Source organism: Coregonus clupeaformis, chromosome 23 (assembly GCF_020615455.1).
Source record: "Coregonus clupeaformis isolate EN_2021a chromosome 23, ASM2061545v1, whole genome shotgun sequence".
Classification (NCBI taxonomy): Eukaryota; Metazoa; Chordata; class Actinopteri; order Salmoniformes; family Salmonidae; genus Coregonus; species Coregonus clupeaformis.
Genome location: NC_059214.1, coordinates 32,773,804 through 32,843,253, shown reverse-complemented (window position 1 = coordinate 32,843,253; position 69,450 = coordinate 32,773,804). Strand labels below are relative to the sequence as shown.

The following is a 69,450-nucleotide window of genomic DNA, read 5'->3' as shown; positions in this document are numbered from 1 at the left end:
AAGAAGAAGATATTTTCACCATAAAAATGCATCTTTATAATAAAAGCAATAAATGCATAACCGCATTTGCGGTCACTTTTGATAATGGTATTTTCCCGCTAATGTCACGACTGTCTGTGAGATGCAGTAAACAAAGTCAGGCGCAGGACACAGAACTCTCGGATACGTACTTTTAATACGAAAAGGATCCAAAAGGACACAGAAAATAACTCCACGCAGGGAGGAAATAACCCACTCACAAAATAGACAACCGTGAAGGGGAAAACAATCACACACAAAGTACAGATGAGAGACAGGGGTAATTATAAGGGAAACAATTAACATAATGACGAACAGGTGTAAACAATACAGACAAAACTAAACAAACACCGATAACATCGAACGGCAGTAGCTAGTACTCCGGGGACGACGAACGCCGAAGCCTGCCCGAGCAAGGAGGAGGAGCAGCCTCGGCAGAATCCGTGACAGTACCCCCCCCCCCTTGACGCACGGTACCAGCCGTGCGCCGACCCCGGCCTCGGGGACGGCCAGGAGGACGCAGAGCAGGGCGAGTTGGGTGACTCCGGTGGAACTCCGTCAACAGGGTGGGATCTAGGATGTCCCTCCTAGGGACCCAGCACCGTTCCTCCGGACCGTACCCCTCCCACTCCACGAGATACTGCAGACCCCCCATCCGACGCCTCAAATCCACAATGGAACGGACTGAGTACGCCGGAGCCCCTTCGATGTCTAGTGGGGGCGGAGGGGCCTCTCGTACCTCATTCTCCTGGAGTGGACCAGCTACCACCGGCCTGAGGAGAGACACATGGAACGAGGGGTTAATGCGATAATTAGCTGTAACCTATAACATACCTTGTTCAATCTCCTCAGGACTTTAAATGGCCCACAAACTGCCGGCCCAGCTTCCGGCAGGGCAGGTGAAGGGGCAGGTTTCTGGTCGAGAGTCAGACCCGATCTCCCGGTGCATAAACCGGACCCTCACTGCGGTGGCGATCGGCGCTCGCCTTTTGCCGTCTGATGGCCCGCTACAGATGGACGTGCGCAGCGTTCCATGTCTCCTCCGAGCGCCGAAACCATTCATCCACCGCAGGAGCCTCGATCTGGCTCTGATGCCAGGGTGCCAGAACCGGCAGATAGCCCAACACACACTGGAAAGGAGTGAGATTAGTGGAGGAGTGGCGGAGTGAGTTTTGGGCTATCTCTGCCCAGGGAATATACCCCGACCACTCCTCCTGCCGGTCCTGGCAGTAGGACCTCAGAAACCTACCCACATCTTGGTTTACTCTCTCCACCTGCTCATTACTCTCAGGGTGAAAACCTGAGGTAAGGCTGATCGAGACCCCCAAACGTTCCATAAACGCCCTCCACACTCTAGAGGTGAACTGGGGACCCCGATCAGACACTATATCCTCAGGCACCCCGTAGTGGCGGAAAACATGAGTAAACAGGGCTTCTGCCGTTTGTAGGGCTGTAGGAAGACCTGGCATAGGGATGAGACGGCAGGCCTTAGAAAACCGATCCACAATGACCAAGATCGTGGTATTCCCCTGGGAGGGGGGAAGGTCCATGACAAAATCCACCGACAGGTGAGACCATGGCTGTTGTGGAACGGGGAGAGGTTGTAACTTCCCCCTGGGCAGGTGTCTAGGCGCCTTACACTGGGCGCACACCGAGCAGGAAGAAACGTAAACTCATACATAGAAGAAGAATATATTTTCACCATAAAAATGCATCTTTATAATAAAAGCAATAAATGCATAACCGCATTTGCGGTCACTTTTGATAATGGTATTTTCCCGCTAATGTCACGACTGTCTGTGAGATGCAGTAAACAAAGTCAGGCGCAGGACACAGAACTCTCGGATACGTACTTTTAATATGAAAAGGATCCAAAAGGACACCGAAAATAACTCCACGCAGGGAGGAAATAACCCGCTCACAAAATAGACAACCGTGAAGGGGAAAACAATCACACACAAAGTACAGATGAGAGACAGGGGTAATTATAAGGGAAACAATTAACATAATGATGAACAGGTGTAAACAATACAGACAAAACTAAACAAACATCGATAACATCGAACGGCAGTAGCTAGTACTCCGGGGACGACGAACACCGAAGCCTGCCCGAGCAAGGAGGAGGAGCAGCCTCGGCAGAATCCGTGTCAGCTAATGGAACATTTGCGCTTATAGCCTTCTGCTGTGTGCTCATTGCTTCGCTGATAATGTGAAGAAATAGCCTAATAATTTATAAAAAATTTAAGGTAAACGTTCTGATCTGTTACCACAGCCTCATTGCGTAAAAAGTTATTTTGATGCTAGTGGTTGTATTACTTTGGCCTCTATCGCATCCCACAAATGTCCCAGAATATGTTTGGAATATTTATTTCTCACACAGAAAAAAATATGTAAACTGTTGTGCTATGGGGGATAGTACAGTCGTGGTCAAAAGTTTTAAGAATGACACAAGTATTGGTCTTCACAAAGTTCGCTGCTTCAGTGTTATGAGATATTTTTGTCAGATGTTACTATGGTATACTGAAGTATAATTACAAGCAAGTGTCAAAGGCTTTTATTGACAATTACATTAAGTTTATGCAAAGAGTCAATATTTGCAGTGTTGACCCTTCTTTGTCAAGACCTCTGCAAACCGCCCTGGCATGCTGTCAATTAACTTCTGGGCCACATCCTGACTGATGGAGGCCCATTTTTGCATAATAAATGTTTGGAGTTTGTCAGAATTTGTGTGTTTTTGTTTGTCCACCCGCCCCTTGAGGATCGACCACAAGTTCTCAATGGGATTAAGGTCTTGGGGGTTTCCTGGCCAAGGACCCAAAATGTCGATGTTTTGTTCCCCGAGCCACTTAGTTATCACTTTTGCCTTATGGCAAGGTGCTCCATCAGGCTGGAAAATGAATTGTTTGTCACCAAACTGTTCTTGGATGGTTGGGAGAAGCTGCTCTCGAAGTTACCATTCTTTATTCATGGCTGTGTTCTTAGGCAAAATTGTGAGTGAGCCCATTCCCTTGGCTGAGAAGCAACCCCACACATGAATGGTCTCAGGACGCTTTACTGTTGGCATGACACAGGACTGATGGTAGCGCTCACCTTGTCTTCTCCGGACAAGGTGTTTTCCGGATGCCCCAAACAATCGGAAAGGGGATTCATCAGAGAAAATTACTTTACCACAGTCCTCAGCAGTCCAATCCCTCTACCTTTTGCAGAATATCAGTCTGTCCCTGATGTTTTTCCTGGAGAGAAGTGGCTTCTTTGCTGCCCTTCTTGACACCAGGCCATCCTCCAAAAGTCTTTGCCTCACTGTGCGTGCAGATGCATTCACATATGCCTGCTGCCATTCCTGAGCAAGCTCTGCACTGGTGGTGCCCCGATCCCGCAGCAGAATCAACTTTAGGAGACTGTCCTGGCACTTGCTGGACTTTCTTGGGCGCCCTGATGCCTTCTTCACAACAATTGATCCTCTCTCCTTGAAGTTCTTGATGATCTGATAAATGGTTGATTTAGGTGCAATCTTACTAGCAGCAATATCCTTGCCTGTGAAGCCCTTTTTGTGCAAAGCAATGATGACGGCATGTGTTTCCTTGCAGGTAACCATGATTAACAGAGGAAGAACAATGATTTCAAGCACCACCCTCCTTTTGAAGCTTCCATTAACTCAATCAGCATGACAAAGTGATCTCCAGCTTTGTCTTCGTCAAACACTCTCACCTGTGTTAACGAGAGAATCACTGACATGATGGCAGCAGGTCCTTTTGTGGCAGGGCTGAAATGCAGTGGAAATATTTGGGGGGGATTAAGTAAATTTTCATGGCGAAGAGGGACTTTGCAATTAATTGCAATTCATCTGATCACTCTTCATGACATTCAGGAGGATATCATCAAAACTGAGGCAGCAGACTTTGTGAAAATTAGTATTTGTGTCATTCTCAAAACTTTTGACCATGACTGTAGATTGACATAGGCTAGTGCTTTTACTGTTCATTAGGCCTACTCATCTTGTTGGCTGACGAAAAGTAAATGTGGACAGTTCTTCCAATATCTTCAATATGCGCCTCGGAATTGGATAAGGATGCGCACAGTTGCGTCCCCGATGTGTCTGTCTTCACTTGTAGCCTGTGAGAAAGACCCGATTACGTGACGGGCATTGGCTAATAAGAATTGAGCTATTTGAGGGAGCCATGTGAGTGAGAGGCGCTTCGGAGCACGCAGCATGCAGGGAGAAGGGAATTACAATTATTATATTCAGCCTAAGGGCACAAAGGCCACTGGCTGCAAAAGGCATGGATTTTTTTAGGGGGCATTACGGCCACACAAAGGGGATATCGCTGGGAAATTTGAAGCATTATCAAGTGCTTGTCAAAATGTCAATGAGAGACTGTTGAAGTGTGAACAGCCTGCACAAAAAAACTAAGCAGAGCTCATGTCTTTCATGCGACTTTAAAAAAAATCTTCATTAGAGTCGCATCATGCAGTCTTAGAATGAATTAAAAATCATAACATATAGCCCAACGTTTGTATCACAATGAAATGTACATAGATAACTCTAAATTAAGCATATAGGAGGACCTGTTTCTTTGTTAACTGCTCAACACAGAATAGCAACATGTGCACACTCCCTCAAATTGTTTGGAGAAATTATCCTTTCTATTTTATTCAGGTTTGTTCTATTTTATTCTTCATACTATAAAATACTATAAAATATTGCCATGAAATTCTAAGCAAATCTTGTCTGCTAAATGAACTAGTGTAGCCCACAGCCATATGGCATAGCCAGATCAGGACCTAACATAAGGACAACTCAGAGTATGCTATTCTCTTCTTCTGTAATAGACTACATTTTCTACATATCATGTTTCTTTAGACCTGTCTAAAATAAATAATGTATTTATTGTGAAGGTGTAGGCTATTTTACATGGATTTATTTGACTTTTAAAAATGTAGATGTTCCAAAGGTCTGCATCAGTGTCTTGTAGGCTATGTGTATTAGCCAGGAGATGCTAAATGTGTTTATGTTAATTCACGGTCAATTACTGTCAATAACCGTGAGACCGGCAGTTATTTGCTTGACAATCACCGGCTGATGACTGCCACAGCCCTATCCACGCATTAACCCTATCCCTGATTAACCCTACGATATTTGTTGTTTTGCCTAGCATTAGTGTAGCATTGCATTTTTCGTCCACCAGTAGTTACTGTAGGTAGTGTGATGTCACGAGAGGCTGTGTCCTGGAGGGACGTTACATCCCCCTGAGGTGGCTGCAAACCCAGACAGCTATGGCTCCATCTGCTGGTATGGTCGGGAACTCCACCCCTCTATGGCCAATCTTCCCACGCAGCTGAAACAAATGAGGAGCTGATGAGCTGAAGGTTGGGGAAGGGAAGAGACACAGTCTCCAACCTGGGCTCTCTGGAGGACAAGAGTGCTGCACGTCCACTCCCATGAGGAATATAAGGATTTGGAGATACTTACCTTTGGGAAATACTCACCTTTGGATATATTCGCCTGTGGAAATACGGGAGAGACATTTGGAAGGACTTTTTGCTGGGTTGGCCACTAGCTGCAATGTGGACTACAGTAAGGCAGGGGAAAAGTTATCTGAGCGAGTGAGAATTATGATTTTGGATGTGGAAGAGACATCCCTGAACTGTTAACCCTTAAAGAGCCACAAGAGAACAGAATTTTGTTATATTTTCGTTAATTTCCCAAGACCTTTAATAAAATCCTTGTTTTGTTTGAACCTTGTCTCCTTGCACTACTTGAGCAATCCCGCTGAAAGCTGTGTAGCCTCTCGTGACGTCACAGATGGTGGTGAATACGGGCATGCTCAAGCGTTAATAGTGCATGTCAGAGGAGGATACCGAAGGTTTGATCACCCAGTTTTCCAAGTTGGCCGTAGGCTCCCCGCCGACTGAAATGGAGGACATATTGAAAGCCCTTGTTGCTGGCCAGCAAGCCCAGATGCAAGCAAACGTGGCTCTCTTGGAGGAGCAAAAGAAAGCCAACCTTCTGAAGGCAGAGGAATTGCAGTTGCAGAGACAGAGGGTGGTCCAAAATACCCGCCCAATAAAGGCAAGTGACTTTATATCTAAGATGGGAGCTACCGATGACATTGAGGCATACCTGCATGCATTTGAGGCCACGGCCACTAGGGAAGCCTGGCCCAAGCAACAGTGGGTTGGTCTGTTAGCCCCCTTTCTAACCGGGGAATTGCTGAATGCTGTCCGGGACCTGGGCCCTGACCAGGTTACTGACTATGATGCCCTGAAGTCTGAGATCCTCAGCAGATATGGACTCACAAAGTTTGGTATGGCCCAGCGCTTTCACAGCTGGACCTTCCAACCAGACCAACCTCCTCGGGCGCAGATGCATGAACTTGTCCGAATCGCAAGGAAATGGCTGGATCCGCAGAGGAATACAGCAGCGGCGGTGGTGGAGGCCGTTGTGGTGGATCGTTACCTACGCGCCCCTGCCTTATGAGGCAAAACGGTTCATCAGTCAACAGGCCTTGACCACGGCTGATCTGACCGTGGAAGCTGTGGAAAAGTACCAGGCCACAGCGGAGATGCTGAATGCTTCCCGAAAAGACCCCAGGAGTGCGGCCCCACCACAAATGGGAAGAACCCGTCCAAAGGACCCCAAGGTCTCGAACCCAGCCACGTCAGGACTTATCCCGGCTCCAGGGGGAGCCAGAAACCAGGCGGGTCCAAGAAGAGTACACCAGGAGGGGGAAACTCGACAGTGTTACCGGTGTGGGGAGATGGGACATATCTCCTGGCAGTGTGGGAAACCAGCCGATGAACCTATGCCCACTGCGGAGTCCTCCAGCTCAGCACCCACACACCGTTTTGCCTCGCTCTTGGGAGTCGTAGATGGCGGCCCAGATCGACCCCCCACCTGCCCGGTAACTGTGAATCACCATGATGTGGAGGCCTTACTGGATTCTGGTAGCCGGGCCACCCTGGTGCGTAAGAATTTGGTGGGCCCAACGTGTCTGACCCCGGGGAAAGTCCTCCCAGTTTCCTGTGTCCATGGGGACACCAGAGAATACCCCATTACTGAACTTACAATGACCAGCACACGGGGAACCATACACACGACGGCGGGGGTGGTTGATTCCCTCCCCGTCCCTGTCCTAATTGGACGAGACTGCCCAGCCTTTTACCCACTCTGGAGAGAGTCTCAGGAGAGGATAACCCGAGTACCTCGGAAACGGAGAGGCAAGACTCATCCTGGGAAGGCTCCGGTGCAATCCTCCGAGTTACTCACTCCCGCCCGGGCTCTGATAGGGATGGCAGGTGCCCAGACCGACACAGAGACGGAGCTACAGAATCTGGACAAAGAACTGTCTGGTCTGAAGGGGACCGCTGAGAGGTATCGTTTGTTAAAGCAACAGTTAGACATGAAGACAGAAGAGTTAGATATCCTCCAGGCTAAACTCCAACAGAGCTCCTTCCCTAAGCAACAGGAGGAGCTGGAGAGGCTGCGCAGGACCATCGAGGAGTGTGAGGAGACCCTGCGCAGTAGTAAGGAGGTCCAGAAGAAGGCAGAGGAGAAGTACAAGGTGTTGGAGAACAAGATGAAGAATGCGGAGGCAGAGAGAGAGAAGGAACTGAAAGCTGCTCAACAGAAGCTAAACTCTGCTAAAACCAAGGCTGATGCGTTCAGTAAGAAACTCAAGGAGAGACAACAGGAGGCTGAGTCCCTGGTCCTAGAGTTGGAGGAGTTGAAGAGAGAGCAGTCTGGCAATGCGGACGCCCTCTCCCGGCGTGATGCCTTCTTCGCTGCCTTTACCCCGACGAGGACGTCGGTCCCGAGGAGGGGGATGTGTGATGTCACGAGAGGCTGTGTCCTGGAGGGACGTTACATCCCCCTGAGGTGGCTGCAAACCCAGACAGCTATGGCTCCATCTGCTGGTATGGTCGGGAACTCCACCCCTCTATGGCCAATCTTCCCACGCAGCTGAAACAAATGAGGAGCTGATGAGCTGAAGGTTGGGGAAGGGAAGAGACACAGTCTCCAACCTGGGCTCTCTGGAGGACAAGAGTGCTGCACGTCCACTTCCATGAGGAATATAAGGATTTGGAGATACTTACCTTTGGGAAATACTCACCTTTGGATATATTCGCCTGTGGAAATACGGGAGAGACATTTGGAAGGACTTTTTGCTGGGTTGGCCACTAGCTGCAACGTGGACTACAGTAAGGCTGGGGAAAAGTTATCTGAGCGAGTGAGAATTATGATTTTGGATGTGGAAGAGACATCCCTGAACTGTTAACCCTTAAAGAGCCACAAGAGAACAGAATTTTGTTATATTTTCGTTAATTTCCCAAGACCTTTAATAAAATCCTTGTTTTGTTTGAACCTTGTCTCCTTGCACTACTTGAGCAATCCCGCTGAAAGCTGTGTAGCCTCTCGTGACGTCACAGTAGTTAGAATGCAGGTATTTTCACTACATTAGTAGTTACAATGCAGGTATTTTCACTACATTAGTAATTAGAATGCAGGTATTTTCACTACATTAGTAGTTACAATGCAGGTCTAGTTACAATGTTAATCTTTTCACTAAATTAATAGTTAGAATGCAGGTTAGAAAGAGACTGTTATGTCATGCCATGTTCAACGTTTACTCAAGGCCTTGCTTTGGTTAGTGCACTGTGAAGTCCTTGTATTGACTAACCTGTGCCCCCACACAGGTTAGTACCCCCTGTACTGGTACCCCCTGTATATAGCATCGCTACTGTTATTTTACTGCTGCTCTTTAAATTGTTTGTTATTTTATTTTTTACTTCACTTATTTTTCTTAAAATTGCCTTGTTGGTTAAGGGCTTGTAAGTAAGGATTTCACTGTAAGGTCTAAACCGGTTGTATTTGGCGCATGTGACAAATAACATTAGATCTGTTTTGATTTCAGCCTTGGAACTAGAAACACAGGGACAAGCTGTTGCCTGTGGGGTCTTTGTGGCTGTGCTCTGTCTGCTTGATTGATGATATGGGAGTGGCTCTTATAGACCACATGGGGATTCAAGGCAGATTCATTCCCTCCAGAACCATCAACTGTGTTAGCCTCAATTTCCTCCCAACCCCATCTTCCAAAATACATGAAATCTTATCAAGTTAAAACATTCCTAAAGATTAACCTAGTATGCACACCTGCCTTTTTATCAACAAGAAGAGACAGGTGTGTGGGTTTAGGGGTGGTAGTGGTTGGTGTGTGTGTACAGTACTAGTCCGTACATTTCTTTGTGTTGGTGTTATTCACACATGCTGATTGGTTGGATGCTTATTAAACCTATACTATACTGAGTGGGGCATGCATTTCGTTCTTCAGTGAAATGAAAAATAATTCAATATCTGTGGTGACCAGGCGCTGTAGTGAACAGTAGCTGTTAGACCACTCTAGGGGAAGGAAGTCAGGGAAAACCCCAGTTTTGTTGCAATCCCCAAACTTGCATCAGAGAACGTCTGTTAGACGATTAGCAGTTGTTCCCATCATTCTTGTTTGTAATGAGGCCTATGGGTATGTTTCATAACCAGTAGTGGTATTGGCTTTCGAAGAGGTAGTCCACAGCTTATGAAAAGCCAGGATTCTACGAGTGGGGTGGAGACTAGACTGTCTCATCCATGATCCACCCCATGTTGCAATAGCTGCTGTGGCTTACTCAATAACTGTTTCCTACAGGAGCAGCAGGACATTTGTCTGTCAGCACAAACAGCAAAAAACTAATGTCTCAACTACTTCAGCAGAGGAACTTACATTCATCACAGGTTAGTGGCCTATTAAATTTACAGATTCATCTGTTTGGTTTCAATACTACTGACCAATATAGAACTGTTGGTTTATTTTTGTAATAAGGTGTAGGCTACTGTTGAGACTTCTAGCTCACTCAGGAAAAAATATATATATATAAATAGATAAAAGAGAAGCAAATGGGTCTGATGTGTTCAATTAAATGGGGAACGAGTGATTTCTTTAAGTTTCTTAGACGCTCGGATATGTTATGTTATGTGCGCATGCACAGCTTCACTAGAGACTTAAATTATGGCACCTGGTAATCATTTCACGGCAGACAATCATCAGGAGCACACAGCCCGTTGGTATGTAACTGCGAACTACTCACAGTCTAGCATTAATGTTTAAGTCACTTATATGTTTGAGCACTGAACGTTTACCTCACTGTGTCGGTGTTAGTTGGCGGAGAGTAACTTGTAGCTCGCTGGGTGCGGTAGCTCAGCTAAACAGATGCTGTATAGAATTAGGCTATCATTATCAGCCATTTGTGTTGTGCTGATTGTTCGGAGCACTCTGCTGGTTTCTGGTGGCGGTGGTTTGGTTCGGTGATCCATGGTGGAGCGCCGCATTGTGTTGCGTGTGTGGGTGGGTCCTTTGGACGAGGCATGTGGTGGCATGGTTCTGTGTCCTGTGGCAGCATCCGTGGCAACGGCGGAGTCGCTGTGCGCATGCTCCTCTGGCACTAGGCATTCTGGGTGATGTAGCCAATGCTGTTTTAAACCAGATTTGCCACATTTTTGATGGTGTTGTAGGCTTATTTGATTTTCATTATTTACATTATGATTATATTATTTGAATAATATTTACATTATATATTTGAGTAATATATGGTCATTATTTGTTTGTTGTAATTCAGGTTTATGACCTGTGGTCATTTGATTTAAAATAAAATTAAGGACAAAACACGAGTCATGACATTGTGTGCTTCCTGGTGAGCCTTTTCGGAGGGCTAAATACCGGAAAATCCGAACAGCTACTTTGCAAGATGTGCATAGTCTCCATCAAAGAGTGGTGATTGCAGACCATTGCTCGAATAAATTGCATTGCATTCAACATTATTTTACATTTGAGATAGCCTACATAACTGTTTTGCATAAACAATGAATAGGTCCTCATTATTACAAACGGCAATCTCAAAATGTAATACAATTCCATAATTACATTTCCCCTATGACCCTAGCAATGAGAAGAGCAAAGCATGTTACAGAAGCTGTGCTGTGTGATTCTACTCATCATCCAGAAGGACACAGAAAGTAGGTTTTCAATTGACGTCATCAAATGTCATATTATTACGCTCATGTTTTTGTCACTTTTTTCTTATTAATACCAGGCAGAAAATAACACCCACCAAACACACAATCCCACCATTAAATTGTAGTCCTGGTCCTTTTAGGGTACAATAAGGCACACACATCAGCTCAGTATGTTTACTATGTTTTTAACTCAGTATGTTTACTATGTTTATAACTCAGTATGTTTACTATGGTTTTTAACTCAGTATGTTTACTATGTTTTTAACTCAGTATGTTTACTATGTTTTTAACTCAGTATGTTTACTATGTGTTTAACTCAGTATGTTTACTATGTTTTTAACTCATTATGTTTACTATGTGTTTAACTCAGTATGTTTACTATGTTTTTAACTCAGTATATTTACTATGTTTTTAACTCAGTATGTTTACTATGTTTTTTACTCAGTATGTTTACTATGTTTTTAACTCAGTATGTTTACTATGTTTTTAACTCAGTATGTTCACTATGTTTTTTTAACTCAGTATGTTTACTATGTTTTTAACTCAGTATGTTTACTATGTTTTTAACTCAGTACGTTTACTATGTTTTTAACTCAGTATGTTTGCTATGTTTTTAACTCAGTATGTTTACTATGTTTTTAACTCAATATGTTTACTATGTTTTTAACTCAGTATGTTTTGAGACATGCTGAGCATGCCCAAGTATCTGGGAATGTATTGAATATCTTACTCTAGAATAAGTGTAGGGATAGAGTCAGGGCTTTTGGCTTATTATTCTAATAACATATTCACTAAGTGGTTTCAGACTAGACTGGACCCAGATCAGTATGTGCTTTAGCCATCTCCTCTGACTATGGCTGCCCAAATGTGCATTGTGTCAAATATTGAGAAATTGGCACATTTGTTATTGCAATAACCACAATTCAATATCAATAGGATATCATAGTTCATAAGCACAGCTAAATACAAATCATGGTCTTATCTGTGTGTTTAGGTAACATCTCTGTTTATTAGAGTTCATAAGCATCTATTCTACAGGTATCTTTTGGACAGTTTTTTTGGCTTGTGTTTTCTCTTCAGGTATACAGGTGATTGAAGGAAGCAGGACTGTGGTACAGGGGGAGGATGTGGACTTATCCTGCAGACTGATAGAGACAACCGAGGACCTCGAACAGATAACATGGCAGAAAAGTACTTTGGAAGAAACACAGAACCATAATTTTCTGCTGATTTATCCCAATGGGGTTACTAACTTTATTGCACCAAATGGATTGAAAGGTAGAGTCCAGTTTATTGGAAACCCATCAGAAAACCTTGGATCTATTAGAATAACAGCTGTCAGACTGTTGGATGAAGGCACCTTCACATGTATCTTCAGTGTTTTCCCCAGTGGACCATACAATACAGAGATTCCTCTGACTGTGCTTGGTAAGAACTCTTCCTTCACTCTTTGTATCACTGTTTCTACTTTTGACAGTGTAGAAAGACTGTTTGTGATAATCAATACTAGAAAGCTAAATAGTTGGAAGGTTCATTATTTAAGCAAGAGCAGAGCCCTCATCTACAGGTTTTACTTTGCCAAGGAACATCCATCTTCTCTATATTTAGAAAAAAGGGTGCCAAAGGGGTTCTTTCCAGAGGGATACGATTCGACCTATAACCTTTTTTTATCCTAAGATCTGTTTTTGGAAGAAATTGTTATTTGCTGATTCTTTGAAAGGCAAGAAGGTTTCCACATAGAAATCTTTATTGTAATTTTTTTCTTACTTTTAAATAGTGCATGAGCATTAGTGTTTATCTAATTGTTTAAACTTTAACATCAGGAGTTCCAGTAATCTGATAAATGTTTAAATATGTTTAAAACTGTACCTACAGTATATGAGAATATTTGTGAATATGATTTGTGCAATGATTCCCTTAATCATTTTACAAATACAATACTGACATAAATGATATTTTGTAATTGTATTGAGCAGGGAGTGGGAGAATAGATTGAAGTATGAGTGAACCAGCTGTCATGAGCCCTCTCACTCCACCGGGTTACCACCTTAATTTGTTTCCACTATCTTCCACTCTGCTCACCTCCCTCTCTCTACTCAGCCTAACTAGCTCCACCTGTCCCTGCTCTGCTCGGCTCTAATTACTCTGCCAGCTGCGCTGCATTACCCACTAACCTCTCCCAGTATTTAAGGCCCTGTCTTTCAGCTCTCCGGTGTCAGATCGTCTGCAAAGCTCACACCCGGAACCTGTTTGCTCGCGCTTCTGGCTCACCCTGGTTTTGTGACCCCGGACCTGCCTGTTTTTTGGATACTCTTCTGCCTCAGGAGATCCAGACCTGCTTCTGCCATTACGACTCCTGACTACTCTTCAATCCCGGTAACTCTGACCAGCCTTCTGCCTTGCTACTACGTATTTTGGATTTCCCTTGAACTGTACTGCTGCCTGGTTTCATTCCGCCCTGTTGTGTCTGTGTCTCCCCCCAGGACTTCTGGACCACCCACCACCGGCTTCATAGGACGATCGCTGCCACTGGGGGGGCACAGACCCAGCGCATTGGACGGGATCCCTGTTACCCCTGGAGCCTTCATTCACTCCCTACTTCCCCTTTTCCCTTAAGTTTAATAAACTTTCTGGTGTGACGCAATTGTGGTCCCCTGGTCGTCTGTCTGAATCGTGACAGTACGATCTGACCATTATGGACTCAGCGCACACTTTCCCCGACATGGAAACCCATGAGCAGCAGTTCCAGCAGCAGCAACAACAACTCGCCATGATCATTCAACTCCTCACCAACCTTACCCCAGCCAGTCTGCCCACCAGCCCAGCCCCCCGAGTTACCTGCCCCGGTCATTGCAGCCGCTGCTCCGGAACCCAAGATTGGAAACCCCGAGCGGTTCAACGGCGATTCAACCCAGGTCCGGCCATTCCTGACTAGCTGCCGACTTCAGTTCTCCTTGCAGCCAAGGACCTTCGCCACGGAGGGGGCTAAAGTTGGGTATGCCATCACTCACCTGACGGGCCGAGCTCGACTCTGGGGAACAGCAGAGTTCGAACGTCAAACCCCCGCATGTGCAACCTTCGACCTGTTTGCTGAGGAGATGCTGAAGGTGTTTGACCTGGATTCACCCACCGCAGAGGCGTCTCGTGAACTGTTCAGTATTCGACAAGGCAGACGTACAGTCGCAGACCATTCCATCGACTTCCGAACCCTGGCTAGACGAAGTTCTTGGAACACACCATCGTTGGTGGACGCGTTCTTCCATAGTTTGGCTGACTATATCAAGGACGAGTTGGTCTCCCATGAACTGCCTTCCACTCTTGATGAAGCCATCGCACTGACTGTCAGGATCGACAGAAGGATACAGACCCGTCGTCGTGAGAGGGGGCGCCAAGGTCCACCTACTACCGGCATTCGGAGAGATCCGACTGGGCTCCTGTCATCTACTGCCACTCACCCAGGTCAGCTTGATCAGTCTGAGCCTATGGAGATTGGGCGAGCCTCCCTCACTCCTGCAGAGCGCCAGCGCCGCTTCACCTCAAACCTCTGCCTCTATTGTGGAGGTGATGGACATCGTGTGGTAACCTGCCCTTTAAAGGGCCGAAGCTCACCGGGCGTAGGGGGAGTCCGGTTGAGTTCAATGACCATCCAGTCCTCCGACCGCAAACCCCTGCTGCAAGTTCACCTCCGCCTCTCTGACTCAACTCACACCCTGGCTGCTCTGGTGGATTCTGGCGCCGAAGCCAACATAATGGACATCAAGCTGGCACGCCAACTGGGACTGGAGAACCTCCGTTTGACACCTCCTATTCCTGCCCGGGCACTGGACGGACACTTACTCGGATCGGTCACTCATGTCACGGCCCCGGTCTCGATGGGTCTGTCCGGGAAACCATCAAGAAACTATCCAGTTTCACCTGCTCCCCTCTCCAGGCCAACCCCTCATCCTGGGTTACCCATGGCTCCGCCGGCACAACCCTCAGCTCGACTGGGTGACCGGGGTGATCAGGGAGTGGGGAGAGGACTGCCACCGAACCTGCCTGCTTGCTGCCGCACTCACCCCTCGGCCAGTACCTACTAACTCCGCTCCTGACCTCTCCAATGTCCCAGAATGCTACCATGGTCTCAGAGAGGTGTTTAACAAAGCAAGAGCCACATCTCTGCCCCCTCACCGACCGTACGACTGTGCTATCGACCTCCTCCCTGGAACAGCTCCTCCAAGGGGTCGTCTTTATTCGTTGTCTGCTCCTGAAAGAAAGTCCATGGAGGACTACATCAATGGCTCTCTGTCCGCAGGATTAATCCGTTCATCTTCATCTCCTGCTGGTGCTGGCTTCTTCTTTGTGGGGAAGAAGGACGGATCTCTTCGCCCCTGCATCGACTACAGGGGACTCAACGACATCACAGTGAAAAACCGTTACCCTCTGCCTCTGCTCACCTCTGCTTTTGAGTTGCTCCAGGGAGCCACTGTTTTTACCAAGTTGGATCTCAGAAACGCTTACCACCTAGTGCGGATCCGGGAGGGAGATGAATGGAAAACCGCATTCAATACACCAACAGGCCACTACGAGTATCTGGTTATGCCTTTTGGCCTCACCAATGCTCCTGCTGTGTTCCAGGCTCTAGTGAATGATGTACTGCGGGACATGTTAAACAAGTTTGTCTTCGTTTACCTGGATGACATCTTAATTTACTCCAGAAACCTGTCTGAACACACCCGCCATGTCCAGCAAGTCCTTCATCGTCTTCTGGAGAATTCCCTCTACGCCAAGGCAGAGAAATGTGAGTTTCACGTCAAGACAGTGGCCTTCCTGGGGTACATAGTGGCAGAAGGAAGTATCCAAATGGATCCTGCCAAAGTATCAGCAGTCACTTCATGGCCAGTTCCGGAGAACAGAAAGAAGCTGCAACAGTTTCTGGGGTTTGCTAACTTCTATAGGAAGTTTATCCGGAACTACAGTACCGTTGCTGCCCCTCTCACTGCTCTAACCAGCACCAAGCAACCCTTCACCTGGACCCCAGCAGCCGACAAGGCCTTCAGTACCCTCAAGGTGAGGTTCACCTCCGCTCCCATCCTCCAGATGCCTGATGTGGACCGGCAATTCATTGTGGAGGTGGACGCCTCGGATGTGGGAGTTGGTGCTGTGATTTCTCAGTGGGCTGCGGAGGATAGGAAGCTCCATCCCTGTGCCTTTCTCTCACGTCGGTTGTCCCCCTCTGAGTGCAATTACGACATAGGGAACCGTGAGCTGCTGGCTGTGAAGCTTGCCTTGGAGGAGTGGCGTCACTGGCTGGAGGGGTCCACCATTCCATTTCTCGTTTGGACCGATCATAAGAACTTGGAGTACATCCGCACGGCCAAACGGTTGAACTCCAGGCAGTCCCGCTGGGCCCTGTTCTTCACCAGGTTTAATTTCACTCTGTCATACCGGCCTGGATCACGCAACACCAAGCCAGACGCCCTCTCCCGTCAATTCCAGAAGGATGACAACCCCTCCAAGGATCCTGTGTCGATTCTGCCAAGTCCCTGCATCGTTGCAGCTCTGACCTGGGCTGTTGAGGAACAGGTGCTGGAGGCTCTCCGTAACCAGCCAGGTCCCAGCACTTGCCCAGCTGACCGCCTTTTTGTCCCCGAAGACCTGAGGTCCCAGGTCATTCAGTGGGGACATGACTCCCGCCTAGCTTGTCACCCTGGCTCCACCCGCACTTACAACCTGCTCGCCCAGAGGTTCTGGTGGCCCTCTCTGAGGAAGGATGTACGGGAATTCGTCCAAGCCTGCCCCATCTGCAACCAACACAAGTCGTCCTGCCAGCCCCCAGCCGGATTGCTGCAGCCCCTGCCTGTGCCCAGACGTCCCTGGTCTCACATCGCCCTTGACTTTGTCACGGGGCTGCCCCCCTTCAAGTGGCATGACCGTCATTCTCACCATCGTTGACCGTTTCAGCAAGATGGCACACTTCATTCCCCTCCCCAAGCTCCCAACCGCCAAGGAGACCGCCCAGGTGGTCCTGGAACACGTCTTCCGGATCCACGGACTGCCAAGGGATGTTGTTTCTGACCGTGGTCCACAATTCTCCTCCGCTTTTTGGAAGGAGTTCTGTCACCTGCTGGGAGCCACAGTCAGTCTGACTTCCGGATTCCATCCCCAATCCAATGGGCAGTCAGAGCGGGCTAATCAGGAGCTCGAGAAGGCACTGCGATGCATGACTTCACGCAACCCCCACTCCTGGTCGCAGCAATTGACATGGGTGGAGTACGCACACAATTCTCTGACCTGCTCTGCCATCGGTATGTCCCCTTTCCAATGTGTTTATGGATACCAGCCTCCTCTATTTGCCAGCCAGGAGGAGGAGGTTACTTGCCCATCTGCACTTGCTTTTGCCCGTCGATGTCGCCGCACCTGGTCACAAGCCCGAGCCACACTCCTCAGGTCCGTTGCCAGCTACACTACCGGGGCCAACCGTCGGAGAATTCCTGCTCCCACCTACCATGTTGGTCAAAGGGTGTGGTTGTCATCGAAGAACCTGCCACTCAGGGTGGAGTCGCAGAAGCTGGCACCTCGGTTCATTGGCCCATTCCCTATCATAAGAGTGATTAGCCCAACTGCTGTCCGGCTCCAACTGCCTAATTCCCTGAGGGTGCACCCCACTTTCCATGTGTCTAAGATTAAGCCCATCCATGAGAGTCCGCTGGTCCCTGCTGCGCCTGGTCCTCCTCCTCCACGGCTCGTCGATGGTGGCCTGGTTTACACCGTCCGCCGCCTGCTTCGGTCCAGACGGAGGGGTAGGGGTCTCCAGTACCTCATTGACTGGGAGGGCTATGGACCTGAGGAAAGGACCTGGGTGCCAGCTAGTCGGATTGTGGATAGGACTCTCATCACCGCTTTCCACCAACGGCATCCTGATCAACCTGCAATCCGTAGGGGCCGCCCCAGAGGGGTCCCTAACCGTCCGGCCCGCTCGGCTTCCTGTCCTGTGCCTGATCCTGTCTCGGGACCTGTCCCATCTCCCGACCACGGCCCTCCAGCTTCCTCCGAGGATGAGGACGTTCACTCGGACCGTTCGGAGGAGTTCTAGCCCTCCTCCGGCTCCCCTCCTCCCGCCCGGCGTGGTGTTGCTCTTGGGACTTCTGGGGCCGTCCCTTGGGGGGTTCTGTCATGAGCCCTCTCACTCCACCGGGTTATCACCTTAATTTGTTTCCACTATCTTCCACTCTGCTCACCTCCCTCTCTCTACTCAGCCTAACTAGCTCCACCTGTCCCTGCTCTGCTCGGCTCTAATTACTCTGCCAGCTGCGCTGCATTACCCACTAACCTCTCCCAGTATTTAAGGCCCTGTCTTTCAGCTCTCCGGTGTCAGATCGTCTGCAAAGCTCACACCCGGAACCTGTTTGCTCGCGCTTCTGGCTCACCCTGGTTTTGTGACCCCGGACCTGCCTGTTTTTTGGATACTCTTCTGCCTCAGGAGATCCAGACCTGCTTCTGCCATTACGACTCCTGACTACTCTTCAATCCCGGTAACTCTGACCAGCCTTCTGCCTTGCTACTACGTATTTTGGATTTCCCTTGAACTGTACTGCTGCCTGGTTTCATTCCGCCCTGTTGTGTCTGTGTCTCCCCCCCAGGACTTCTGGACCACCCACCACCGGCTTCATAGGACGCATCGCTGCCACTGGGGGGGCACAGACCCAGCGCATTGGACGGGATCCCTGTTACCCCTGGAGCCTTCATTCACTCCCTACTTCCCTTTTCCCTTAAGTTTAATAAACTTTCTGGTGTGACGCAATTGTGGTCCCCTGGTCGTCTGTCTGAATCGTGACACCAGCAGTGTGGATTTTTCAGTGTAACATTTCTAGTGTTGATTCAGGAGTTGGTGTTAATAATGAGAATTGAGTGTGATTGTGTAATTTATTCTGAGTAGAGCAGGGATGGGCAACTTTGATGGGGTTGGGGGTAGGGTTGTGGCAGTACCAACCTTAGAATGTCTTAGAAATAAAAAAAATGGGCACTTAACCCTAATTTGCTTCAGGGGTGCTGTACTACTATGGCTGACCCTGTAAAACAACGCATTTCACTGCAATTATCTTGTTTATGTGGCAATAAAACATTTAAAAATATATGTTATTATTTATAGAGGGTTCTAGGCAGAACCATTTACAGGGGAATCTATCAGGAACCCATAGAGATCATATTCTAATTCCTAATTCTATGGAAGAACCTTGCATAGAGGGTTCTAGGTTCTAGGTGGTGAGCCTCTCATCAGGGTGAGCTAAAACCTGTTAAAACCGGATTTGCCCAAACCTCCAATACAGTCAATGTGTAGCTACTAATAATGTATATTGCAATTGGCCAGATAGAGAACATGGTTTATTTCAAGTTTGGTCATGTACCATGAGCATTTGGATAAGTTTCACATGACGGGCTGTGTGTGTTTTGGTTGTTTTTTTATGTATAGTTCCACATTTGGAATATATACAGCATCCCTTAACGGCATAATCACTGGGCTGTGAAGGCTTTTCAATGGAACTGCTGAAAATGAAAAACAGCTTTTGTGATGTGTGAAACCTAATACCTCAGGTGCAGGTACCGATCATCAGGGTGAGCTAAAACCTGTTAAAACCGAATTTGCCCAAACCTCCAATACAGTAAATGTGTAGCTACTAATGATGTATATTGCAATTGGCCAGATAGAAAACATGGTAGGGTTTGTTGGTCATGTAACATGAGCATTTGGATAAGTTTCACATGACAGGCTGTGTGTGTTTTGGTTGTTTTTCACATATAGTTCCACATTTATAATTACATTGTAGTTATTTAGCAGACGCACTTATCCAGAACGACTTACAGTTAGTGAGTGCATACATTTTTATACTGGTCCCCCGTGGGAATCAAACCCACAACCCTGGCGTTGCAAGTGCCATGCTCTACCAACTGAGCTACATGGGAAACAAAATAATGAGTGACTTGTTCATGTTTTCTGTTCTCTGTTTGTTTGTTTTCTGGTCATAGCTCCTCCAGTAGTGAGTGTGACAGTTGATGTTCCTCCTGTCATTGGGGAGGATGAGGTTGTCTTGGCAACCTGTGTGGCTGCTGGTGCCAAGCCACAGGCAGAAGTGAAGTGGATTTCAGGTACATTCGGCAGTTTGTTGAGGACAATGACAAACTCCACCCAGCACGCCAATGGAACTACCACAGTACTCAGCCACCTGCTCGGGGTGCCAACCAGAGCAGCCAATCAGCAGCAGGTCCAGTGTGTGGTCAACCAGTCTGCCCTGGCAACAGAAAGGAGCTACAACTACACCATAAACATCCACTGTAAGTGTCTTCTACTACCACTGTCCTACACTATAAACAGACACTGTAAATATATTCTACTACTACTGTCCTACACTATAGACAGACACTGTAAATATATTATACTACCACTGTCCTACACTATAGACAGACACTGTAAATATATTCTAATACTACTGTCCTACACAATAGACATCCACTGTAAATATATTCTACTACTACTATCCTACACTATAGACAGACACTGTAAATATATTATACTACCACTGTCCTACACTATAGACAGACACTGTAAATATATTCTACTAATACTGTCCTACACTATAGACATCCACTGTAAATATATTCTACTACTACTGTCCTACACTATAGACAGACACTGTAAATACATTCTACTACTACTGTCCTACACTATAGACAGACACTGTAAATATATACTAAACTACCACTGTCCTACACTATAGACAGACACTGTAAGTATATACTCCACTACTACTGTCCTACACTATCGGTATCCACTGTAAATGTAAATTCCACTATCACTGTCACAGACCATAGACATCCACTGTAAGTATAGACTCTCACTGTCTTCACTGGCTATAGCCTAGTAGTCCCTCTAAACAGTCCCTGTCTGTCCATACACTCTTAGATAATAACGTGCTATCCTAGAACCAAATATGTTTTTTCGGCTGTCCCCATAGGAGAACCCTTTGAATAACACCTATTAGTTCCACCTTTTATTAACACCTATTAGTTCCACCCTTTGTAGCGCTTTTTGGTCAAGGGCGATGCAATTGCCATACCAGGCGTTGATGCACTCAGAAAATATGTTTTCGATGGTGCAGCTGTATAATTCTTTGAGGATCTGAAGACCCATTCTCTTCAGGGCTGTGTGGGTGAGTGTGGACCATGTTAAGTCCTTACTGATGTGGACACTAAATAACTTAAAGGTCTCGACCCGCTCCACAACAGCCCCGTCAATGTGGATGGAGGCATGCTCTCCCCTCTTTCTCCCATAGTCCACGATCAGCACCTTGGTCTAATTAATGTTGAGGGAGATGTTGTCCTGGCTCCACACTGCTAAGTCACTGACTTCCTCTCTCTCTCTCTCTCTCTCTCTCTCTCTCATCTCTCTCTCTCTCTCTCTCTCTCTCTCTCTCTCTCTCTCTCTCTCTCTCTCTCTCTCTCTCTCTCTCTCTCTCTCTCTCTCTCTCTCTCTCTCTCTCTCTCTCTCTCTCTCTCTCTCTCTCTCTCTCTCTCTCTCTCTCTCTCATATAGATCCACCTCAGTCAGTGAACATCACCCTTAGTGAGGCCTCTAAAGCCACATTCTTCCTATGTGTAGCAGACGGCAACCCACAACCCAACTACACCTGGAGCAGGTACTCACTCATATGTAAACTAGTTCAATCCAGTTTAAATGTTAGGTACACTTGTTAAGACATGCAATATAAATGAGCTTGAAGCTTCAGTATGTTCATGTCTAAAGGACAGTTGTTGAATTTTGCTGGCAGTCAAATCATGCATTTGTCTTTCACACACACACATATACACACACACGCGCGCGCGCACACACGCGAACAAACACACACACACAAAGTATTGCGCATCTAACCATGTGGGGACATACAATTCAGTCACATTCAAGATCCTATCTTCCCTAACCCTAAACCTAACATTAACCCGTACCCTACTATTAACCAAAAAAACTAACCCTAAACCTAACCCAAGCTCCTAACCCTAACACTAAAACTAACCCAATCTCCTAAACCTAATTCTAACCCTAACACTAATTCTAACCTTAACCCTAAACCCACTAGAAATAGCATTTGACCTTGTGGGGACCAACACAGGTATAGTTAAACACGTCCACACACACACACACACAGACACACACATACACAGTCACACACTCAGCCCCTCTTCTCCTCTCTCTCTCTTCCAGAGTGGTCCAACCATGGCCTGTGTCTTCAGTGAGAGCAGAGGGAGACATACTGCACCTCATCGGTCTCAGCTCTGAGCTGAATGGTCTCTATGTCTGTGAGGCCTCCAACCCCTACGGACGAGCAACTGGCTCCCTCTATGTACACACATCCTCTGGTGAGAAGCACCTGAGAGAGACATACACACACACACACACACACACACACACACACAGTATTCATACTGGTTGCTTAACTGGTTGCTTATACTGTTTTATAAGTTGCATATAATTGTTATGCGATTGGTTGATTGCTTGCTTGCTTGATTGAGTACTTTACTGAATACTTTATTGTCCCGTAGGGAAATTTGTCTGGCAACAATACAGGCATTACTGGCATACACATAAAACACATATATGAGGTTATGAGAAATGTGATGTAGCATGGATAACAATGTTGAGGCAGATGCTCACTTATCTTACACTGCATGTGTTATTATCAGACTTATGTCCTCATTCCCCTTTCTACAGGAAGGTACTGTATAACCACTAACTAAGATGGTCATGATACACACTTATCTCTTACTGCATATGTACATGTCTTATTACTTAGTATTATCTCTTTGCTTTCTGCAGGAAAGTGTTTGCATCAGAGCCATGATGCTTGTTAGGTCAACACAATTATATGTAATTGTAAATACAGACTGTTTCCTATATTAACTGTATCCCCTCTCTCCTCATAGAGACCTCTGCTGCCTGTTGGGTTCTACTCATTGTCATTCTATGTCTGATTGTTACTGCGGCTGCACTCGTATGGTACTGGAGGAAATACGGACAGTGTCCTTGGTAATATCAACTACTGTAATATTATGAACATCATTTTGCATTATGAAAACATTTCATTTTCACTTGATGATTGGCTCAAATTCATATTATATTTTTTTCTGGACGATATCCAAGGAATTCAATCATGGCCAATCACCAGTTCCAGGCACCCCCACAGGTATGTGACTATGTTAAAGTCCACCATTGTTGCGTGATTACCCTATCACATCAGCCACTTTTTGCTATGTAATAATACTGTTATAATGTCTGATGACAAGGTTGAGGAAGATGAACCTGGGACGTCTGGGTTCTAACACTCCAAACCAGGAAGGCGGATAAGGACGAAGTATCATGATGTAAGGAACACACATTATGATTTATTTTTTTATATTTTGAAATATTACAAAAAATATATTTTGTTGGAGCTATTGTCTATTCATGAGGTATATTTATTGTTCTATTTTAAAGAAATCACTGTACAGGCTGAGAGCAGATGCCAGAAGAATCTCAGACATGCAATGGGTGTGGGAAGATTTCCTGTCTGCACATTCTCCATTGTTCTAACCATTTGCAAAGAAGAGGCACATTCTCCAACCATCTAATGAACAGAGACCCTAGCAGTATTCACTGTGACATTAGAAACCTCGGCTCTGCCCCTCCTCCACCACAGCTTCTCTTGTGGACTGCCTTGTCATGGTGGAGGGGCTTTGTTTCTTCAGCGGGAACAACAACTCTCCTGTATGTACAGTGGGGGAAAAAAGTATTTAGTCAGCCACCAATTGTGCAAGTTCTCCCACTTAAAAAGACGAGAGAGGCCTGTAATTTTCATCATAGGTACACGTCAACTATGACAGACAAATTGAGGAAAAAAAATCCAGAAAATCACATTGTAGGATTTTTTATGAATTTATTTGCAAATTATGGTGGAAAATAAGTATTTGAACTAGTGTAGCCCACAGCCATATGGCATAGCCAGATCAGGACCTAACATAAGGACAACTCAGAGTATGCTATTCTCTTCTTCTGTAATAGACTACATTTTCTACATATCAGGTTTCTTTAGACCTGTCTAAAATAAATAATGTATTTATTGTGAAGGTGTAGGCTATATTACATGGATTTATTTGACTTTTTTAAATGTAGATGTTCCAAAGGTCTGCATCAGTGTCTTGTAGGCTATGTGTATAAGCCAGGAGATGCTAAATGTGTTTATGTTAATTCACGGTCAATTACTGTCAATAACCGTGAGACCGGCAGTTATTTGCTTGACAATCACCGGTTGATGACTGCCACAGCCCTATCCACGCATTAACCCTATCCCTGATTAACCCCTACGATTTGTTGTTTTAGCCTAGCATTAGTGTAGCATTGCATTTTTTGTCCACCAGTAGTTACTGTAGGTAGTTAGAATGCAGGTATTTTCACTACATTAGTAGTTACAATGCAGTTATTTTCACTACATTAGTAGTTACAATGCAGTTATTTTCACTACATTAGTAGTTACAATGCAGTTATTTTCACTACATTAGTAGTTACAATGCAGTTATTTTCACTACATTAGTAGTTACAATGCAGTTATTTTCACTACATTAGTAGTTACAATGCAGGTATTGTCACTACATTAGTAGTTACAATGCAGTTATTTTCACTACATTAGTAGTTACAATCAGTGGCGGCTCCTGAAAAAATTCTCAGGGGGGGCAATTTTTCTGATGATTTAGGTGACCTACACACATTTTTAAAAAGATATGTCCAGCAACAACATGAAGACAGGGGCAGCATATAAGTCAATACTGATATACACATTACTTGCTTCAAAAAGTCCTCATGGTTGAATTGGAAATATGTGCACCTGAGCATAATTCACAACAAGCAAGCAGGAGCTTTTGATAGAGGCTACTGAAAACATTGATGCAAGTTATTGGTAATAGGAAATTTTTATAGACTTCCATATTCTGCCCTCTTGTATAGATTTGTGAAAATGAACAGTGATAGACATTTTGCCTGAAAACAGAATTTGAAAATAATTTCTAGAAAAGGTAAACACAGCTATCTGTATGGCTTTGTAAAAATGAACAACCATATTCTGGCCAATTGTATAGATTTGTAAATATGAACAACCATATTCTGGCCAATTGTATAGATTTGTAAAAAAAAAAGTTTTACTTTTTTTTAAATGAAAAATAACTATTTTAAACAACATCAACTGTGAACTGATTTGGGCGTGTGTGTGTTAAAGAGACAGACAGGGAGGGACAAAGAGAGAGAGAGGCTACATTACTTGTACTGAAACTGTTCTCTTCTCTAATTCAATGCAGCAAAGCGGTCAATGACTTTCTCATTGAAATCAGGCATGCTGAGGACTAGTTTACTAGTTACTTTTTTGATGCGAAGTAGCTTGCTGCATGATAAAATTCAGCTGATGCACATAGCAATGCACGTAATGGGCATTCTTGAAATGCTCACGTACCTTTTGCTGCACACCAGCCTTCTCTCGCCTCATCACACTGGCTCCATCGTAAGCTTGCGCAATGAGTTTGACTTTCTCGTCGTCGGCAAAAAGACCGTTCAGTCTCTCCAAAAGCACACTGGCGATTGAGACTGAGGTTGATTCCGAGATGGGAAGGAACTCAAAAAAGCGCTCCTACACTTTGTGGTTGTACCTCAGCACCAGCTGTGTCTGTGTAGAAACGTCCGTGGTCTCGTCAGCTTGGATAGCTACGAAGTTCGCCGACTTCACCTCCTCCACAATATGTTCCCTCATGACCGCTAGCATACACTCCAGTAGCTCGTTTTGAATGGTCTTTGATGTGAACTTCTTTCAAAGAGACAATCGAGTTGCACTGAACGCTAGCCATCTTGATAGTAGTACGTGAATTGATTGACGCTGCTACCCGCTCTTTTCTTAGTTACGTTCATGGTTATGTTACGTATGACGAAAGCGCGTAAGTGCAAGCCCTCAGAAACCCATAGAGATTGTATTGAAAGCTCTGATATTTGAAAAAAAAAGATTTTACATGAGAGGCTATGAGAGACTTCTGGGCGATTTTCAACCTGACTGAAATCGCCCCAAAACGGGCGGGGCCATTTGAAGCACGACTTTAGCCTGATTGGACATTTAGTGGCAGATCAGACGTCTAGATTAGAACACTGATAACTACTGTTGCCGTGATATAATTGATTAGAAAAAAAATCCCTTGCTTTTCCCGTTTGGCAGTGCGTCGCCCATATCGCCCTAATGAACACACCGCCCCTGGTTACAATGCAGTTATTTTCACTACATTAGTAGTTACAATGCAGGTATTTTCACTACATTAGTAGTTACAATGCAGGTATTTTCACTACATTAGTAGTTACAATGCAGGTATTTTCACTACATTAGTAGTTACAATGCAGGTATTTTCACTACATTAGTAGTTACAATGCAGGTATTTTCACTACATTAGTAGTTACAATGCAGGTCTAGCTACAATGTTAATCTTTTCACTAAATTAATAGTTAGAATGCAGGTTAGAAAGAGACTGTTATGTCATGCCATGTTCAACGTTTACTCAAGGCCTTGCTTTGGTTAGTGCACTGTGAAGTCCTTGTATTGACTAACCTGTGCCCCCACACAGGTTAGTACCCCCTGTACTGGTACCCCTTGTATATAGCATCGCTACTGTTATTTTACTGCTGCTTAGCCCCAGGCTAATGAAATGACACACCTGACCAACAAAGACCTACAGATGCCTGTGTCAAACCATGGTCGGGGGATTGTGGAAGCCAGGTCATCTGATGCAACACTCCATCACTCTCCTTCTTGGTAAAATAGCCCTTACACAGCCTGGAGGTGTATTGGGTCATTGTCCTGTTGAAAAACAACTGATAGTACCACTAAGCCCTAACCAGATGGGATGGCGTATCGCTGCAGAATGCTGTGGTAGCATAGCTGGTTAAATGTGCCTTCAACTCTAAATAAATCACGGACAGTGTCAACAGCAAAGCACCTCCACACCATAACATATGCTCCATGCATTACGGTGGGAAATATACATGCAGAAATCATCTGTTCAAACACATCGCGTCTCACAAAGACACAGCGGTTGGAACAAATAATCTCCAATTTGGACGCCAGACCAAAGGATACATTTCCACCAATCTAATGTCCATTGCTCATGTTTCTTAGCCCAAGCAAGTCTCTTCTTCTTATTGGTGTCCTTTAGTAGTGATTTCTTTGCAGCAATTCGACCATGAAGGCCTGACAGTTGATGTTGAGATGTGTCTGTTTCTTGAACTCTGTGAAGCATTTATTTGGACTGCAATTTCTGAGGCTGGTAACTCTAATGAACTTATCCTCTGCAGCAGAGGTAACTCTGGGTCTTGCATTCCTTTGGCGGTCCTCATGAGAGCCAGTTTCATCATAGCGCTTGATGGTTTTTGCGACTGCACTTGAAGAAACTTTCAAAGTTCTTGACATTTTCGATATTGACTGACCTTCATGTCTTAAAGTGATGATGGACTGTCTATTCTCTTTGCTTATTTGAGCTGTTCTTGCCATAATATTGACTTTGTCTTTTACCAAATAGGGCTATCTTCTGTATACCCCCCCTACCTTTTCACAACACAACTGATTGGCTCAAACGCATTAAGAAGGAAAAAAATTCCACAAATTAACTTTTAAGAAGCCACACCTGTTAATTGAAATGCATTCCAGGTGACTACCTCATGAAGCTGGTTGAGAGAATGCCAAGTGTGTGCAAAGCTGTCATCAAGGCAAAGGGCGGCTATTTGAAGAATCTCAAATATAAAATATATTTTGATTTGTTTAACAATTATTTGGTTACTACATTATTCCATATGTGTCATTTCATAGTGTTGATGTCTTCACTATTATTCTACAATGTAGAAAATAGTAAAAATAAAGAAAAACCCTTGAATGAGTAGGTGTTCTAAAACTTTGACCGGTAGTGTATGTGTTATGGATTTACACCCCCTGCTATAATGTGGATAAAGAAATACTTGTCTAACAGAATATAGAGGGTGTTCTTTAATGGAAGCCTCTCCAAGAACATCCAGGTAGAATCAGGAATTCCCCAGGGCAGCTGTCCAGGCCCCTTACTTTTTTCAATCTTACTAACGCCATGCTACTGGTTTGTAACGACATACAGGTCAGCTACTACAGCGACTGAAATGATTGCAACACTTAACAAGGAGCTGCAGTTAGTTTCAGAATGGGGTGGCAAGAAATAAGTTAGTCCTAAATATTTCAAAAACTAAAAGCATTGTATTTGGGTCAAATCATTCACTAAACCCTAAACCTCAACTAAATCTTGTAATGAATAATGTGGAAATTGAGCAGGTTGAGGTGACTAAACTGCTTGGAGTAACCCTGGATTGTAAACTGTTATGGTCAAAACATAATGATACATCAGTAGCTAGGATGCCGAGAAGTTTGTCCATAATGAAGAACTGCTCTGCATTCTTAACAGCACTATCAACAAGGCAGGTGCTACAGGCCCTAGTTTTGTCACACCTGGACTACTGTTCAGTCATGTGGTCAGGTGCCACAAAGAGGGACTTGCAATTTGCTCAGAACAGGGCAGCACGGCTGGCCCTTGGATGTACACAGAGAGCTAACATTAGCATGTCAATCTCTCCTGGCTCAAAATGGAGGAGAGATTGAATTCATCACTACTTGTATTTGAGAGACTGCACCGAGCTGTCTGTTTGAACCACTGGCTCACCCATGCAGGACACCCATGCATACCCCACAAGACATGCCACCAGAGGTCTCTTCACAGTCCCCAAGTCCAGAACAGACTATGGCATTACAAGCCAGTTGTTAAAGGTACTCCTTGGGTCATTGGAAATACTATGGGGCGGCGCACAATTGGCCCAGCGTCGTCCAGGGTAGTGGAGGGAAAGGCTGGCAGGGATGTACAGTGGGGAAAAAAAGTATTTAGTCAGCCACCAATTGTGCAAGTTCTCCCACTTAAAAAGATGAGAGAGGCCTGTAATTTTCATCATAGGTACACGTCAACTATGACAGACAAAATGAGGAAAAAAAATCCAGAAAATCACATTGTAGGATTTTTAATGAATTTATTTGCAAATTATGGTGGAAAATAAGTATTTGGTCACCTACAAACAAGCAAGATTTCTGGCTCTCACAGACCTGTAACTTCTTCTTTAAGAGGCTCCTCTGTCCTCCACTCGTTACCTGTATTAATGGCACCTGTTTGAACTTGTTATCAGTATAAAAGACACCTGTCCACAACCTCAAACAGTCACACTCCAAACTCCACTATGGCCAAGACCAAAGAGCTGTCAAAGGACACCAGAAACAAAATTGTAGACCTGCACCAGGCTGGGAAGACTGAATCTGCAATAGGTAAGCAGCTTGGTTTGAAGAAATCAACTGTGGGAGCAATTATTAGGAAATGGAAGACATACAAGACCACTGATAATCTCCCTCGATCTGGGGCTCCACGCAAGATCTCACCCTGTGGGGTCAAAATGATCACAAGAACGGTGAGCAAAAATCCCAGAACCACACGGGGGGACCTAGTGAATGACCTGCAGAGAGCTGGGACCAAAGTGACAAAGCCTACCATCAGTAACACACTACGCTGCCAGGGACTCAAATCCTGCAGTACAGACGTGTCCCCCTGCTTAAGCCAGTACATGTCCAGGCCCGTCTGAAGTTTGCTAGAGTGCATTTGGATGATCCAGAAGAGGATTGGGAGAATGTCAGATGAAACCAAAATATAACATTTTGGTAAAAACTCAACTCGTCGTGTTTGGAGGACAAAGAATGCTGAGTTGCATCCAAAGAACACCATACCTACTGTGAAGCATGGGGGTGGAAACATCATGCTTTGGGGCTGTTTTTCTGCAAAGGGACCAGGACGACTGATCCGTGTAAAGGAAAGAATGAATGGGGCCATGTATCATGAGATTTTGAGTGAAAACCTCCTTCCATCAGCAAGGGCATTGAAGATGAAACGTGGCTGGGTCTTTCAGCATGACAATGATCCCAAACACACCGCCCGGGCAACGAAGGAGTGGCTTCGTAAGAAGCATTTCAAGGTCCTGGAGTGGCCTAGCCAGTCTCCAGATCTCAACCCCATAGAAAATCTTTGGCGGGAGTTGAAAGTCCGTATTGCCCAGCGACAGCCCCAAAACATCACTGCTCTAGAGGAGATCTTTATGGAGGAATGGGCCAAAATACCAGCAACAGTGTGTGAAAACCTTGTGAAGACTTACAGAAAACGTTTGACCTGTGTCATTGCCAACAAAGGGTATATAACAAAGTATTAAGAAACTTTTGTTATTGACCAAATACTTATTTTCCACCATAATTTTTCAAATAAATTCATTAAAAATCCTACAATGTGATTTTCTGGATTTTTTTTCCTCATTTTCTCTGTCATAGTTGACGTGTACCTATGATGAAAATTACAGGCCTCTCTCATCTTTTTAAGTGGGAGAACTTGCACAATTGGTGGCTGACTAAATACTTTTTTTCCCCACTGTAGCTCAGTTGGTAGAAAATGACGTTTACAACGCCAGGGTTGTGGGTTCGATTCCCACGGGGGGCCAGTATGAAAAATAAATAAATAATGTAAGCACTCACTAACTGTAAGTAGCTCTGGATAAGAGCGTCTGCTAAATGACAAAAAATAAAAAATTGTACTGCTCTCCTAGTGCAAGTAACCTATCAAACTGAAATGAAGGAAGATCAGGCTCACAAACAAAATGACTGAATTCTCAAGAGTTGTTGCCTTGTCTGTGGATTTAAGTTTGACCACTGCCTGCTTCCAGACTGTAATGTCATTGTTATTGGTGTCATATACACTATACAGTATATACAAAAGTATGTGACACCCCTTCAAATTAGTGGATTTGCCTATTTCAGCCACATCTGTTGCTGACAGGTGTATAAAATCAAGCACACAGCCATGTGTAGACAAACATTGGCAGTAGAATGGCCTAACTGAAGAGGTCAGTGACTTTCAACATGGCACCGTCATAGGTTACCACCTTTCCAACAAGTCAGTTCGTCAAATTTCTGCCCTGCTAGAGCTGCCCAGGTCAACTGTAAGTGCTGTTATTGTGAAGTGGAAACTTCTAGGAGCAACAACTGCTCAGCCGCGAAGTGTTAGGTCACACAAGCTCACAGAACGGGACCACCGAGTGCTGAAGTGCATAGCGTATAAAAAATGTCTGTCCTCGGTTGCAACACTCACTACTGTCATGACTCTCCCTCGGTGAGGATCAAAGGCCTCACATCAGATTGGCAAATGGCTGACAACAACCAGACTCTCTTACCCACAGGGGGGTGGGGGGGTTGGGGGGGCTGTGCCGGTCTTGACGCCTTAACACTCTGCCATAAATTAGAGAGGAGGAGAATCTATCTCATCACGTAACTATAAAGCTCCACTCCAAATTACATTTTAAATGCCTACAACTTGCTAAATCTATTTTTCCACTATAAACAATTATGTTTCTTTGCAGGACAATAATTGTCTTGACTTTCAAGAATGCCTGAATTGCTTCACCTTCCTTTTCTGGTTGGCTGGATACAAATACAGCGTTAGTCAATTCTTGCATTCTATCCATGCTGGCTTTTGTGGGCTATCAGACATGAAACGGGAAGGTGGGAGGGCAAAAAGGCTGTCGCCAATTTATTAATGCGCAATGTGCCCAAATGGATAATGGAAACACTTCAAACTATTAATTTGTATTTGACACTCTAGGTTTTTGAGAAATAGTTTTTTGTCACTGATCTACACAAAATACCCCATAATGTCAAAGTTTCATTTCATTTTGACAAATTAATAACAAATGAACAGCTGAAATGTCTTCAGTCAAGTAAAAATTTGCTTAACAAGTCACATAATAAGTTGCATTGACTCACTAGTGTTTAACATGAATTTTGAATGACTATCCCATCTCTGTGCCCGAGACTGTCACGACTTCCTACGAGGCTGCCTCATGTCCTTGTTCGGGCAGGCTTCGGCGTTTGGCGTCACCGGCCTTCTAGCCACTGCCGCTCCTCATCTCATCGACGCTGCTCATTCAGACCCTGCAGGAGGAAGTCAGCCTGCTCCGCCCAACGATACACCTGAGACACAGAGCAACAGATGATGTGCGTCTCTTTGGCTTTGTGCGGATCACAACGGGTGATGCCATGAGCAAGCGGGCCAAGTTCACCCTCATAACCTGGATAGGGGAAAATGTGAGCGGCCTGCAGCGTGCCAAGATCAGCACTGACAAGACACTGGTGAAAGATATTGTCCAGAACTTTGCCAAGGAGTTCATGATCAGTGATGCTCGTGAGCTAGAGGAGGACTACATTCGCACTGAGCTGAAGAAGGCAGGCGGGGCGAACTATGACGCCCAGGGAGAGTAAAGCAAAGTCCACCAGTGCGGGGCAGGGGAGGGGCTGCTACCTTTTGGGGGAGGGAGGGGTCTTCATGCCTGGATGAGAGAGAGAAGGGGGGATATACACACATGCACACACAGATAAACACATCAACACAACAGCAACACAAAAAAGCACATTGAGACACACTCAGACATATGCCTACAGTCCTATCCTCAGCCCTCTTACCAGTCAGGTCATGGTTGATTATCTACTGTACTGTGCATCATCTCACTCTCATCTCAGCTAAGGCGCAACATTTAGAACTATCTCAACCTGGGGTGCTGTGTTTGTGTTACAACTGGAAAAGACACGTTACTGTACTGTATGTCAGAATGGCAGAAGGATTCTCTTTGTCTCTATATGATTGGACTTATCATCATTGTGCTTTTACTGTATCTTCCTCTGTGGTTGTAGTCCAAACATGCATCATTGGTCAATAATGTGGTCCTCTGTAGCTCAATTGGTAGAGCATGGCGCTTGTAACGCCAGGGTAGTGGGTTCGATCCCCGGGACCACCCATACGTAAAAATGTATGCACACATGACTGTAAGTCGCTTTGGATAAAAGCGTCTGCTAAATGGTATATTATTATTTATCATTCCATTTGTTTTGTCTTGTTTATTACACACACCTGGTTCATATCCCCTCATCAGTACCTGTATAAGTGTTCCCTCTGCCCCCTTGTCTTTGTGTGTGATTGTTTATTGTGGAGGTTCGATTAGCTCGGTGGCGCTCTTTGTTATTTTGTATCGCCGGGTTATTTTCATCCGGGTGCTTCGTTTTTTTTCAGTGCGCCTGTTTTCCACACTGAAGTGTTTGACGCATTGCTGCGTACTACTGTGTTTGGAATAAACCTTTTGTTCTGTGATTTGCCCTCCTGCGCTTGACTCCTTCAAATCACACATAACAGAATCACACACCTCAACATGGAGTCAGCAGGAGAAGCGAACATGCCAGGAGTCGTGGCACAGGTCCAGGAGCATTCTGATATGCTAGCCAGCTTGATAGAAGCGATGGAGAGGAGAGGACCCGATCAATCGAGACCAGCTGAGCGACCGGATCCAGCCACCCACGCCCCAGCACCCAGAGGGATTCAACTATCCCGACCAAGGGAGTATGACGGGACAGCTGCCCACTGCCAGGGATTCCTCCTGCAGCTGGACCTCTATTTCACCACCGTCAGCCCGGCTCCATCGGAGCAGGAGACGGTGTCCGCCCTCGTCTCCTGCCTCTCAGCGAAAGCCCTGGAGTGGGCCAACGTGGTTTGAAGTGAAGGAGGAGCCGCGTTGGACAACTACGGGGAGTTCGCTTGCCTCTTCCGGTCAGTCTTCGACCACCCGCCCTAAGGTAGAGATGCGGGTGAACGGCTGGTCCACCTGAGGCAGGGGACGAGGACCGTGCAGGACTTTGCCCTGGAGTTTCGGACTCTAGTGGCTGGGTTCGGGTGAAACGAGCGGGCCCTCATCGACCACTTCCGGTGGCATCTACGAGAGAAGGGAGCTAGCCTGCCAGGACACCATGTTCAAATCAAATCAAATCAAATTTTATTGGTCACATGCGCCGAATACAACAAGTGCAGACATTACAGTGAAATGCTTACTTACAGCCCTTAACCAACAGTGCGTTTATTTTAAACAAAAAAGTAAGAATAAGACAACAAAAAAAAAAAAAAAAAGTGTTGAGAAAAACAAAGAGCAGAAGTAAAATAAAGTGACAGTAGGGAGGCTATATATACAGGGGGGTAACGGTGCAGAGTCAATGTGCGGGGGGCACCGGCTAGTTGAGGTAGTTGAGGTAATATGTACATGTGGGTAGAGTTAAAGTGACTATGCATAAATACTTAACAGAGTAGCAGCAGCGTAAAAAGGATGGGGTGGGGGGGCAGTGCAAATAGTCCGGGTAGCCATGATTAGCTGTTCAGGAGTCTTATGGCTTGTGGGTAGAAGCTGTTGAGAAGTCTTTTGGACCTAGACTTGGCACTCCGGTACCGCTTGCCGTGCGGTAGCAGAGAGAACAGTCTATGACTAGGGTGGCTGGAGTCTTTGACAATTTTGAGGGCCTTCCTCTGACACCGCCTGGTATAGAGGTCTTGGATGGCAGGGAGCTTTGCCCCAGTGATGTACTGGGCCGTACGCACTACCCTCTGTAGTGCCTTGCGGTCAGAGGCCAAGCAGTTGCCATACCAGGCGGTGATGCAACCAGTCAGGATGCTCTCGATGGTGCAGCTGTAGAATTTTTTGAGGATCTGAGGACCCATGCCAAATCTTTTTAGTCTCCTGAGGGGGAATAGGCTTTGTTGTACTTCAATCAACTGGTGGACATCCGGTTGGACAATCTGCTGGCTGCTAGAGGGTCCTGGAAGGGGCATGCCCGTTCACCACCCCCCAACCCGGATCACGAGCTGATGGAGCTGGGTGGAGCGGCGATCCGGGGGGGGGGGGGATGACGACAGTGCCAGTGTCACTCTCGTGGAGCGAGAGGACCTTCTCCTGCATGCTGTCTTCAGCGTTCTTTTGGGTCTGGAGGCAGCAGACAGGGCACTCTCACCCCAGGTATCGAACACCCACACTCGTTCAGAGCCCTCTTCTGCGCAATGTACCCTACACATCCACTTTCCTGATTACACAGTAGTTCCCCAGTATAATGCGCTGGTCGATTCAGGCGCAGCTGGGAACTTTATGGAAAGGTCATTTGCACATAGTCTACGCATTACATTGGTTCCCCTATCCATTCCACTCCCCATCAGAGCATTTGACAGTCGACCATTAGGGTCCGGGTTCGTTAGGGAAGTTACAGCACCAGTCACTATGGTTACGCACAAAACTCATCGAGAGCAAGTTACTTTTTTTAGTATTGAGTCTCCTGATTTCCCTGTTGTGTTAGGTCTTCCCTGGTAGCACTACACAACCCCACCTTCTCATGGCCGCAGAGGGTTCTCACGGGGTGGTCGCAAGAGTGTCAGGGTAGGTGTCTAAGTTTTTCCGTTGGTGCAACCACGGTGGAGAATCAAGACTACCTCCACCGTGCTCATTCCCCCCGAATACTTCGATTTGGCCCACGCGTTTTCCAAAACTCAGGCGACCAAATTACCACCTCATTGAGCGGGGGATTGCGTGATAAACCTCCGGGTAGACGGTGTGCCTCCCAGGAGTCATGTGTATCCCCTGTCGCAGGCTGAAACGGAGGCTATGGAGACATATGTCTCTGAGTCCCTGCGCCAGGGGTTCATAAGTCCCTCCACTTCGCCCGCCTCCTCAAGTTTATTTTTTGTGAAGAAGAAAAAAACGGAGGTCTGCGCGCTTGCATTGATTACCGAGCACTGAACAAGGGTACAATACGTTATAGTTATCCTCTACCCCTCATTCCATCTGTGATCGAGTCAATGCATGGGGCGCGCTTCTTCACAAAATTTGATCTCCGTAGTGCGCACAACTTGGTGCGTGTCCGAGAAGGGGACAAGTGGAAGACAGCATTCAGCACAACCATGGGGCATTACGAATACCTGGTGATGCCTTACGGTTTGATGAATGCTCCATCAGTTTTCCAGTCCCTTTGTGAACGAGGTGTTTCAGGACATGCTTGGTCGTGGTGTAGTGGTCTACATCGATTACATTCTGGTGTATTCTGCTACACGCGCCGAGCATGTGTCCCTGGATCGCAAAATGCTGGCCCGACTGATGGAACATGACCTTTATGCCAAGGCAGAAAAGTGCCTATTTTTCCAAAAGTCTGTCTCCTTCCTCGGATACCGCATTACCACCTCAGGTGTGGAGATGGAAGGAGATCGCATTTCAGCCGTGCGTAATTGGCCGACTACAACCACGGTTAAGGAGGTGCAGCGCTTTATTGGCTTTACCAACTACTAGCGGAGGTTTATCCGGGGCTTTTGGCAAGGTTGCAGCTCCCATCACATCTCTGTGGAAGGGTGGGCCGTCCCGGTTCCACTGGTCTGCTGAAGCTGACAGGGCCTTCAGTAACCTGAGGGTTCTGTTCACCTCAGCCCCGGTACTGGCCCATCCCGATCCATCACTACCATTGGTAGTGGAGGTGGATGCGTCCGAGGTAGGGATAGGCGCTCTCCCATCTCAATGCTCGGGCACACCATCCAAGAAGCTCAGCCCGGCAGAGCAGAACCAAGACCTTGGTGATTGGGAGCTGTTGGCTGTTCTCCGAGCCCTGACCGTGTGGAGGCACTGGCTCGAGGGGGCAAAACACCCGGCATTGTGGCGCCGGTAGTATGGGCGATGGACGCGGACATAGAGCGGTGTTACGCACAGAGCCATCTCCACCTCAGTGTTCAGCTGGGCTGCAGTACATGCCTTCTCTTGTCCGTGAACGTCTGATCTATTGGGCACACATGTCCCCCTCCTCTGGTCACCCAGGTATCGGTCGTACAGTGCGCTGCCTGACCGGAAAGTACTGGTGGCCTACCTTGGCTAAGGACGTGAGGGTACATGTCTCCTCCTGCTCGGTGTGCACCCAGAGTAAGGCACCTAGGCACCTCCCAGTGGGTAAGTTACAGCCCTTACCAGTTCCACAACGGCCATGGTCCCACTTGTGTGTTGACTTCCTTACTGATCTTCCCCTTTCTAAAGGTAACACGACCATCCTGGTCGTTGTGGACCGCTTTTCCAAAGCCTGCCGCCTACTTTCTCTGCCCGGTCTCCCCAAGGCCCTGCAGAATGTGGAGGCCCTGTGTACTACGGGGTTCCAGAGGACATAGTGTCTGACTGGGGTCCCCAGTTCACATCCAGGGTCTGGAAGGCATTCATGGAACGTCTGGGGGTCTCGGTCAGCCTGACCTCTGGTTTTCACCCCAAGTGTAATAGACAGGTGGAACGGGTGAATCAGGATGTGGGTAGGTTCCTGCGGTCCTACTGCCAAGACTGGCCGGGGGAGTGGTCTGTGTTCTTGTCATGGGCCGAATATGCCCAGAACTCTCTCCGCCACTCCTCCACTAACCTAACACCATTTCAAATTTTTTTAGGTTATCAGCCGGTTCTGGCACCATGGCATCAGAGCAAGACCGAGGCTCCTGCGGTGGATGACTGGTTTCGGCGCACGGAGGGGATGTGGAACGCTGCTCACGTCCACTTCCAGCGCGCCGTGCGTCGCCAGAAGGCCAACGCTGACTGCCACCGCAGTGAGGCCCCGGTCTAGGTACCGGGTGATCGGGTCTGGCTCTTGTCCCGGAATCTGCCTCTCCGCCTGCCCTGCCGGAAGCTGAGCCTGCGGTTTGTGGGGCCGTTCAAAGTCCTGAGGAGGATAAAACGTGGTTACATATAGGTTATTACTCCCTCCATATTACCTTATTAACCCCTGGCTCCATGTGTCTCTCCTCAGGCCGGTGGTGGCTGGTCCGCTCCAGGAGTCTGAGGTGCGAGAGGTCCCTCCACCCCCTCTGGACATCGAGGGTGCCCCGGCGTACCCCGTCCGTTCCATCCTGGATTCGAGGCGTCGGCTGGGGGGCCTTCAGTACCTCGTAAATTGAGAGGGTGCGGTCCGGAGGAGCGGTGCTGGGTCCCGGTGAGATATATCCTTGAGACCTCCCTGTCGCAGGATTTCCACCGTCGCCTGCTCCGCGTCCTCCTGGTCGTCCCCGAGGCCTGTGTCGGCGTGCTGTTGGAGCTGCGCGTCAAGGGGGGGGGGGGGTACAGTCATGACTTCCTCCGAGGCTGCCTCCTCTCCTTCTTCGGGCAGGCTTCGGCATTGTCTTTGTTTGTGATTGTTTATTGTGGAGGTTCGATTAGCTCGGTGGCGCTCTTTGTTATTTTGTATCGCCAGGTTATTTTCACCCGTGTGCTTTGTTGTTTTCCAGTGCCCCTGTTTTCCACACTGAAGTGTTTGACGCATTGCTGCGTACCACTGTGTTCTGAATAAACATTTTATTCTGTGATTTGCCCTCCTGCGCCTGACTCCTTCAAATCACACATCACACACACAGACAATTATCTGTAAGGTCCCTCAGTCGAACAGTGGATTTCAAGCACAGATTCAAGCACAAAGATCAGGGAGGCTTTCCAATGCCTCGCTAAGAAGGGCACCTATTGTTAGATGGGTAAAAAAAAGGAGACAATTAATATCCTTTTGAGCACGGTGAGTTACTAATTACACCAACTACACTGGAGTTGCTTACCAAGATGACATTGAACGTCCCTGAGTGGCCTAGTTACAGTTTTGACTTAAATCGGCTTGAAAATCAATGGCAAGACTTGAAAATGTCTGTCTAGCAATTATCAACATCTAACTTGACAGAGCTTGAAGAGTTTTTGTAAGAATTATTGGCAAATTTTGTACAATTCAGGTGTGCTAAACTCTTAGACTTACCCAAAAAGACTCACAGCTGTAATCTCTGCCAAAGGTGTTTGGTTCTAACATCTATTGACTCAGGGGGATGAAATACTTAACTAATCAAGATATAGTAGTATTTAATTTTTCATTAACTTTGATATTAAGGAAATTTGGTGGAGATCTTTGACCAAAAATTACAATTAATCCCACTTTGTAACACAACAAAATGTGGAAAAAGTCAAGGGGTGTGAATACTTTCTGAAGGCACTGTATCTGTAAGGTCCGTCAGTGGAGCAGTGAATTTCAAACACAAATTGAATAAGGGCACCTATTGGTAGATGGGGGGAAAAAGACACAAAAAAAAGCAGACATTGAATATCCCTTTGAGCATGGTGAAGTTATAACACTTTACACTCAGTCAATACGAAGATACAGGCGTCCTTCCTAACTCAGTTGCCGGAGAGGAAGGAAACCGCTCAGGGATTTCACCATGAGGCAAATGGTGACTTAAAACAGTTTAACGGCTGTAATAGGATAAAACTGAGGAAGGATCAATAACATATACTAACCTAAATGACAGAGTGAAAAGAAGGAAGCCTGTACAGAATAAAAATATTCCAAAACATGCATCCTGTTTGCAACAAGGCACTAAAGTAAAAATGCAAAAAAATGTGGCAAAGAAATTAACTTTATGTCCTGAATACACAGTGTTATGTTTGGGGCACATCCAACACAACACATCACTGAGTACCACTCAACCATGGTGATGGCTGCATCGTGTTATGGGTATGCTTGTCATCGGCAATGATGTTTTTGGGGGGATAAAAATAAACAGAATAGAGCTAAGCAAATCCTGGGGAAAAACCTGGTTCAGTCTACTTTCCAACAGACACTGGGAGACAAATTCACCTTTCAGCAAGAATAACCTAAAAGTCAAGGCCAAACATACAATAGAGTTGCTTACCAAGACGTCGTTGAATGTTCATGAGTGGCCTAGTTACAGTTTTGACTTACACTGAGTGTACAAAAATTAGGAACACATCCTCTTTCCATGACATAGACTGACCAGTTGAAACCAGGTGAAAGCTATATGATCCCTTATTGATGTCACTTGTTAAATCTACTTCAATCAGTGTAGATGAAGGGGAAGAGACAGGTTAAAGAAGGATTTTTAAGCCTTGTGACTGTTGAGACATGGATTGTGTATGTGTGCCATTCAGAGGGTGAATGGGCAAGACGAAATATTTAAGTGCCTTTGAACAGGGTATTTTAGTAGGTGCCAGGCGCACCGGTTTGAGTGTGTCAAGAACTGTGGGAAACAATGAAGTCAACATGGGCCAGCATCCCTGTGGAACGCTTTCGAGTCCATGCCCCGAAGAATTGAGGCTGTTATGAGGGCAAAAGTGGGTGCAACTCAATATTAGGAAGGTGTTTGAACAGTCAAAGCTATCAGCATTTTGTTTGATGATGAGTTGCTGAAAAAGGAAATCTGCCTCCCAATAGCCAATGTATGCACATTAAATCTATATTTACTGCCTGACTGTCTTGCTGGTTGATATGCTGTATAGGCTACGTACAGAGATTTTGGAAAGTATTCAGACCCCTTCTCTTTATCCCAATTTTGTTAAGTTACAGCCTTATTCTGAAATGGATTGAATAAACATTTTCCTCATCAATCTACACACAATACCCCATAATGACAAAGCGAAAACAGTTTTTTGGAAATGTTCCAAATTCATTTCAAATAAAAAACGGAAATACCTTATTTACATAAGCATTCAGATCCTTTTCTATGAGACTCCAAATTGAGCTCAGGTGCATCCTGTTTCTAATGATCATCCTTGAGATGTTTCTACAACTTGATTGACCAAGAACCTGATGGTCACTCTAACAGAGCACCAGAGTTCCTCTGTATAGATGGGAGAACCTTCCATAAGGACAACCATCTCTGCAGCACACCACCAATCAGGCCTTCACAGCCTGCTTGGAGTTTGTCAAAAGGCACCTAAAGGACTCTCAGACCATGACGAACAAGATTCTCTGGTCTGATGAAACCAAGATTGAAATCTTTGGCCTGAATGCCAAGCGTCGCATCTGGAGGAAACCTGGCACCATACCTACGTTGAAGCATGGTGGTGGCAGCATCATGCTGTCGGGATGTTTTTCAGTGGCAGGGAATGGGAGACTAGTCAGGATCGAGGGAAAGATGAACGGAGCAAAGTACAGAGAGATCCTTGATGAAAACATGCTCCACAGCGCTCACAACCTCAGACTGGGGCGAATGTTTACCTTCCAACAAGACAATGGCCCTAAGCACACAGCCAAGACAACACAGGAGTGGCTTCGGGACAAGTCTCTGAATGTCCTTGAGTGGCCCAGCCAGAGCCCGGACTTGAACCCGACCTAACATCTCTGGAGAGACCTGAAAATAGCTGTGCAGCGACGCTCCCCATCCAACCTGACAGAGTTTGAGAGGATCAGCAGAGAAGAATGGGAGAAACTCCCCAAATACAGGTGTGCCAAGCTTGTAGCGTCATATCAAAGAAGACTCGAGGCTGTAATCGCTGCCAAAGGTGCTTCAACAATGTACTGAGTAAAGGGTCTCAATACCTAAGTAAATGTAATATTTCTGTTTTTTAATTTTTATAAATTTGCTAAAATTGATAAAAACCTGTTTTTCCTTCGTAGTTATGGAGTACTGTGTGTAGATTGATGAGAGAGAAAAAAAGAATTGAATTCATTTTAGAAATAAGGCTGTAACGTAACAAAATGTGGATAAAGTCAAGGTGTCTGAATACTTTCCGAATGCACTGTATAAGCTGGAAGGAGAAGCCTAAGTATTGTTGTCCATTAGTTTACTCAAATTAGGGAGGGGTGGTAGGGTTAGGGGAAAATAATAAAGAAGGAAAATATGCTAAAATATATATATATATACAGTGGGGAAAAAAAGTATTTAGTCAGCCACCAATTGTGCAAGTTCTCCAACTTAAAAAGATGAGAGAGGCCTGTAATTTTCATCATAGGTACACGTCAACTATGACAGACAAAATGTGAAAAAATTCCATAAAATCACATTGTAGGATTTTTTATGAATTTATTTGCAAATTATGGTGGAAAATAAGTATTTGGTCAATAACAAAAGTTTCTCAATACTTTGTTATATACCCTTTGTTGGCAATGACACAGGTCAATCGTTTTCTGTAAGTCTTCACAAGGTTTTCACACACTGTTGCTGGTATTTTGGCCCATTCCTCCATGCAGATCTCCTCTAGAGCAGTGATGTTTTGGGGCTGTCGCTGGGCAACACAGACTTTCAACTCCCTCCAAAGATTTTCTATGGGGTTGAGATCTGGAGACTGGCTAGGCCACTCCAGGACCTTGAAATGCTTCTTACGAAGCCACTCCTTCGTTGCCCGGGCAGTGTGTTTGGGATCATTGTCATGCTGAAAGACCCAGCCACGTTTCATCTTCAATGCCCTTGCTGATGGAAGGAGGTTTTCACTCAAAATCTCATGATACATGGCCCCATTCATTCTTTCCTTTACACGGATCAGTCGTCCTGGTCCTTTTGCAGAAAAACAGCCCCAAAGCATGATGTTTCCACCCCCATGCTTCACAGTAGGTATGGTGTTCTTTGGATGCAACTCAGCATTCTTTGTCCTCCAAACACGACGAGTTGAGTTTATACCAAAAAGTTATATTTTGGTTTCATCTGACCATATGACATTCTCCCAATCCTCTTCTGGATCATCCAAATGCACTCTAGCAAACTTCAGACGGGCCTGGACATGTACTGGCTTAAGCAGGGGACACGTCTGGCACTGCAGGATTTGAGTCCCTGGCGGCGTAGTGTGTTACTGATGGTAGGCTTTGTTACTTTGGTCCCAGCTCTCTGCAGGTCATTCACTAGGTCCCCCCGTGTGGTTCTGGGATTTTTGCTCACCGTTCTTGTGATCATTTTGACCCCACGGGGTGAGATCTTGCGTGGAGCCCCAGATCGAGGGAGATTATCAGTGGTCTTGTATGTCTTCCATTTCCTAATAATTGCTCCCACAGTTGATTTCTTCAAACCAAGCTGCTTACCAATTGCAGATTCAGTCTTCCCAGTCTGCTGCAGGTCTACAATTTTGTTTCTGGTGTCCTTTGACATCTCTTTGGTCTTGGCCATAGTGGAGTTTGGAGTGTGACTGTTTGAGGTTGTGGACAGGTGTCTTTTATACTGATAACAAGTTCAAACAGGTGCCATTAATACAGGTAACGAGTGGAGGACAGAGGAGCCTCTTAAAGAAGAAGTTCCAGGTCTGTGAGAGCCAGAAATCTTGCTTGTTTGTAGGTGACCAAATACTTATTTTCCACCATAATTTGCAAATAAATTCATTAAAAATCCTACAATGTGATTTTCTGGATTTTTTTTCTCAATTTGTCTGTCATAGTTGACGTGTACCTATGATGAAAATTACAGGCCTCTCTCATCTTTTTAAGTGGGAGAACTTGCACAATTGGTGGCTGACTAAATACTTTTTTTCCCCACTGTAGATATTCCATAAAAAATCTGCAGTTTCCAACAATATATTTTTTTTACAAAAATGTATGGGGAATTGGAAATGATGCAGACAATTACATTGATAGAAGCAACAATCTATCTGCAATATTAAAGCTGATCTACCCCCTAAAATAAAAATAAAAATAGTTGCCATAAAAAAGCAAAGTCAAGCAGGAACTGGCAAGACGCGCACCCTCCTTAGCGCCATCATCTTCATTGTAGCAAGTAGAAAGTTGTTGAAATGAAAACAAAGATTCACTAGAAGTTGACAGAACTTCCATTGAGCTGGGAGAGGAGCAGGCAGTCGACTGGCGGACTGATTACTTATCTAATTATTCTCAGTAATGATGTCAGTCTGACACAACTTGCTTAGGCACGGAAGGAGAACAATTTCCATGCTTCAGTGCATTAACTGTTTTCCAAAATGTATACGGATCACCAGAAGAGTCTGAGCTAGACCTTAGAAAGTATCTAGATTTAGTTTTGTTGATTGAGGAAGTGCATCTATTTGTCAATTGTCTGAAAAGCTGCCAATCAGCTACAGAGTCAGTTTTTCTAGCCTTGAAAGTTCTATAGAGAACCAAGGATGTGTTTGCCTGCCAGAGAGATACAAATAGATGAGAACAATTCTAGAGCTAATTCAGGGTCAGGCATCCATTTGATCTGAAATCCCGCAGCTGTGGCCTTGGACTGATTCATGTAAATGACAGAAATTTGATTTAGAAAATGGATCATATTGTAATTCTGGCATCTCAAACTAACGCAGACATTTTGATAATTGCTGAGACTTGGTTAAAAAAGTCTGTGCCAGACTCTGATGTGTCTCTGAATGGATATCATGTTTATAGATCTGACAGAGCTGGCAGAGGTGGGGGTGTCGCCATATTCATAAAGAACATCTTGAATGTTGCTGTGTGTATTACCATGTCTGTCCCCAAGCAATTTGAATGTCCAGTCTTGAAATGGGGCCCTTGGTAATAATCCCCAACTAATGTCAGTGGGAGTTTATCACCCTACCTCGGCCTCCTTATGTGCTCTTAGCAAATTGTCTGACCTGCTGTCTAACTATGCTAAATCCAAGTTATTAATAGTGGGTGATCTTAATCTGGATTGGTTGATGCCAGTATTGGATAGGCCGAAATATTTTTGTATAGAGCTAAATCTAACTCAGCTGATAAGTAAACCAACTCGCCTCAACTTTAAACACCCTGAAACATCTACTCCCTTAGATATTATTCTAACAAATGCCCCTCATAAGTTTACAGCCAATGGGATAATTGCTAATGAGTTCAGTGACCATTGTCCCATTGCCTGCTTAAGTAATGTTAAATTAACTAAATCTCGCTCATCCATTATTACAAAGATAAATTATAGGAATTTTAATGAGCAACATTTTTTTGTCTGAGCTGATGTTGGGCTAAGGCTAGACTGACTGATCCTATGTCTGATTGAAAGTCCTTCAGATGTTTAGAAAAGCAAAATCAACATATTTCTTGAATTGTGTATTGGAGACTGGTGGTAATCCACCTCATTTCTAGAAAGTGGTCAAATCTTTGAAACATACCTCCACCCCCTCATTGCCCCCGCAGGTTTTGACAGCCTCTGGTCCCATAGTAGACAAAAATGAAATGTGTAGTGCTTTTAATAACCATTTTGCTTCAGCTGGCCACCTGTTGGAAAGCATAGTCTCATTCCACTAGAGGTAGTCCTTTAGTCACCTCAGAATAGATTGTAAAGAATGATGCACTGAGCAGACTCACATACTTTATTTTCATTTCAACCATTTAATGTCTACGATGTATTAAGTGCCTTGCTAAAGGTTGATGTAAAAATAATCCACAGGGGCTGATTCACTTGACCGCTTCTTACAACAACTCTCTGCCCCACTCATTGTTTAACCTTTAACCTGTATTTTTTAACTTGACAATTGCAACTGATGTTATCCCTAAGATTTGGAAAACAGCACTTGTCCTCCCCCAACATAAAGGTGGAGGTCCTTCTGACTTAGATAATTACTGACAAATCTCCAAGTTATCTTGACTAGCCAAGGTACTAGAATACCTGAACAACTCCCAGTAATAACTTTTTAATGCATTGGTTAAATATCATCAGAGAGAGGAGTCCCAAGTCATACAGATTCTGGCCGGTTGTCTTTAACTTTGTTTTTCTTCAAGTTTGTTTTGAGGCCTACGGGTTTCATCACCAGTAGATGGCGGTAGAGGCTCTAAATGAGGCACCACACAGCACATTTTGTTTTTTGCCCTAGGGAAAAAGAGAGGCAGAGGAGGTCTAAGAGAGAGAGGGAGGAAGAGGGTGAGCTAGAGTCGGTGGAAAATTGAGGGAGAAAGGGAGATGGTTTGTTAAAGAAGAATGGTAGAAAGTGTAAGGAGTGTGATCGGTATGCTGGATCGAAGACAGGAGGAGAAATGGAAGTGAATGAGGGCGAAGTATCAGAGGTCGTAGGTGTGGTGAAGTTCTCGGAGCCCGAGGCTTGCACCGAGGGTCAGGATAAAGATGAGTCTGTGACAGTAAGAGTGACATTTTTGGAAAAAATTGGACCCTTGCCTTTTGGCTGATCCATTTGTGGTTTCAAGGTGGGTAAAAACAGAGTTGAGTGCTGTGAAATCGGTGAAGGTAACCAGAAGTGGCCTTGTGATAATTATTGTGTTTCTACTGGTCAGAGGGAGCAGGCGCTCCGAGTTAAACAAATTGGGGCAAGAGGTTGTTTTGCTCTCAAGTAAAGGACGCCATTGGAAGGGGTGATTACTGGGGTAGCGGTAAATGTGAAAGTTGACCAACTGAAGATTCCCAGTGTTTGTGATGCTCATTGTTTGGTGCGACGCAGATAGGGTGCCATGAGTGGTGACACAGAAGAGTCGTTGTCTGTTATTTTGAGTTTTGATGTTGAGTCTTTGCCCGACAAAGTGTTAGGATATACAGTATAAGTTATCCTGTACATGCTTTTATGCCGAATATATTACGTTGTTACAGGTGTCAAGCTTATGTGCATGTGGCAACAGTTTGTAAGAGGGAGGATCCTAGGTGTGAGAAGTGTGCAGAAGGGCATGAGACAAAAGAATGTGTAGCATTGGGGAAAGTCGGGGTATGTCTTAATTGTAGGGGTGCCCATGGCGCTGGTGATCAGAAATGTCCGGTGCGAGAGAGGCAGGTTGAGGTTTCCAGGGTTAGAGTAGTGCAGAAGTTGTCATATGCTGAGGCAGTGAAGAAAGTAGAGGAAGATGGGTCAAGGGGGAGGGATCCTGAGAGGAGTGGTGTGAGTATTAGAGCTGTTCTAGTACAGAGGGATAGGCCAACAAGTGATATATGTTTCAGTAAGATTGGATTTTTAGCATTCATAGCAATGGTTATCATCTGTACTGCAGGGATGGAATGTAAATTGCAGAAAATTGATGTTGTGGTGGCAGCTGCAGAGAGGTATTTGGGTGTTCGAGACTTACATTTACATTTTAGTCATTTAGCAGACGCTCTTATCCAGAGCGACTTACAGTTAATGAATACATATATATATATATATTTTATTTGTTTTTATACTGGCCCCCCGTGGGAAACGAACCCACAACCCTGGCGTTGCAAACGCCATGCTCTATCAACTGAGTACATCCCTGCCGGCCATTCCCTCCCCTACCCTGGACGACGCTGGGCCAATTGTGCGCCGCCCATGAGTCTCCCGGTCGCGGCCGGCTGCGACAGAGCCTGGATTCGAACCAGGATCTCTAGTGGCACAGTTAGCACTGCGATGCAGTGCCTTAGACCACTGCGCCACTCAGGAGTTAACTCAGGACTTGACAAAGGACTAAATATATTGAAATAGTGGAGTAGGGTGGTGTTTTTAAAATGTATTTAAGTGAGTGTAGGGTTAGATGGTAAGGTATTTGTCTATTTTTATTTTTCAAGAAAAGTATAAAGGAGTTATACTCCAGTCTAGTAGGTGGCGGTAATACAACATTTATTGGATGCCAACCGCCTTAATACTCATCGAAGAAGAAGAAGAAGAAGAAGAAGAAGAAGAAGAAGAAGAAGAAGAAGAAGAAGAAGAAGAACGTTTCGCTTGAAAATATGCTGAATCCTTTACTGAATAAGCGTCTTCCTACAGGAGCAGCAGGATATTATTCTGGCAGCACAAACGGCAAAATAATAATGTTTTGGCTACTTCAGCAGAGGAACTTACATTCATCACAGGTTAGTGGCCTATTACATTTACAGATTCATCTGTTTTATTCCATTATTACTGACCAATGTAGGACTGTTTGTTTATTTTTGTAATAAGGTGTAGGCTACTTTGCAAGATGTGCGTTGTCTCTATCTGAGTAATGATTGCAGACCAGTGCTTGAATAATTTGCATTGCGTTCAACAATTTTACATTTGAAATAACTTAGCCTACACAACTGTCGTACATAAACAATGAATAGGTCCTCATTATTACAGAACGTCAATCTGAAAATGTAATATAATGCTATAATTACATTTCCCCTAGTGATCTTAGCAATGAGAAGAGCAAAGCATGTTACAGAAGCTGTGCTGTGTGATTCTACTCATCATCCAGAGGGACACAGAAAGTAGGTTTCCAATTGATGTCATAAAATGTCATACTTTCGAGTGCATTTTTTTTCCTTTTTCTTATTGACACAAGGCAAGGCAATAACACCCACCAAACACACAATCCCACCATTAAATTGTAGTCCTGGTCCTTCTAGGGTACAGTAAGGCACACACATCAGCTCAGTATGTTTACTATGTTTTTAACTCAGTATGTTTACTATGTTTTTAACTCAGTATGTTTACTATGTTTTTAACTCAGTATGTTTACTATGTGTTTATCTCAGTATGTTTACTATGTGTTTAACTCAGTATGTTTACTATGTTTTTAACTCAGTATGTTTACTATGTGTTTAACTCAGTATGTTTACTATGTTTTTAACTCAGTATGTTTACTATGTGTTTAACTCAGTATGTTTACTATGTTTTTAACTCAGTATGTTTACTATGTTTTTAACTCAGTATGTTTACTATGTTTTTAACTCAGTATGTTTACTATGTTTTTAACTCAGTATGTTTACTATGTTTTTAACTCAGTATGTTTACTATGTTTTTAACCCAGTATGTTTACTATGTTTTTAACTCAGTATGTTTACTATGTTTTTAACCCAGTATGTTTACTATGTTTTTAACTCAGTATGTTTACTATGTTTTTAACTCTGTATGTTTTGAGACATGCTGAGCATGCACAAGTATCTGGGAATGTATTGAATATCTTACTCTTGAATAAGTGTAAGAATAGATTCAAGGCTTTTGGCTTATTATTCTAATAACATATTCACTAAGTAGTTTCAGACTAGACTGAATCCAGATCAGTATGTGCTTTAGCCATCTCCTCTTAATATGGCTGACCAAATAATGAGCAATTGGCACTTTTTGTTGTTGTTGCAATAGCCACATTTCAGCATCAATAGGATATCATATTTCATAAGTACAGCTAAATACAAATAATGGTCTTATCTGTGTGTTTAGGTAAGATCTCTGTTTATTAGAGTTCATAAGCATCTATTCTATATGTATCTTTTGGACTGTTTTTTTGGCTTGTGTTTCTCTTCAGGTACACAGGTGATTGGAGGAAGCAGGACTGTGGTACAGGGGGAGGATGTGGACTTATCCTGCAGACTGATAGAGACAACCAAGAAGCTCAAACACATAACATGGCAGAAAAGTAAACTGGTAGAAAAACATAACTATTTTTTTCTGCTGATTTATCCCATTGGGTATACTAAGTTTATTGCACCAAATGGATTGGAAGGTAGAGTCCAATTTATTGGGAACCCATCAGAAAACCTTGGATCTATTAGAATAACAGCTGTCAGACTGTTGGATGAAGGCACCTTCACATGTATCTTCAGTGTTTTCCCCAGTGGAGCATACAATACAGAGATTCCTCTGACTGTGCTTGGTAAGAACTCTTCCTTCACTCTTTAAATCATTGTTTTTACTTTTGACAGTGTAGAAAGACTGCATGTGATAATCAATACTAGAAAGCTAAAAAGTTGGAAGGTTCATTATTCAAGTGGAGCAAGAGCAGAGCCCTCATCTACAGGTTTTGCTTTGCCAAGGAAAATCCATCTTCTCTACAATTTCTTTCCCCACCAGAGGGATACGATTCAACCTATAACCTTTTTTTATCCTAAGAACCGTTTTTGGAAGAAATAGTTATTTGATGATTCTTTGAAAGGCAATAAGGGTCTACAAACCCTTCAGCTGTGCTGACATATTTGCAAAAGGGTTTTCTAAAGATCAATTAGCCTTTTAAAATGATCAACTTGGATTAGCAAACACAACGTGCCATTGGAACAAAGGACTGATGGTTGCTGATAATGGGCCTCTGTACGCCTACAGTCGTGGTCAAAAGTTTTGAGAATGACACAAATACAAATTTTCATGAAGTCTGGTGCCTCAGTTTTGATGATGGCAATTTGCATATACTCCAGAATGTCATGAAGAGTGATCAGATGAATTGCAATTAATTGCAAAGTCCCTCTTTGCCATGAAAATGAACGTAATGCCCCAAAAATGTTTCCACTGCATTTCAGCCCTGCTAGTAAGATTGCACCTAAATCAACCATTTATCGGATCATCAAGAACTTCAAGGAGAGAGGTTCAATTGTTGTGAAGAAGGCGTCAGGGCGCCCAAGAAAGTCCAGCAAGCGCCAGGACCGTCTCCTAAAGTTGATTCAGCTGCGGGATCGGGGCACCACCAGTGCAGAGCTTGCTCAGGAATGGCAGCAGGCAGGTGTGAGTGCATCTGCACGCACAGTTAGGCAAAGAATTTTGGTGGATGGCCTGGTGTCAAGAAGGGCAGCAAAGAAGCCACTTCTCTCCAGGAAAAAACATCAGGGACAGACTGATATTCTGCAAAAGGTACAGGGATTGGACTGCTGAGGACTGGGGTAAAGTCATTTTCTCTGATGAATCCCCTTTCCGATTGTTTGGGTCATCCGGAAAACACCTTGTCCGGAGAAGACAAGGTGAGCGCTACCATCAGTCCTGTGTCATGCCAACAGTAAAGCATCCTGAGACCATTCATGTGTGGGGTTGCTTCTCAGCCAAGGGAGTGGGCTCACTCACAATTTTGCCTAAGAACACAGCCATGAATAAAGAATGGTACCAACACATCCTCCAATAGCAACTTCTCCCAACCATCCAAGAACAGTTTGGTGACGAACAATGCCTTTTCCAGCATGATGGAGCACCTTGCCATAAGGCAAAAGTGATAACTAAGTGGCTCGGGGAACAAAACATCGCAATTTTGGGTACATGGCCAGGAAACTCCCTAGACCTTAATCCCATTGAGAACTTGTGGTCGATCCTCAAGAGGCGGGTGGACAAACAAAAAACCACAAATTCTGACAAACTCCAAGCATTGATTATGCAAGAATGGGCTGCCATCAGTCAGGATGTGGTCCAGAAGTTAATTGACAGCATGCCAGGGTGGATTGCAGAGGTCTTGAAAAAGAAGGGTCAACACTGCAAATATTGACTCTTTGCATGAACTTAATGTAATTGTCAATAAAAGCTTTTGACACTTATGGAATGCTTGTAATTATACTTCAGTATACCATAGTAACATCTGACAAAAATATCTCATAACACTGAAGCAGCAAACTTTGTAAAGACCAATACTTGTGTCATTCTCAAAACTTTTGACCACGACTGCATGTACAGTGGGGGAAAAAAGTATTTAGTCAGCCACCAATTGTGCAAGTTCTCCCACTTAAAAAGATGAGAGAGGCCTGTAATTTTCATCATAGGTACACGTCAACTATGACAGACAAAACAGAATTTTTTTTCCAGAAAATCACATTGTAGGATTTTTTATGAATTTATTTGCAAATTATGGTGGAAAATAAGTATTTGGTCACCTACAAACAAGCAAGATTTCTGGCTCTCACAGACCTTTAACTTCTTCTTTAAGAGGCTCCTCTGTCCTCCACTCGTTAACTGTATTAATGGCACCTGTTTGAACTTGTTATCAGTATAAAAGACACCTGTCCACAACCTCAAACAGTCACACTCCAAAATCCACTATGGCCAAGACCAAAGAGCTGTCAAAGGACACCAGAAACAAAATTGTAGACATGCACCAGGCTGGGAAGACTGAATCTGCAATAGGTAAGCAGCTTGGTTTGAAGAAATCAACTGTGGGAGCAATTATTAGGAAATGAAAGACATACAAGACCACTGATAATCTCCCTCGATCTGGGGCTCCACGCAAGATCTCACCCCGTGGGGTCAAAATGATCACAAGAACGGTGAGCAAAAATCCCAGAACCACACGGGGGGACCTAGTGAATGACCTGCAGAGAGCTGGGACCAAAGTAACAAAGCCTACCATCAGTAACACACTACGCCGCCAGGGACTCCAAATCCTGCAGTGCCAGACGTGTCCCCCTGCTTAAGCCAGTACATGTCCAGGCCCGTCTGAAGTTTGCTAGAGTGCATTTGGATGATCCAGAAGAGGATTGGGAGAATGTCATATGGTCAGATGAAACCAAAATATAACTTTTTGGTATAAACTCAACTCGTCGTGTTTGGAGGACAAATAATGCTGAGTTGAATCCAAAGAACACCATACCTACTGTGAAGCATGGGGGTGGAAACATCATGCTTTGGGGCTGTTTTTCTGCAAAGGGACCAGGACGACTGATCCGTGTAAAGGAAAGAATGAATGGGGCCATGTATCATGAGATTTTGAGTGAAAACCTCCTTCCATCAGCAAGGGCATTGAAGATGAAACGTGGCTGGGTCTTTCAGCATGACAATGATCCCAAACACACCGCCCGGGCAACGAAGGAGTGGCTTCGTAAGAAGCATTTCAAGGTCCTGGTGTGGCCTAGCCAGTCTCCAGATCTCAACCCCATAGAAAATCTTTGGAGGGAGTTGAAAGTCCGTGTTGCCCAGCGACAGCCCCAAAACATCACTACTCTAGAGGAGATCTGCATGGAGGAATGGGCCAAAATACCAGCAACAGTGTGTGAAAACCTTGTGAAGACTTACAGAAAACGTTTGACATGTGTCATTGCCAACAAAGGGTATATAACAAAGTATTGAGAAACTTTTGTTTTTGACCAAATACTTATTTTCCACCATAATTTGCAAATAAATTCATTAAAATCCTACAATGTGATTTTCTGGATTTTTTTTCTAATTTTGTCTGTCATAGTTGACTTGTACCTATGATGAAAATTACAGGCCTCTCTCATCTTTTTAAGTGGGAGAACATGCACAATTGGTGGCTGACTAAATACTTTTTTCCCCCACTGTAGATATTCCATAAAAAATCTGCCGTTTCCAGTTACAATAGCCATTTACAACATTAACAATGTCTACACTGTATTTCTGATCAATTTGATGTTATTTTAATGGACACATTTATTTAAAGGACATTTCTAAGTGACCCCAAACTTTTGAACGGTAGTCTATGTGTGAAATTAATTTTGATTTACAGTGGACCATTATCATGCACCTGTCTCAGAACAGGGGCATGGGGGAAAAATACATGTCATGTATGCACTTAAACAGCGAAGGGAGGATGCTTTTCCCGTGGTTCATTTGCATGCCAGCCAGGTAGGCTATACTCCTGTTGTAAAGCGAAGCAATGTGCTTAATATTAGGAAAGTTGAGAAATAAATATAGTAGGTCTAGCCTATAGAAAGCTGATGGGATCCTCCTCTTTTTAATAGAGGCCATCAAAACTCTGTTTTCTCACGCAATTGCATATCCTATAGAAATGTTGTGCAACATGAGCTCATGGGCTCTCATGAAGTGTGTGAATAGATTTTATATTACCTTTAGATTGATGTCAGAGTGATTAGAGGGACAATAGAGTGCTGAGTACCAGGCAGTTATAACGTTTGGTAGGCTACCAATGACCATCAGCAGCATCAGAGCTTGGAGAAGACTAATTAAGTTTTAGAGTTAATTTCGTGCATTTCTACACATTTTGCCATGAAAGCAAGTTTGCTGCAATTCTACACATTTTGCCAAAGGGGCAGAGAGAAAATATTGCCATTTTAAAGCAAATTTGCTGCAATTCTACACATTTTTCCATGGGGCGGAGAGAAGATTTTGCGATTCTATAAATACTTGCCCATCTCTGGTGTAGAGTAAAACACTCAAAACCACGCCCATCATTATCATATTTCTGGGCATGCTCTATTGGAGGTGTAAGGTTCTGTATTTTTTTCTTAGTTTACCTTTTGTTCTTGTACGTAGCCCTGTTTCTTTGTGTTCTTGAACGTAGCCCTATCTTTCATTTTTGTTCATTGATTTCACCTGTGTTAGTTACTCACCTGGTCTCATCAGCTCCTTATTAAGTTCAGTTCTTTCTGTTTGTGCCTTGTGAGGTATTGTTTGTTTTGACTCTACTAAGCCTTTTTATAGCTCGTTTGTGAGAACCAGATATAGATTTTGATTCTCCTGCCTGTTTGCCTACCTGTGTATGACCATTGCCTGCCTGTGACCACGATTCCTGCCTTTTGCGAAGGCGAAATAAACACCTGCCGCGCTCTGTGCGTGAATCTACACCTTTTTCTCCCTGAGTATTCATTACAGAATACCTCACCAAAAAACTGTATGGATTCAGCGGAGCTACAGTGGCGCCTAACCCGGCAAAAGGAGCGTATAGAGGTAATCGGCCATCTTCTCCGCCAGCCTATCGCTACTCCTCCGATGCCAGGTAACGCAACCCATAGCCCTCCTTCATTCATATCCATGCCTGGAAAATATGACGGTTCACCTGGGAAAGGTCAGGGATTTCTGATGCAATGCAGCAAATACAATGAGCACAACCCCACTAACTTCGCCACCGCGCGCAGGGTGGATTTTGTTGTGGCTCTACTCACAGGCAAAGCCCTGGATTGGGCCACCGCCATATAGACAGCCAACAGCACAGAACTCGGATCCGAGACCCATTTCCACACCCTCTTCAAAGAGGTATTCGATCACTCTCCTTCCGGTCGTCCCTATGGGGACCTCCTCATAGACCTTCAACAAGGACGCAATTCAGCTGCAGTACACCCTCGAGTTCCGCACCATGGCTGCAGGGAGTGGATGGAGTGAGGCTGCTTTACTTACCGTCTACCGAAGAGGGCTCAACAGGGAACTTCAGGCGGAGCGGGCCTGTAGAGGTGACCTTCAGGATTTAAATCAATACATTCGTATGTCCATCTCCATCGACCACCTCATCGCCGATCGCCAAAGAACTCTGCCACCCAGGAACCCGAAACCTTCTCTTTCCATGATTCCGTCATCCCGTCCGAGTCTTCCAGAGCCCATGCAGTTGGGTCTTGCTCCTCTCCCGTGTATCGAACGTCAAAGTTGGATCCAAGAAGGGCTCTGCCTATACTGGAACGGGAAAGATCATCTACTCAGCCATTGCCCTGTTCGCCCTCCACGGAGAGATGAGAAGGGTCCCTCCGCTGCCATGCAGGTAGGCGTTTCTGTATTTCTAAATATCTCCCAGAGCAATTCTCCATCCCAGTATTAATAACCGTGATGGGGTTCGAAACACGTAGAGGGCTTGATAGATTCGGGAGCAGCAGGTAGTTTTATCGATCACCAGGTAGTACAAGAGCTTGACATTGATCTTACACCTGTCACACCTCCCTTAAGGATTAACACACTGGATGGGCAGCCATTGGGCACGGGCTTCATTACGCACCTGACACAGAGCGTTACCCTCCAGATTGGAGTCTTCCACATCGAAACCATTCAACTCATGGAACTCTCATCCCCCAAAAAGCCACTCATCCTCGGACACCCCTGGATTTGTCGTCACGACCTTGCCATCTCATGGCGACAAGGAGAACTACTGTCCTGGTCTTCTACCTGCTTCACCAGTTGTCTCAGCCTACCTTGCAGAGCCACCACCATTGACTCCAATACAGTCAATGTGTAGCTACTAATAATGTATATTGCAATTGGCCAGATAGAGAACATGGTTTATTTCAAGTTTGTTGGTCATGTACCATGAGCATTTGGATAAGTTTCACATATAATAATAATAATATAATATGCCATTTAGCAGACGCTTTTATCCAAAGCGACTTACAGTCATGCGTACATACATTTTTGTGTATGGGTGGTCCCGGGGATCGAACCCACTATATTGGCGTTACAAGCGCCGTGCTCTACCAGCTGAGCTACAGAGGACCACATGACGGGCTGTGTGTGTTTTGGTTGTTTTTTATGTATAGTTCCACATTTGGAATATATACAGCATCCCTTACCGGCATAATCACTGGGCTGTGAAGGCTTTTCAATGGAACTGCTGAAAATGAAAAACAGCTTTTGTGATGTGTGAAACCTAATACCTCAGGTGCAGGTACCGATCATCAGGGTGAGCTAAAACCTGTTAAAACCGGATTTGCCCAAACCTCCAATATAGTAAATGTGTAGTTACTAATGATGTATATTGCAATTGGCCAGATAGAAAACATGGTAGGGTTTTTTGGTCATGTAACATGAGCATTTGGATAAGTTTCACATGACAGGCTGTGTGTGTTTTGGTTGTTTTTCACATATAGTTCCGCATTTATAATTACATTGTAGTTATTTAGCAGACGCACTTATCCAGAATGACTTACAGTTAGTGAGTGCATACATTTTTATACTGGTCCCCTGTGGGAATCAAACCCACAACCCTGGCGTTGCAAGTACCATGCTCTACCAACTGAGCTACATGGGAAACACAATAATGAGTGACTTGTTCACGTTTTCTGTCCTCTGTTTGTTTGTTTTCTGGTCATAGTTCCTCCAGTAGTGAGTGTGACAGTTGATGTTCCTCCTGTCATTGGGGAGAATGAGGTTGTCTTGGCAACCTGTGTGGCTGCTGGTGCCAAGCCACAGGCAGAAGTGAAGTGGATTTCAGGTACATTCGGCAGTTTGTTGAGGACAATTACAAACTCCACCCAGCACGCCAATGGAACTACCACAGTACTCAGCCACCTGCTCGGGGTGCCAACCAGAGCAGCCAATCAGCAGCAGGTCCAATGTGTGGTCAACCAGTCTGCCCTGGCAACAGAAAGGAGCTACAACTATACCATAAACATCCACTGTAAGTGTCTTCTACTACTACTGTCCTACACTATAAACAGACACTGTACATATATTCTACTACTACTGTCCTACACAATAGACAGACACTGTAAATATATTCTACTACCACTGTCCTACACTATAGACAGACACTGTAAATATATTCTACTACCACTGTCCTACACTATAGACAGACACTGTAAATATATTCTACTACTACTGTCCTACACTATAGACAGACACTGTAAATATATTATACTACTACTGTCCTACACTATAGACAGACACTGTAAATATATTCTACTACCACTGTCCTACACTATAAACAGACACTGTAAATATATTCTACTACTACTGTCCTACACTATAGACAGACACTGTAAATATATTCTAATACTACTGTCCTACACAATAGACATCCACTGTAAATATATTATAATACTACTGTCCTACACTATAGACAGACATTGTAAATATATTCTACTACTACTGTCCTACACTATAAACAGACACTGTAAATATATTCTACTACTACTGTCCTACACTATAAACAGACACTGTAAATATATTCTACTACTACTATCCTACACTATAGACAGACACTGTAAATATATTCAACTACTACTGTCCTAAACTATAGACAGACACTGTAAATATATTCTACTACTACTGTCCTACACTATAGACAGACACTGTAAATATATTCTACTACTACTGTCCTACACTATAGACAGACACTGTAAATACATTCTACTACTACTGTCCTACACTATAGACAGACACTGTAAATATATACTAAACTACCACTGTCCTACACTATAGACAGACACTGTAAGTATATACTCCACTACCACTGTCCTACACTATAGACAGACAATGTAAGTATATACTCCACTACTACTGTCCTACACTATCGGTATCCACTGTAAATGTAAATTCCACTATCACTGTCACAGACCATAGACATCCACTGTAAGTATAGACTCTCACTGTCTTCACTGGCTATAGCCTAGTAGTCCCTCTAAACAGTCCCTGTCTGTCTATACACTCTTAGATAATAACGTGCTATCCTAGAACCAAATATGTTTTTTTCGGCTGTCCCCATAGGAGAACCCTTTGAATAACACCTATTAGTTCCACCTTTTATTAACACCTATTAGTTCCACCCTTTGTAGCGCTTTTTGGTCAAGGGCGATGCAATTGCCATACCAGGCGGTGATGCACTCAGAAAATATGTTTTCGATGGTGCAGCTGTATAATTCTTTGAGGATCTGAAGACCCATTCTCTTCAGGGCTGTGTGGGTGAGTGTGGACCATGTTATGTCCTTACTGATGTGGACACCAAATAACTTAAAGGTCTCGACCCGCTCCACAACAGCCCCGTCAATGTGGATGGAGGCGCGCTCTCCCCTCTTTCTCCCATAGTCCACGATCAGCACCTTGGTCTAATTGATGTTGAGGGAGATGTTGTCCTGGCTCCACACTGCTAAGTCACTGACTTCATACCTGTAGGCTGGCTGGCTGGCTGACTCTCTCTCTCTCTCTCTCTCTCTCTCTCTCTCTCTCTCTCTCTCTCTCTCTCTCTCTCTCTCTCTCTCTCTCTCTCTCTCTCTCTCTCTCTCTCTCTCTCTCTCTCTCTCTCTCATATAGATCCACCTCAGTCAGTGAACATCACCCTTAGTGAGGCCTCTAAAGCCACAGTCTTCCTATGTGTAGCAGACGGCAACCCACAACCCAACTACACCTGGAGCAGGTACTCACTCATATGTAAACTAGTTCAATCCAGTTTAAATCTAAATGTTAGCTAAACTTGTTAAGACGTGATATCTAAATTAGCTTGAAGCTTCAGTATGTTCATGTCTAAAGGACAGTTTTTGAATTTTGCTGGCAGTCAAATCATGCATTTGTCTTTCACACACACACACACACACACATACACACACACTCGCGCACACACGCGAACAAACACACACACACACAAAGTATTGCGCATCTAACCATGTGGGGACATACAATTCAGTCACATTCAAGATCCTATCTTCCCTAACCCCTAACCCTAACCCTAAACCTAACATTAACCCGTACCCTTACCCTAACCCTAACCTTAACCAAAAAAACGAACCTTAACCCTAACCCTAAACCTAACCCAAGCTCCTAACCCTAACACTAAAACTAACCCAATCTCCTAACCCTAACCCTAAACCTATTTCTAACCCTAACACTAATTCTAACCTTAACCCTAATCCCACAAGAAATAGCATTTGACCTTGTGGGGACCAACACAGGTATAGTTAAACACGTCCACACACACACACACACACACACACACACACACACACACACACACACACACACACACACACACACACACACACACACACACACACACACACACACACAAACAGACACACACATACACAGTCACACACTCAGCCCCTCTTCTCCTCTCTCTCCCCCAGAGTGGGCCAGCCATGGCCTGTGTCTTCAGTGAGAGCAGAGGGAGACATACTGCACCTCCTCAGTCTCAGCTCTGAGCTGAATGGTCTCTATGTCTGTGAGGCCTCCAACCCCTACGGACGAGCAACTGGCTCCCTCTATGTACACACATCCTCTGGTGAGAAGCACCTGAGAGAGACACACACACACACACACACACACACACACACACACACACACACACAGTATTCATACTGGTTGCTTAACTGGTTGCTTATACTGTTTTATATGTTGCTTATAATTGTTATGCGATTGATTGATTGATTGATTGGTTGATTGCTTGCTTGCTTGATTGAGTACTTTACTGAATACTTTATTGTCCCGTAGGGAAATTTGTCTGGCAACAATACAGGCATTCCTGGCATACACATAAAACACATATATGAGGTTATGAGAAATGTGATGTAGCATGGATAACAAAGTTGAGCCAGATGGTCACTTATCTTTCACTGCATGTGTTAGTATCAGACTTATGTCCTCATTCCTCTTTCTACAGGAAGGTACTGTATAACCACTAACTAAGATGGTCATAATATACACTTATCTCTTACTGCATATGTACATGTCTTATTACTTAGTATTATCTCTTTGCTTTCTGCAGGAAAGTGTTTGCATCAGAGCCATGATGCTTGTTAGGTCAACACAATTATATGTAATTGTAAATACAGACTGTTTCCTATATTAACTGTATCCCCTCTCTCCTCATAGAGACCTCTGCTGCCTGTTGGGTTCTACACATTGTCATTCTATGTCTGATTAATACTGCGGCTGCACTCGTATGGTACAGGAGGAAATACAGACAGTGTCCTTGGTAATATCAACTACTGTAATATTATGAACATCATTTTGCATTATGAAAACATTTCATTTTCACTTGATGATTGGCTCAAATTCATATTATATTTTTTTCTGGACGATATCCAAGGAATTCAGTCATGGCCAATCACCAGTTCCAGGCACCCCAACAGGTATGTGACTATGTTAAAGTCCAACATTGTTGCGTGATTACCCTATCACAGCCACTTTTTGCTATGTAATAATACTGTTATAATGTCTGATAATAATAATAATAATAATAATAATATGCCATTTAGAAGACGCTTTTATCCAAAGCGACTTACAGTCATGAGGAAGATGAACCTGGGACGTCTGGGTTCTAACACTCCAAACCAGGAAGGCGGATAAGGACGAAGTATCATGATGTAAGGAACACACATTATGATTTATTTTTTTATATTTTGAAATATTACAAAAAATATATTTTGTTGGAGCTATTGTCTATTCATGAGGTATATTTATTGTTCTATTTTAAAGAAATCACTGTACAGGCTGAGAGCAGATGCCAGAAGAATCTCAGACATGCAATGGGTGTGGGAAGATTTCCTGTCTGCACATTCTCCATTGTTCTAACCATTTGCAAAGAAGAGGCACATTCTCCAACCATCTAATGAACAGAGACCCTAGCAGTATTCACTGTGACATTAGAAACCTCGGCTCGGCCCCTCCTCCACCACAGCTTCTCTTGTGGACTGCCTTGTCATGGTGGAGGGGCTTTGTTTCTTCAGCGGGAACAACAACTCTCCTGTATGTACAGTGGGGAAAAAAGTATTTAGTCAGCCACCAATTGTGCAAGTTCTCCCACTTAAAAATACCAGCAACAGTGTGTGAAAACCTTGTGAAGACTTACAGAAAACGTTTGACCTGTGTCATTGCCAACAAAGGGTATATAACAAAGTATTGAGAAACTTTTGTTATTGACCAAATACTTATTTTCCACCATAATTTGCAAATAAATTCATTAAAAATACTACAATGTGATTTTCTGGAGAAAAAAAATTCTCAATTTGTCTGTCATAGTTGACGTGTACCTATGATGAAAATTACAGGCCTCTCTCATCTTTTTAAGTGGGAGAACTTGCACAATTGGTGGCTGACTAAATACTTTTTTCCCCCACTGTAGGCTAGTGCTTTTACTGTTCATTAGGCCTACTTATCTTTTTGGCTGACGAAAAGTACATGTGGACAGTTCTTCCAATATCTTCAATATGCGCCTAGGAATTGGATAAGGATGCGCACAGTTGCGTCCCCGATGTGTCTGTCTTCACTTGTAGCCTGTGAGAAAGACCCGATTACGTCACGGGCATTGGCTAATAAGAATTGAGCTATTTGAGAGAGCCATGTGAGTGAGGCGCTTGAGCACGCAGCATGCAGGGAGAAGGGAATTACAATTATTATATTCAGCCTAAGGGCACAAAGGCCACTGGCTGCAAAAGGTATGGATTTTTTTAGGGGGCATTACGGCCACACAAAGGGGATGCCGCTGGGAAATTTGAAGGATTATCAAGTGCTTGTCAAAATGTCAATGAGAGACTGTTGAAGTGTGTACAGCCTGCACAAAAAACTAAGCAGAGCTCATGCCTTTCATGCGACTTTAAAAAAAATCTTCATTAGAGTCGCATCATGCAGTCTTAGAATGAATTAAAAATCATAACATATAGCCCAACGTTTGTATCACAATGAAATGTACATAGATAACTCTAAATTAAGCATATAGGAGGACCTGTTTCTTTGTTAACTGCTCAACACAGAATAGCAACATGTGCACACTCCCTCAAAATGTTTGGAGAGATTATCCTTTCTATTTTATTCAGGTTTGTTCAATTTTATTCTTCATACTATAAAATACTATAAAATATTGCCATGAAATTCTGAGCAAATCTACTGTGTAGCCCACAGCCATATGGCATAGCCAGATCAGGACCTAACATAAGGACAACTCAGAGTATGCTATTCTCTTCTTCTGTAATAGACTACATTTTCTACATATCATGTTTCTTTAGACCTGTCTAAAATAAATAATGTATTTATTGTGAAGGTGTAGGCTATATTACATGGATTTTTTTGACTTTTTTAAATGTAGATGTTCCAAAGGTCTGCATCAGTGTCTTGTAGGCTATGTGTATTAGCCAGGAGATGCTAAATGTGTTTATGTTAATTCACGGTCAATTACTGTCAATAACCGTGAGACCGGCAGTTATTTGCTTGACAATCACCGGCTGATGACTGCCACAGCCCTATCCACGCATTAACCCTATCCCTGATTAACCCTACGATATTTGTTGTTTTAGCCTAGCATTAGTGTAGCATTGCATTTTTTGTCCACCAGTAGTTACTGTAGGTAGTTAGAATGCAGGTATTTTCACTACATTAGTAGTTAGAATGCAGGTATTTTCACTACATTTGTAGTTAGAATGCAGGTATTTTCACTACATTAGTAGTTAGAATGCAGGTATTTTCACTACATTTGTAGTTAGAATGCAGGTATTTTCACTACATTAGTAGTTACAATGCAGGTATTTTCACTACATTAGTAGTTACAATGCAGGTATTTTCACTACATTAGTAGTTACAATGCAGGTATTTTCACTACATTAGTAGTTACAATGCAGGTATTTTCACTACATTAGTAATTACAATGCAGGTATTTTCACTACATTAGTAGTTAGAATGCAGGTATTTTCACTACATTAGTAGTTAGAATGCAGGTATTTTCACTACATCAGTAGTTACAATGCAGGTATTGTCACTACATTAGTAGTTACAATGCAGGTATTTTCACTACATTAGTAGTTACAATGCAGGTATTTTCACTACATTAGTAGTTAGAATGCAGGTATTTTCACTACATTAGTAGTTAGAATGCAGGTATTTTCACTACATTAGTACTTAGAATGCAGGTATTTTCACTACATTAGTAGTTAGAATGCAGGTATTTTCACTACATTAGTAGTTACAATGCAGGTATGTTCACTACATTAGTAGTTAGAATGCAGGTATTTTCACTACATTAGTAGTTAGAATGCAGGTATTTTCACTACATTATTAGTTATAATGAAGGTATTTTCACTACATTAGTAGTTACAATGCAGGTCTAGTTACAATGTTAATATTTTCACTAAATTAATAGTTAGACTGCAGGTTAGAAAGAGACTGTTATGTCATGCCATGTTCAACGTTTACTCAAGGCCTTGCTTTGGTTAGTGCACTGTAAAGTCCTTGTATTGACTAACCTGTGCCCCCGCACATTGACTCTGTACTGGTACCCCCTGTATATAGCATCGCTACTGTTATTTTACTGCTGCTCTTTAATTGTTTGTTATTGAATTTTTTACTTCACTTATTTTTCTTAAAACTGCATTGTTGGTTAAGGGCTTGTAAGTAAGGATTTCACTGTAAGGTCTAAACCGGTTTTATTTGGCGCATGTGACAAATAAAATTAGATCTGTTTTGATTTCAGCCTTGGAACTAGAAACACACAGGGACAAGCTGTTTTCTATGGGGTCTTTGTGGCTGTGCTCTGTCTGCTTGATAGATGATATGGGAGTGGCTCTTATAGACCACATGGGGATTCAAGGCAGATGCATTCCCTCCAGAACCATCAACTGTTTTAGCCTCAATTTCCTCCCAACCCCATCTTCCAAAATACATGAAATCTTATCAAGTAAAACATTCCTAAAGATTAACCTAGTATGCACACCTGCCTTTTTATCAACAAGAAGAGACAGGTGTGTGGGTTTAGGGGTGGTAGTGGTTGGTGTGTGTGTACAATACTAGTCTGTACATTTCTTTGTGTTGGTGTTATTCACACATACTGATTGGTTGGATGCTTATTAAACCTATACTACACTGAGTGGGGCATGCATTTCGTTCTTCAGTGAAATGAAAAATAATTCAATATCTGTAGTGACCAGGCGCTGTAGTGAACAGTAGCTGTTAGACCACTCTAGGGGGAGTTAGGGAAAACCCCAGTTTTGTTGCAATCCCCAAACTTGCATCAGAGAACATCTGTTAGACGGTTAGCAGTTGTTTCCTTCCTGAGAATATATTTTTTAACAACACTTTAGTTTCAGTGCTTTTGATCATACTGTAAACTGTTAAATATCATGCAGAAGTTTGAGTCTGTTATAGTGACCTATTATTATTGTATTGTCATTATTATTATTTTTATATGTTATTATTATTATATATTATTATTATTATTATATGTTATTATTATTATATTTAAGTGTTGTGTGCAGTATGTAAAGAATTGCTAGATTTATACAAATTGTATTTAACCTTTATTTAACTAGGAAGACCCATTGAGGCCAGAAAAGGGAGACCTGGCCAAGAAGGATCAGCAGTAAATACAAAAAAACCACATTGAATTCAACAGTACTGTTATGTGGGCAGCTTGTCTCTCCCTTTTCTGTTTCCCTTCCTCCTTGTTTTGTCCCCTCTGTCTGTTGTATCTGTATGTGTGTTTGTCCCCTTTATGTGGGTGTGTCTGGAGTGGATCAGGGGGCGTGCTCAGGATCTGCCTCTCCTGTGCAGCTGCGGGTTGTTTCCAGTGATTCCTGCCTACGCAGCTGCATCCTATTCTCTCATCAACCTGCACTACTAATTCCGGGGCATGGCTCTCCACCGGCGCCAGATCGTTGTTCTTACCAGAGCGTTCAGACATACCTCCCAACCTGCCTGCCTTCCTGCCTGCCGGTCTGCCTGCCTGCCTGCCTGCCTCAGCCTCTCCTTCCTCCGGAGCCGACTAGCCCACTCTGTTCCTTTACTTCAGTTGTTTTTGGACTAAGACAATTTGAACTTTTATTAAAGTATTTTTGTTTCTTCCACTCCCTTTGTCGTGTTTGTTTCTCTGAGTGCTGGGTTGAACCATAGCCTAACAGAACGATCTGGCCATGGACCCAACAGAGAAACAGCACGGGGCAAACGAAGACAGCTTCCAACAAGCTATCCAGGCTCAAGGAACGTTGCTAGGACAGCATGACCAATTGCTTCGGACTCTTTTGGAAGATAATCATCAACTGCTGAACCAGGTGACTCAGTTAACTACACAAGTCTCTAAATTGTCTGTTATCAGCTCTCCATCTCTCTCTGTCCCTCAGTTTGATGCACCCCAAGTTGTTTCCTCTGACATTATGCAGGCTTCGTTCCATCGGGAACCCCCTGTCACGTCGCCTGAACCGTTCAATGGAGAATTGGACAAGTGCCGGGATTTTTGCTTCAGTGTGACTTGATTTTTCGGGCAGAGACCACTGTCGTTTTCTACTGATTCTTCTAAGGTACATTATGTTCTGGGGCTGTTAAGAGGGGAGAGCTCTGGTTTGGGCTGAGTCTGTATGCTCAAATCAAACTTTGACTGGATTGACTTTCGCTGATTTTTCTGCTAAATTGAAGACTGTTTTTGACCATCCTGACCATGTGGGTAATTCCTCCAAGATACTTTTTAATTTGAGGCAGGGTTCTAACAGTGTGGCTGAGTACTCTATTGAGTTCTGGACTTTGGCAGCAGACTCCAAGTGGAACAATGTGGCACTTCAAGGAGCATTTCTAAACGGTTTGAATGAAGCTATTAAGGATGAACTGGCTGCTCGTGGCGAGCCACATGATTTACATTCTCTCGTTTCCCTGTCCATTAAGCTAGACAACCGGTTGCGGGAGAGCGTCGGGAGAGGCGGTCGGCCGCATCTAGGAGGACGAGTTCCCCAGCCTTCAACCACTCGAGTCTCGCCTCCCGGAGCCGGCAGCTTCTTGTTCCTGATTCCATCCCGAGCACAGAGGAGGAACCTATGCAAGAGGGTCGAGCTCGACTACCTCCAGCAGAGCGGCAACGGCGCCTCCAGGCGGGTGAGTGCCTGTACTGTGGAGACGCCACACACATTCTGGCTACATGCCCTAAGCGGCCAAAAGACAAGGCTCGCTCGTAACGGTGGGTCTACTTGCGAGCCCAGAGTTAGATCCTGAACCCATCATTCCCCGATTACAAGTACCTGTAACCTTACGTTTCCAGAGTCATTCCCTGCCACTCTCAGCTCTCATAGACTCAGGTGCAGAAGACAACTTTATTAGCCACCAGTTCGTTACACAAGCTCGTATCCCCATGGAGCCACTACCTACCCCCATTCGGGTCACAGCCCTTGATGGCGCCTCCTCGCGGAGATAACTCATCAAACCACCCCCGTTTCCCTAGTGATTTCTGGCAATCATTGTGAAAGCATTCAGCTAAGAGTTATGTCTGGCTCAGCTACCTCCCTTATCCTTGGCTTCCCCCTGGTTGGCTCTTCACAACCCACAAATTGATTGGACACGTCACACCATTCTCAGTTGGAGCACTAACTGCCATTCAGAGTGCCTTAGGTCAGCGGTTCCCCCCACTAAGTGTAACCCAACTCATCCCTCAGCTCCTCTTGATCTGTCATCTGTCCCCAAAGAATACCATGACTTAGCGGAGGTTTTCAGTAAGGACAAGGCTCTGTCTCTACCACCACATAGGCCTTATGATTGCCCTATTGAACTGCTTCCTGGTGCTCCCTTGCCCTCTAGTCGCTTATACAATCTGTCCCGACCGGAAAGAGAGGCAATGGAGCAGTACATTGGTGATTCTCTGGTCTCGGGCATAATCCGTCCTCGTCGTCTCCTTTGGGTGCAGGTTTCTTTTTCGTGGAAAAGAAGGACAAGTCGTTACGCCCCTGTATCGATTTCAGGGGTTTAAACAACATAACTGTTAAAAACAAGTATCCCCTTCCACTCATCAACTCTGCTTTTGAACCTCTGCATGGCGCCACAGTTTTCTCCAAGCTCGACCTCAGGAACGCTTATCACCTTGTCCGGATCCGAAAGGGAGATGAGTGGAAAACCGCTTTCAACACTCCACTGGGACATTTTGAGTATTTGGTCATGCCCTTTGGGCTCTCAAAACGCCCCTGCTGTTTTCCAAGCCATGGTGAACGATGTTCTTAGGGATTTTTGAACCGTTTTGTCTTTGTATACCTGGATGATATTCTTGTTTTTCCAAGTCACCCGAGGAGCATGAGTCACACGTCCGTCAAGTCCTTCAACGGCTCTTGGAGAACAAGCTGTACGTCAAAGCAGAGAAGTGTGAGTTCCACAAACAGTCTACATCGTTCCTTGGTTTCATCATTGAGAGCGGGCAGGTGAAGGCGGACCCCGAGAAGATCCGGGCAGTGACGGAATGGCCCATACCCACCACCCGTAAGCAACTTCAACGATTTTTGGGCTTTGCTAACTTCTACCGTAGGTTCATTAAGGGTTTTAGTAAAGTGGTGGCACCCCCTTACTAGACTCACATCCCCTAAAGTCCCTTTTCTGTGGTCCCCTGAGGCGGAGCAGGCGGTAGGGGTTTTGAAGGAACTGTTTTCCACCTCCCCTGTGTTGATACACCCCAATACCTCTCTACAGTTTGTTGTGGAGGTGGACGCGTCGGACTCAGGTGTGGGAGCAGTCCTCTCCCAGCGCTCCCCCCACTGACCAAAAGCTTCACCCCTGTGCTTTTTTCTCCAAGAAATTGTCACCCACAGAACGGAATTACGACGTTGGAAACCGAGAACTGCTGGCGGTCAAGCTAGCATTGGAAGAATGGCGGCACTGGCTGGATGGAGCTGAACTGCCGTTTGTGGTCTGGACAGACCACAAAAATCGGCTTACATCCAAGCCACTAAGAGACTCAACTCACGCCAAGCCAGATGGGCCCTGTTTTTAGTAGGTTTAACTTTATTCTTACATACAGACCGGGGTCAAGAAATGTTAAACCAGATGCTTTGTCCCGCCAGTTTGCTGACCCTTCGGAGACCAGCGAGCCTGAGGCAGTCCTACCTTCCTCATGCGTCGTGGCGGCAGTACAGTGGGAGATCGAGTCTCTTGTGAAGACTGCACTTGCCACGGACCCGGGACCGGGTGATGGACCTCCCAACCTACTCTTTGTTCCCGAGACGGTCCGGTCTCAGGTGTTGCAGTGGATTCACACCTCCCGTTTTGCTGGTCACCCTGGGATGAGACGCGACGTTGACGCTGCTTGGAGACATTTTTGGTGGCCTTCAATGGAAACTGACGTTCGGGCTTTTGTGGCAGCCTGTTCAACCTGTGCTCGGGGCAAAGCCTCCCATCAGTCCCCTTCGGGGCTGCTGCTACCCTCCCAGTTCCCAGCCGTCCCTGGTCCCACATAGCCATGGATTTTGTCACCGGCCTACCCAAGTCTGAAGGTAATGATACTATACTTACCATTGTGGACAGATTCTCTAAATCTGTTCACTATATAGCATTACCAAAATTACCGTCTGCCAGTGAGACAGCGGACCTCCTAGTCCAACATGTATTCCGTCCCCATGGAATACCTGTGGACATCGTATCTGATAGAGGCCCACAGTTTACTTCCCGGGTTTGGAAGGTTTTCTGTTCTGCTTTGGGTGCTTCCGTTAGTCTATCCTCAGGGTTTCATCCCCAGACCAACGGTCAAACAGAAAGAGCCAATCAAGACCTCGAAGCAACCCTTCGTTGTGTGGCTGCTCAACATCCATCATCCTGGGCCAAACATCTGCCTTGGATAGAGTACGCCCACAACTCCCTCACCACCTCTGCCACTGGTCTTTCACCCTTCGAAGTTACCATGGGTTATCAACCCCTCTGTTTCCTGCTCAGGAGAAGGAATTGGCTGTTCCTTCGGTTCAGGAGAACCTCCGCCGCTGCCAGAGAGTGTGGCGCGACGCTCGGAAGCGTTGCCGGACCACCGACAGGAACAAGATGACAGCGGATAGGAGCAGGACTCCCGCACCTGTGTTTCATCCTGGTCAAGAGGTTTGGCTGTCGTCTAAGAACGTACCTCTTCGTACCAAATCACGCAAGCTGTCTCCTCGGTACCTGGGTCCGTTTGTGGTGGAGTCCATCATCAACCCCGCTGCGGTTCGTTTGAAGTTGCCTTCAGCCATGAAGATACACCCTACTTTCCACGTCTCCCAACTGAAACCTGTGTCCTCCAGCCTTTTGTGTCCGCCGGCTGATCCACCTCCACCTGTTCGCCTCATTGGCGACCATCCGGCCTACACCGTCAGTAGGCTCCTGGACTCTCGGAGGCGGGGTAGGGGTCTCCAATACCTAGTCGATTGGGAAGGTTATGGACCAGAGGAGAGGTCTTGGGTCCCTAAAGCGTTTTGTGTTGGATCCTCAGCTGATCACGGACTTCCATCACGGCAACCCTGACAGGCCTGGTGGGTCGCCAGGTGGCGACCATTGAGGGGGGTACTGTTATGTGGGCAGCTTGTCTCTCCCTTTTCTGTTTCCCTTCCTCCTTGTTTTGTCCCCTCTGTCTGTTGTATCTGTATGTGTGTTTGTCCCCTTTATGTGGGTGTGTCTGGAGTGGATCAGGGGGCGTGCTCAGGATCTGCCTCTCCCTGTGCAGCTGCGGGTTGTTTCCAGTGATTCCTGCCTACGCAGCTGCATCCTATTCTCTCATCAACCTGCACTACTAATTCCGGGGCATGGCTCTCCACCGGCGCCAGATCGTTGTTCTTACCAGAGCGTTCAGACATACCTCCCAACCTGCCTGCCTTCCTGCCTGCCGGTCTGCCTGCCTGCCTGCCTGCCTGCCTCAGCCTCTCCTTCCTCCGGAGCCGACTAGCCCACTCTGTTCCTTTACTTCAGTTGTTTTTGGACTAAGA

At 44.8% G+C, this 69,450-nt stretch overlaps 3 protein-coding genes and 1 long non-coding RNA gene across 11 annotated transcripts; all 4 read left to right on the top strand.

Annotated features, from left to right (window-relative positions):
• Nucleotides 1-8,836: 8,836 nt before the first annotated feature.
• LOC123481757 (nectin-3-like) lies at nt 8,837-23,851 on the top strand. The gene is made up of 10 exons (XM_045206674.1): nt 8,837-9,784; nt 10,990-11,062; nt 12,143-12,490; nt 20,069-20,374; nt 21,632-21,734; nt 22,298-22,452; nt 23,017-23,119; nt 23,234-23,276; nt 23,377-23,454; nt 23,567-23,851. The coding sequence occupies exons 2-9, from the start codon at nt 11,008-11,010 to the stop codon at nt 23,410-23,412; spliced, it is 1,149 nt and encodes a 382-aa protein (XP_045062609.1). The 5' UTR covers nt 8,837-9,784; nt 10,990-11,007; the 3' UTR covers nt 23,413-23,454; nt 23,567-23,851.
• Nucleotides 23,852-28,221: 4,370 nt separating this feature from the next.
• LOC123481707 (coactosin-like protein) lies at nt 28,222-32,504 on the top strand. The gene is made up of 2 exons (XM_045206458.1): nt 28,222-28,248; nt 32,166-32,504. The coding sequence occupies exons 1-2, from the start codon at nt 28,222-28,224 to the stop codon at nt 32,493-32,495; spliced, it is 357 nt and encodes a 118-aa protein (XP_045062393.1). The 3' UTR covers nt 32,496-32,504.
• Nucleotides 32,505-47,372: 14,868 nt separating this feature from the next.
• On the top strand, nt 47,373-60,594 carry LOC123481755 (nectin-3-like). 8 transcript variants are annotated; one of them, XR_006657267.1, is made up of 10 exons: nt 47,373-47,544; nt 47,841-47,922; nt 48,960-49,307; nt 56,163-56,468; nt 58,100-58,202; nt 58,909-59,063; nt 59,654-59,756; nt 59,879-59,913; nt 60,043-60,147; nt 60,260-60,594. XR_006657267.1 is itself a non-coding variant. In XM_045206667.1 (10 exons), exons 2-9 carry the CDS (start codon nt 47,868-47,870, stop codon nt 60,103-60,105), a joined length of 1,179 nt encoding a protein of 392 aa, XP_045062602.1. In that variant the 5' UTR covers nt 47,373-47,544; nt 47,850-47,867; the 3' UTR covers nt 60,106-60,147; nt 60,260-60,594. The 8 variants fall into 8 exon arrangements, 6 of the variants coding, with proteins under 6 accessions (XP_045062602.1, XP_045062603.1, XP_045062601.1 ...); XR_006657266.1 differs by having other exon boundaries at nt 60,040-60,147; XM_045206667.1 differs by having other exon boundaries at nt 47,850-47,922; nt 59,871-59,913; nt 60,040-60,147.
• A 1,273-nt stretch (nt 60,595-61,867) lies between these two features.
• On the top strand, nt 61,868-63,635 carry LOC123481760. The gene is made up of 2 exons (XR_006657268.1): nt 61,868-62,138; nt 62,203-63,635. It is a non-coding gene; the product is annotated as an uncharacterized LOC123481760 (long non-coding RNA).
• The last annotated feature ends 5,815 nt before the right edge of the window (nt 63,636-69,450 follow it).

Excerpts from the sequence above, each read along its gene's own strand:
- LOC123481707 (XM_045206458.1), top strand. The coding sequence starts at position 28,222 with ATGCTACTGGTTTGTAACGACATACAG. Across the intron at positions 28,249-32,165 it reads TGGTTTGTAACGACATACAG|ACCCTGCAGGAGGAAGTCAG; the intron begins GTCAGCTACTAC and ends CTGCTCATTCAG.
- LOC123481757 (XM_045206674.1), top strand. The coding sequence starts at position 11,008 with ATGTTACAGAAGCTGTGCTGTGTGATTCTACTCATCATCCAGAAGGAC. Across the intron at positions 22,453-23,016 it reads CTATGTACACACATCCTCTG|AGACCTCTGCTGCCTGTTGG; the intron begins GTGAGAAGCACC and ends CTCTCCTCATAG. Across the intron at positions 23,277-23,376 it reads AGTTCCAGGCACCCCCACAG|GTTGAGGAAGATGAACCTGG; the intron begins GTATGTGACTAT and ends TCTGATGACAAG.
- LOC123481755 (XM_045206667.1), top strand. The coding sequence starts at position 47,868 with ATGTTACAGAAGCTGTGCTGTGTGATTCTACTCATCATCCAGAGGGAC. Across the intron at positions 56,469-58,099 it reads CTATACCATAAACATCCACT|ATCCACCTCAGTCAGTGAAC; the intron begins GTAAGTGTCTTC and ends TCTCTCATATAG. Across the intron at positions 58,203-58,908 it reads CCCAACTACACCTGGAGCAG|AGTGGGCCAGCCATGGCCTG; the intron begins GTACTCACTCAT and ends TCTCTCCCCCAG.